Raw genomic sequence first — 72089 nt, forward strand, 5'->3', positions numbered from 1 at the left:
TGAAATAGCCTTGAGTGAAAAATTCCTTGACTATTCAACTTTGACACGATTTTTTGCTTTGATTGAATCAATGATCAAATTATTTTAGTAATTTATGAAAAGACCTTTAACTTGACTTATTTTGTTGCACAATGGAAAAACAAAAGAAAACAAATAAAAATATAGATCTTGAATAAGATAACCTGGATTTGAGCTTAGTTTTCTCTATTTTCAAATTATCAAAGAATATAGTTCATATCTTCCCTGTTATTGAGAGACAGGACTAGTTGGATTTCCTAGGCCGACTAAGAATCCCTAAGCCTAGCCGGGAAGTTGACCGCATCCACCTTTAAACAGGGGCTTGCAACTTACCTCATACCCGACAAATCAGGTAGGAAAGAGAGCTCACTAAAATGCTAATTAGGCAAAAACAGGAGGTAAAGAAATAGCCAATCATCTATTGCCTGAGAGCACAGCAGGAGGGCCAATGATCAGGATATAAACCCAGGCATTCCAGCAGGCAAGGCTACCCTCTTTGGGTCCCCTCCCTTTGTATGGGAGCTCTGTTTTCACTCTATTAAATCTTGCAACTGCAGTCCCTTCTGGTCCGTGTTTGTTATGGCTCCAGCTGAGCTTTCGCTGCCATCCACCACTGCTGTTTGCCGCTGTCGGAGACCCGCCACTGCCTTCCATCCCTCCAGATCCGGCAGGGTGTCTGCTGTGCTCCCGATCCAGCAAGGCGCCCACTGCTGCTCCTGATCTGGCTAAAGGCTCGCCATTGTTCCTGCACAGCTAAGTGCCCAGGTTTGCCCTAATTGAGCTGAACACTAGTCACTGGGTTCCATGGTTCTCTTCTGTGACCCATGGCTTCTAATAGAGCTATAACACTCACCGCGTGGCCCAAGATTCCATTCTTTGGAATCCGTGAGGCCAAGAACCCCAGGTCAGAGAACACAAGGCTTGCGACCATCTTTGAAGCAGCCCGCCGCCATTTTGGAAGTGGCCTGCCACCATCTTGGGAGCTCTGGGAGCAAGGACCCACCCCCCACTCCCCATAAGATTATCACCAAGTAAACATTAACAACATATTAAATTAAAGAACAGGAACACATATATTGATAGCACCTTATGTTTATTTATCATCACTGAACTTATTTTTGTTTTCTATATAATGTATAGATTTAGAATTTGCACAACATATGAAAGATTAGACAGAAATATGAATAAATTCTGTCTGGTTATTACCATTCAATATTTTATAAGTTGCTATCTCTAAAAAGAATACACTGAGATGTTCTTTTAATGTGGCTTTGTTGTAGTTCTGGCAATTAACATATCAAACATTAATTCATTTAAATGAAAGAAAACGTATTATTATTCTGATATGGCTAAGCAGGGCCAAGCTGTTGTGAGATTTGCATAGACATATCATCAAATGGCAATATCTGATCAGTGACAACAACACACCTTCCAGTCTACATATTTTTCCTAGTTGTGTGATATGCCTTTGATATAATATCAGTGTTACAAAAATTATAATTCCACTCACTAATTTGTAGTTGCTTTATAAAAGCACTCTCTGAGTTGAATTATTTCATCCAGAGCTCCTGACACACAACTTGATTTTAGCTAGAAAAGCCAGTCAAATAGTATTTCAGAAGCTATCAACAAAAAAGTCAACAGATTACCCTACATAATAATAAAGATCTTTTATATTAAAAATGTCATAAATACAGTTAATAGACAAGCAATATTTTAGGGAAAAAATGTACAACATATATAAAGGGCAACAGTTTAGTATATAATAACCTCCTAAAATAAATAGAGTAAATTAGTCAGTAGAATAATGGACAAAAGAAAGGTACAAACACTTGATTTAAAAAACTATGAAACAAACTACAGTTTGCCAACAAACAGAAAAAGATGTTCAAGAAAACCAGCAATTTTTTGTGACAATCAATTCAAACCAAAAAAATTAAAACTATACACCTATTAGATTATTTTTAAAAATTATTTTTAATATTCAGTTAACATTGATATTAGAGTGATATTTTATCTAAGTTGATTTTTACAGAAATATTTAACCTACTTATGTGGATGTGTGAATGTTCACTGAAACACTGTTTATAATGGCTACATTTTACTCATAATATAAATATCCACTGATTAGGGAATGGTTAAACTATGTATGATGCATTCATTTGAAAAAATTACAAAATCATTAAGTCTTTCCAAAAGCTAAGAGTTCTAAAATAATGTTCTAGGAGGACAGAGTTTAAAAAAGCAAAAACAAAAAGTGATTTGAAAATTATTCATAAGTATTAATATATTTCATCCCACGTGTTACAAAAAATTATATATGTTTGTGTCTATGTATATACATATATAAATGCATAGACATACTCATATCAAATTTTTTATTGTTGTTACCAATTAATATAAGATTAGAGAATTAAAGTAGGGCTTTTCCTTGCATCATGTATACTTGTTTAGTTTTCGACTATTTGCTTTTTTACAGTGAAAATACATTGATCTGCTGCTAGTTTGCTTAAATTGTTTTCGTTTTAAAATGGTAAAATATAAAATAGCTAACATCAAAGCTATTCCAAAATTTAATTATTTTAGAACAAGAATTTTACCTGGAATGATAAATTTCCAGAAGTTATATTTTTAAAATTTTAATGATGAGAAAATGCTAAAAGTATTTAATTACAGGTATTAGATGTGTCATTTCTTTGTAAAAGTATATAATGTCCTTACAATTTTCATGCTATAAATATGTAAATTTAAAAAAATTATCTTGATTACACTGCTGGAAATAGTCAAAGATTTATTGGGGCTTACTATGAATTCCAATCAGTGATAGTTAACTGGAGCCCCATGGTGATCACTTAGACAATATCAGATAAGCTATGAGGACATTTCTGATTATCACATTCTTATCAGATTAAATTTATTTCCAGCAATAACTACTCAGTGGGTTCCACTTGGAACTCTTATTACTGCTTCTGCGGGATATAACATTTAAGAGGGTAGAGTATTGATGACATTGAACAAACACATAAAACTTCATTTGACTTTAGGTTGAGCTTCACTACCTTGCAGAAACAGTGCCTTACTTAGTTTTTCATTCATGTAGCCTATCTCTGCTGATGTTTATTCTTTGTTTTCAACTGATAACTATATTTAAATCACATATCTTTCTTTTTTATTTTGTTTTTGTTTTGTAAGTAGTTGTCTCATTTGCTATTGGAATTCTGGAGTTAACATTGTCAAAGGACTTTAGTTTAAGCCTTCGTATGTTCAGTCATATTCAAGCTGAGAGAAAGCATCTATACTGAAGTAGTAAGCCATGCTTTTATGAACCAGATGCTGATCCCAAAAAGTCCTCAATAAATAGAACCCTTTCTGTTTCTAGGTTTCTGAACAGACTGAACAAGAATATCTAACACTTCTACAGTTATTCAGTTCTTATACATACCAGGTAATGTTCTGAGTTACACTCTTATTCATTCCTCACAAGTATCTGAGTTAAATGGAATTTTATTCCCACTTTACAGATTAAGAAGTGAGGAACAAATAAATGCAATAGAAGATGATATTCCTAATATGTAATAGGGCTCTGATTTGAATGCACGCTATTAGGCTTCAAATATACATATATATACACACACATATATATACACATATATACATATATATATATATATATATATTTTTTTTTTTTTTTTGTCTGACGGGCACCGTGGCTCTTGCCTGTAATCCCAGCACTTTGGGGGGCCAAGGTGGGTGGATCATGAGGTCAGGAATTCAAGACCAGCCTGGCCAAGATGGTGAAACCCCATCTCTACTAAAAATACAAAAAGTAGTCCAGCATGGTGGCAGGTGCCTGTAATCTCAGGTACTCAGGAGGCTGAGACAGAGAATTGCTTAAACCTGGGAGACAGAGGTTGCAGTGAGCTAAGATCAGGCCACTGCGCTCCAGCCTGAGTGACAGAGTGAGACTCCCATCTCAAAAACAAAAACAAAGATTTTTTTTTCTTTTTTCTTTTCCTTTTTTTTCCTTTTTTTTTTGCAGGGGAATGGGGAGCAGGGTTGTTTTGTTCTGCCTTTAAATGCACTGAAGATGAAAATAAAATTAATTTGTAAGTGAAGAAAATTGTCACAGAATGCAGTCTGACTCAGAAGCCAAGCTTTCAACCACTGTTCCGTACTATGTCTTTTTTGTACGTGTCTATGCTTATGTTTATATCTACATATCACTCCATATTCATATAGGATATATATGGATATATATGCTTAATTTGCATACCATACCTAACACATAGTTATTTTAGTTCATGAAATATATCTACTTCATAAATTACATTTTTCCAAAAGCTAACTCATCAAGTCAGAATGGAGACTAACAAGTGGAGCACATCTTGTTCCTGTGTAGGTTCTATATACAGGATTAGTTTCTTTGCTGTGAATCATAGACAATTTACTATGGCCATCTGGGCTTGAAAACCAAGAGGGGTTCCTGGCTCCCCAAACAGAAAATCTTTATGAAATGTTGTAGTCATCTATGTAGTACAACTTTGAGAAATAAAGTGAGAGGTTTGCCTCTAACAACCTCTGGAATTGAACCCAGCAGTCTTCTGTCTTACCATTCATTGTTAATGCATGGCACTTGGTCATCAGTGGGTTGAGATTTGTGGTTAAAAGAGAGGCCATGTGGACACTGGACAAAGATCTTCAACTTCACTAAGCCTACATTTTCTCCTACCTAAATTAATATAGGAACAAATCACTCTGCTATCTATCATAAGTCTCTGGCACATAGTAAGTCCCTGGTAACATCAAAAAATTCCACAAAATAAAAATTATATTATAAAATCATTACCAAAAAGAGTAGATATTTTTTAAAGGAAGAAGAAAGTGCAAACAGGGTAGATTAAGGGCAGCGAAGGAGCATAATCTCAGTGTAAAGAAGAGGAAATTAGTCCCCTAGGGGATACAAAATCAAAGAGCAAGAACCCAGGAGTAGAAGACAGACAAAAGTCTCAGTTGATCTTATATTTACAGTAAAAAGAATCTGGTAAGAAATGCTGAAATTTGAAGAACTCCTCAGATCATAAATTCAGCAAGTTTTGGAATGACTCAGGGGAATTTGAATGACAGTTCTCCAGAACTATAAAAAAAATTCTAAAAACATATTTCCCATTCTCTTATATAATAATATTTACATTGAAATCTGGGAGTTTATTCTCAGAAAAGAACAGCTTTATCCTTGAAAACAGATCATTGTATGCTCTTATAAAGAACTCTGTTACAACTGTAAAAAAAGAACAGTCACGATATAGACATGACATTGTTATCTAAAATTTCCTCTTGTTTCAGTGCAATAAATAGAAGTAGAGTGATGTCCACTCCGGGTTAAATGTGAGTATTAACAAGAAGTTTAAAGCCTTCTCTTTTATAAGTTGAAAGCAATCAAAGAATTACATCTCTTAAAAGACATTAGGAAATAACAGATTGTTTAAAAGCTAAAGATTAGAAACATATATGCAGAAGTTCTTGTGAATTTGTAAGCAGTGAATTACTAATAAGTATGCTAAAGTTTATACTGACCCATATACAGAAGAAGACTTATATATAAATACTTGCTGTTGGATTGTTTTCAGTAGCGACATTGGAAACAACCTAAAATCAATAGACTTGCTGAATATATTGACAATCCCATGCAATACGTTGTTATTTACTAATTAGTAGGACTGAAGTAGATTTATGTGTGCAGATATGGAAAAAACAATCTAAGGTAAAATAAGTAAAGAGAGGAAATGGCAGATAAATGTGTGGCTATGTATGTATGCATATTTATGTCTCGAAGTATATGTAACAGTTGTGTGTGTATATATAATGTGTATATATATATAAAACAGTTGTATGTATATATAGATGTTGTTGCGGGAATCAGAGAAACGTAGAGACCAATGGGTGAAACAGGAATATTTTATTAAGTTAATCTGCTGGCCCAGCAGATTAACATCCAAAGGCTGAGCCCTGAACAAAGACACACTTGACTTTTATACACACTTCTGAAAGGGGGTTGGCTGGTTTGAATGGCGCGGTGGGAACTTAATGGCGCAAAACTCGTGGGGCAGGCAAGCAAGCCTACAGAAGCAGAACAAAGTCAATTAATCAGACTGTGACGGGTTTCGTAACCCAAGCATAGCTTGTGACCTTGCAGCTGCATTGAAGGAAAAACAGGAACTTACAAAACTTGGGAAATTGAGAAACAGTAGGGGGATGAGGAGATAGTAAAGGAATTTGTTTTTCTTGTCCTTGCTCTGATGGCGTGTTAAGAAAGTCTCTGGGACTCATTCCTGTGGACTCTGTCTTCCTGGATAGCGTTATCATGTCTTGGCCAGGGCCCTGCCTATTGCTGGCCTTGGAGTGATTCAGCCAAGTACAGGAAAAACTTGTTTTTCTCTTTTAACTTCTGCTTCATTCCCCGCTTTGATGCTTTTTATAAATGAGGTTTAATAGAAAGCATCACTATTAATTAATGGGTAGATTTTCTTCATTTGGCAAAGGTTGATATTTAGTTAGAGCCATTAGTTGAGTGGTAGTTTGCCTGGTTACACAAGCCTCTATGGTCGATTGAATGTGTTTAACAAGGAGGGGTAAGAGGCAAGGGAGTATTAAGCAACTTCCTAGTATGGCCAGAACTATTCTTATTAGAGTTTTAAATCCTCCAAGGGATGAGAACCAGCCTCAAAAGAGAGAATCGGGAGACCATCCTTTCCAAGTCTGGACTCGAACATGGGCTAATTTTTGGATTTTGGCAGTTATATCTTCGATGACTTCCCATTGTCATAAATTTCTAGGCAGCAATTAGTTAGATTGAACTTCCTGCATACCCCTCCCTTCTGGGCTAGGAGGTAATCTAAGGCCAGTCTATTTTGATAAATAGCATTTCTCATTTTTGTGGCTTGCTGGACGATTAGATTTAAGGTCCTTGCAGTGTCATTAGTAATGATTTCAAGCACTGCCTGTAACTTTATGATGTGGTTGAACATGTAAATAGGGGTGCAGCCATACATTCCATCTTCCCCCAAGTGGCTGGTCCATAATATTGGATTATTCTTTCAGGGGGCCATTTGTCATCCTTCCAATTCCCTGTGGTTTTACTCCTTTTATCTCTCTTTTTAGTTTCATCATAGACAGGGTACCCTAAGGCTCCTCCTTGCTTTGGAGGGATTAGAAAGAAGGACAGTCTAATTGTCCTTAGTACACAAACCACTGTCCATTTTGCTGGCAGTTGCTGATATTCGCTTGGCCCATAGATCCAGTAGAGGCCAGAGGGTGTCTTCCAGGTATTTGGAGCTTCAAGTTGGTACCAAGAGTGGTTTAAAGAAGGGAAACGGGAGAAGGGGCTGGGATGAGGTGATGTGGAATTATTTTTGCCCTGCCATGAAGTTTTTCCTAGCATTTCATTGTAATATTGGTGTCCTAGGCAAGTTAATTCTCCTACCGGGTCTGTAAAGGGTTTTCCCCAGTGAGCAATGCAGAATCTTCTGATAATAGAGGTTTTTAAGAGCCAGACACTCAAGCTCGTGAGCGTTGGTTCAGGAGAGGAGACAGAGTGAAGTTATCTTGGGGCATTAGCTCTCTTGCTTTCCACGGCCATTGATCCCCCATATTGGTTCCTACACAAACATAGCATGAGGAGACCTGTAAACTGCTAGCTGTGTTTTCAGCTAGTTGGGCAAACAGATTTCCGGCCAAAGGAGGGGGCTCAGGAAACTTCTGGTTGATATGCTCATAGAATGACTTGAAAACTCTGAATTGTTGAACAGGTCCGAATTTTCTTCATGATATGTAAAAATAACATTTTTAAAGACAGTTTTTCCCTCTTGATTTTTGGTTAAATAAGAGTATCCTATTGGTGCTTCTATTCCTGTAGTCTGTATCTGTATATTTGGCTTTAAGATGGTGAAATTTACAAGACTGCAAGCATTTGCTTTACAGTTTGGGTCTGCTGGTATTTGGGTAAACATGACCTGCCTTTATTTAGTAGCCCATGTTGTGCAGTCCCAGGTGGAGCAAGCCGGGGGAGTTCTTACACTTTTACAACAAGTTCCTACAGGAAAGGTTGAGTCTCTGAACGTTGCCTGGCAAATATTTAAGTATAAGGATATGGTTCCTTTGTGGAAAGGGGGGGACCTTGTTTTCGTTTAAAGGGGCTCCCTCTTCTGACCCGTCACAGATTTCGAACCATGTCCCAGGTAAGAATCTAGGGTCATAACACACATAAGGCTGGTTATTTCCTGGGTCACAGATTGAGTAGGTGGTCTGGTTGTGAGTACAAGTTCCTAGGTGGGTTCCAATACACTCACAATAAGTATGGTATAATAGAGTTCTGGTTTATAGTGCTTCCTGACCATGTAGTATGAGTGCATCCCTCTTGGAGTTCTCCTTTTAACATAGATAAGGGGACCAGCAATAATAAGGTAAAGAGTAGCATACTCATACCCAGCAGGTACAAAAGAGGTGTTTACCCAGAGGAGGGGGTTGAGCAAAGCGACAGGACAATAGTAAAACAACTAGTGTTACAAGGAAAATTACTAGGCTCAATATTTCTAGCCACATTTACTTCCCTGATGATGACTCAAGCTTTGGCCGTGCATAGACTAGTCAGCTTCCAGGGTGACTAGAGCAGGGCTGTTGTTGTCTCCACTGGCGACTCAGTCTCAACACGGGATCAACCTGGGGGATGGTTTGGGTCCCAATGGCTGGTCCACTTGTCTCGAGCTTCCGGTTTCAGTCAACTGTGGTAAATCCAAGGCACAATTCCTGCAACTTTAACAGCAGTGGGAGTGGACAAGATTATAGTATGGAGCCCATCCCATATGGGTCCCAAAGTGGTTGGATTCCATTGCTTAACCCAAACAGTCTCCAGGTTTAAATGGGTTTGCTGGTTCTGTTAGGCTTATGGGCATTCTTTCCTGTACTCAGCCATGGATTTCTTGCATGACTATTCCTAAAGCCTGCATTTGTCTCCTTAAGGTCAATTTCCCTAGTTCACAGAGATCACCCTTAATTTGACCTATGATAGGGGGTGGCTGGCTGAACAAGGTCTCTTAGGGAGAATACCCAGTTTGTTTGTTGGGGGTGCATCAGACTCAGAGGAGGACCATGGGCAGGACTGATCCCATCTTAGATGAGTTTCTTGACAATATTTTTTCAGTAGCTGTTTGAGTGTCCAGTTCATGCGCTTCACCTTTCCTGAGCTCTGCGGCCGGTAGGCTGTGTGTAATTTTCATTTTATTTTTAACAGCTGTGTTAGTTTTTGAACTATTTCAGCTACAAATGCCAGACCATTGTCTGACCCTAGAGTTAGGGGCAGCCCAAATCTGGGGATAATGTATCTTAACAATACTTTAGTCACTTCTCATGCTCTCTCTGTTCTAGTGGGGAAAGCTTCGACCCATCCCGAGAAGTTGCAGACGAGCACCAGCATGTACTGGTAGCCCCCCATTTGGGGCATCTTGTGAAATCTGCAAGTAGGTTTTCACAGGGTGTGGCCCCCATTTCCTGAATTCCCGGGGGGCCAAGTGGGCCCTTGTCTTGGGTTGTTCTGGGCACAAGTTAGACATTGTTTACAAATGTCTCAGGTGATGGCAGTGAGCCATGGCACATAGAAATGACGTCCTAGTAGCATTTCTAGTGCCGTTTTCCCCATATGAGTTCCTTAATGGAATTGTCTTACAAACTTGAAACTCCCATTTCAGGGATGGCTAGTCCCCCATTGGAGAATTTCCACCATTCTCCTTCAATGTACTTTCCAGATTCTCAGGCAAACCAGGCCTTCTCATTTGGAGAATAACTTGAGACCTCTGGGAGGGAGGGCTCTGGGAGGAGAGGCATATCTAGGGTTTCTTTCTTAAAATGCGGTGTAGTCATTGTTGCCCATTTGGCCTCCCTGTCTGCCTTTCTGTTTCCCATAGTCTCTAGTGTTCCTGCCTTTTGGTGACTCCTGCAGTGCATAATGGCCACTTTCTCTGGGGCCCATACAGCGTCTAAGAGCTGCAGAATTTCTTCTTTGTATTTTATTTCTTTGTCCCTAGCAGTTAAGAGTCCTCTTTCTTTATATATAGCCCCAAGAACATGCAACATGGCAAAAGCATATTTGGAGTCTGTATAAACATTGATCTTTTTGTCTTTTGCCAGCAAAAGAGCTCATGTCAGGGCTATTAGCTCTGCCTCTGTAGGCAGAGTCTGAACCTCCACTACTGAGTCCAATGTTACCACCATATACCCAGCTCAGCGGACCCCATCCAGTATAAAACAGCTCCCATCTGTGAAGTATTCAACACCTGGGTCTCTGAGGGTTTGGTCTGTAAGGTCTCCCTGGCTTGAGAACACCTTGTCTACTGTTTCCACACAGTCATGAACGGGGGCTCCCAACCCTATCGGGAGCAAGGTGGCTGGGTTAAGGGTATTTACTGTTTCCAGAGTTATATAAGGATTTTCACATAGGAGACCCTGTTACTGGGTCATCCTTGGATTTGATAACCAATGATGCCCTCTCTGGTCCATTAATGTTATAACCAAGTGCGGTACCCAGATGGTCAGTTGTTGCCCTAGAGTCAGTTCGTCAGTTTCTTGTGCCAATAGGGCAATGTCAGTTAGTGCCCTGAGGCAAGGAGGCCACCCTAGTGCTATGGTGTCTAGCTGCTTGGATAAGTATGCCACTGGGCGATGCCATGATCCCATGACTTGGGTCAGGACCCGTATAGCCATTCCTTTTTATTCATGGATATATAGAAAAAAAAAGGCTTAGTTATATCTGGCAGTCCTATGGCTGGGGACTGAGTTAAGGCTTCCTTGATTTGCTTGAATGTCCTCTCCTGGTCAGCCTCCCAGAGGAGGGGCTCCCTTTTCCCCCGCTTTGTGGCTTCAGGTAAGGGCTTGGCCATTACTGCAAAATTTGGGATCCAGATACAGCAGAACCCTGCTGCTCCCAAGAATTCTCTTATTTGACACCAGGTGGTTGGAGTTGGAAGCACACAAACAGCCTGCTTTTGTTCAAGGCTGAGCCAGCATTCTCTTTGGCTTACTATGAAGCCTAAATACTGGATTTGAGCCTTTTTCCTGAACACCTTATATCCAGCTTTCCACAGAAGGTACAGTAGGTCTTGGGTTCCTTGGAAGCAGTCCTTTCGGGTTGGGACTGCCAGAAGAAGGTCATCTATATATTGCAGCAAGGCACAGTTATCATTTGGCAGGGTGTAGGCCTTGAGGTCTGAAGCCAGTGCTTCTTCAAAGATTGTGAGAGAGTTTTTGAACCCTCGTGGGAGTCTTGTCTAGGTGAACTGTGAATCACCCAGTGAAATGAAAAGATGGGCTAACTGGTGCTGGGCGAAGACAGAAAAATGCATCTTTCAGGTCTAAGTAAGTAAACCAGGTAGCACTTGCTGGAATAAGTCCCATTAAAGTATATGGGTTTGGTACCACTTGGTAGATGGTTACAGTAGCCTGGTTATAGCACGTAAGTCCTGCACCGGTCTATATTCACCAGATGGTTTCTGTACCAGCAAGAGTGGAGTGTTCAAGGGTGACTGGCATTTGACTAAGATTCCATGTTTGAAGAGCCATTCTAAGTGTTTGTGAATGTCCCGTATGTCTTCTTGGAAAAGTGGGTATTGGTGAACCAGAACTGGAGTTGCCCCTGGTTTTAACTCTACTACCACTGACGCTTGATTTTCAGGCAGCCCAGGTGGGTTATCTTCAGCCTATACTCCAGGAATCCTATAAAGTAGCTCATACAGTTCATTTATTCCCAGTTCTGGTGACTCTTTTGTGTATAGTCTCCATTCCTCAGTCTGTGGGATGGTAAGGGTTAATACCATGGCCTTTGGGTAAGTCAGATTTAAAGTCATATCCCCTTGTGGCCCAAAAGCAATCAGCACTTGCAGTTTTTGGAGCAGGTCTCTTCCCAGCAGGGGGACTGGGCAATTTGGGAGGTATAGGAACTCATGCTGGATTTTTTGTCCTCCTATGACACACCTCCTTGGCTGACAAAATGGCCTCTTCTCTGGGACCCCAGTGGCCCCAACAACAGTCATATGTTTTTTGGATAGTGGCCCTATGGGCCAGGTTACTACCGAGTGTTCAGCCCTGGTGTCTACCATAAAGTCCATTAGTTGGTCCCCTATTTCCACTGTGACCATGGGCTCCTGGGGGCCTAAGGAGATGGAGCCTAGTCTGGCCTAGTCTTCATATTCTTCAGTTTCCACCAGCCCAATAATGTCAGTGTCTGACTCCCTCAGGGTGCAGCAGCCTTTGACTGGTGACCTTTTCATTTCGCAGCCCTGGCCATTTTTTTTCACTGCTCTCTGGACACTAGTTTTTCCAGTGTCCCTTCTTTTTGCATTGTGCACGTTGATCCCTACCTAGCCTTGAGTGACTTTCAGGTCTCTGTCCAACCTGGCCCTCTCTGCATCGGCATCTGCATCTGCATCCCTTGTGATGCTAGTTTCCCTTTCTGTGAGGGCTGCCACTAGCAGATCAGCCTTTTTCCTGGGCCTCCGCTCAGCCTCCCTTTTAGCCTCCTGGTTGTGGTTAACGTACACCTTGGAGGCCACTTCTAAAAGCTGGGTGGCAATCATACCTGCAAAATCCTCTAGCTTTTGCAGCTTCCACCTGATGTCCCCCTGGGCTTGTCCTACAAATGCCGTATTCACCATGCACTGATTTTCAGCAGCCTAAGGCTCAAACGGAGTGTAATGTTGGAACACCTCACAGAGTCTCTCATAAAACTGGCTAGGGCTCACATAGACTCCCTGAAGCACTTCCGAGATCTTTCCTATATTGATTGACTTTTTTCCACCTTCCCTCAGCCCTTGCAGCAGTGCTTCTCAGTACCTCTGCAGGTGCTGAAACTGGGTTGCATTATTCGGCTCCCAGTGAGGATCTGTTTCTGGGAACTGACCTTGAGCATATGTCTGGACATTAAATGTGCCTTCTGGTACATTGGTTTCTAGCCAGTGGAGGGCTGCCTGGGTAACCCTTTGGTGCTCCTCAGTATTAAACAGTGTCAGGAGGAGCTGCTTGCAACCTGGCCAAGTTGGATTGTGTGTCAGGAAGATGGACTGCATTAGATCTATGAGGGCCTGGGGCTTCTCCATGTAGGAGGGAATATAATGTTTCCAGTTTAGGAGATCAGTGGTCAGAAAAGGCTGGTAGAAGAAGGTCCCTTGCCCCCCTTGGACTTGACCCTGTTCATCATAATACATGGGTCCCTGCACCTCCCTGAGAGGCATTTGCATAGCCTGGGCATGACCAGTTTAGAGGCAGCCCGCTTGATCATCTTGACTTTCCCCCTTAACCTCTTGGGGCTCCAATCTTTCCTTTTGGGGTGGGACTCAGGGCATGTCACCATCTGAATCTGACTCCTTGGGGGCCATTGGCCTCAGTAAAGGGGGGTATATTGAGATATATGGAGGAAGAATTTCTATCTCTTCTGGCGGTTCCTGCAAAACTGGTTTTTCCTGTGGCTTTCCTTTTGTTTTGGTGGCTGACAGCGAAGCTGATTTTTCTTTCACTGTAGGCTCAGCTCAGGACACGAGTGTTTTGCAATAAGCTGCTAAGCAGGGCTACAGCCACACAGGCTGAGTTTGGACTATATTTAGCCATGAGTCAATATAAGGAAATTGGTCTGGGTGCTCTGGCTGTACCCCGACCCCAGTCACCACCTTAAATACATGATCAATTGTTTCCCTATCTATTGTTCCTTTGGCCGGCCATTCAATATGAAAAGAGGGCCATTCTATTTCACAGAGAGTTCTCAGCCTCTGGGGGATCAACTTGATCCCATAATCCTGCCTTTCACCTTTCATAAAGTTCTTTAACATACATTCTAATGGGATGCGTCTTGATGACTTCCCTCCCATGTCCTCCCTGTTACAGCACAACACATTCACTCTCACTTTTGCTTCAGACCAATTAGTCCACCTCCTCCGCGGGAGTTTTCAGACACCACTTAGCTTTAATGGAGGGTTTGCATGAGCCCCAAACCCGGGCCACCACGATCACTAAATTGTGGGGTGCCTCCCTAAGCCATATGCAGTAGCCCTGGAGGGCATTCGCCATTAGTCCCAGTTGATCCCACACTTCGCTCGGAGTGTATGGTATATGCTAAGAGGCCTGCGGCCCCCACACTTCACTCCCTGCTTTGGTTCCTTCTGGAACTGCCTCTTTCACATGCATTCACACACTTCTCCACGCCCAGTTCCCCTTTCTAGGCTGAGGTGTCAGTTTCATCTGAATTAGTGGGCCACTCTCGTGTCCTGGGTTGGATTACTAGGTACACTCCTGGAGGTGATCAGGCTCCCCTTCCATCCTTATGGGATGGGTCCTGCCTTGGGCCCAAACCTTACCAAAGCCCTGTAGCACGCTATCCTTGGAAACATCCTGTAGCCCCTTAGGTTCCATTGTGCTGTCAGGGAAGGGAGCCAGATCACATGAGAGCCGATCTTGCCTCCAGGTTGAAGTTCTCCCAATGGCGCCTGGGGTCAGGGGTCTCCCCAGGCCTTAGGCTCCAGTCTCACAGGCAAAGGAGACAGTAAATCTTTTGTCTCCAATCCCGGATGAGCCCCAAGAAAATGTTACAGGAATCAGAGGACTGTAGAGACCAATGGGTGAAACAGGAGGATTTTATTAAGTGGCCACTGGCCCAGAAGATTAACATCCAAAGGCTGAGCCCTAAACAAGGACAAGGCTTGACTTTTATACACACTTCTGAAAGGGGGTTGGCTGGTTTGAATGACATGGAGGAAACTTAATGGCGTGAAACTCGTTGGGCAGGCAAGCAAGCTTACAGAAGCAGAACGACGGCGGTTAATCAAACTGTGACAGGTTTTGTAACCCAAGCATAGCTTGTGACCTTGCAGCTCCATCAAAGGGAAAACAGAAACTTACAAAACTTGGGAAATTGAAAAACAGTAGGGGGATGAGGGGATAGTAATGGAATTTGTTTTTCTTTTCCTTGCTCTGAGGGGGTGTTGGGAGAGTCTCTGAGACTCATTCCTGTGGATTCTGGCTTCCTGGATAGCATTATCACATCTTTGCAAGGGCCCTGCCAATTGCTGGCCTTGGAATGAGTCAGCCAAGTACCAAAAAACTTGTTTTTGTCTTATAACTTCTGCTTCAATGTAAGTGTGTAAATACACACTTACTTACACTTGTTTATGTTCAAAATATTTCTGAGAGTATACAAAAAACTTAAAATGAAGTTACACATAGAAACTTGGAATGAAAGATGAGATCAAGAAATGATGAGATTTATTTTTTTACATTAGTTTGATAGCTCTTTTTAAAAATGTACCATGCAAGTATATTTTTTTCATAATATCTTAAGTTTATTTAAAAATTTGTTTTGTTTACTTCCTTATATTGAGAATTTCATATCCTCCCCTCCATACTTGACAGTGTGCCTCTCATTTCTGATGGAGAGAAGAAGGGCTAGGTATTTTTCTTCAAATCTGTCCTATGGAAGCCAAAGAAAGTATTGAGAACAAAATGAAAACACTACACAATGGAAAAGCAAACAAAATTTTCAAACTTCTTGATTCTTCCTTCATGGTTTTATTTGCTAAAATCTCAAAGGACCATACTGAGAAAGAGCAGTAACAATAACCATAAAAGAAAATGATAGAAATGTAAGTGGGAAAAGAGAGCAATTATACTTAGTACCAGAGAAAGAGATTAAGAAAAGAGTAAACTTAAAGAAAAAGGAAATAATTATGTAAAAGTAGCTATTATTACCATTAACAGAAACTCCTGAGAATGATAAATACCTATGGTAATGGATATTAATGCTGATCTCAGTGGGTGAACCAGAAATTAGAAAATGCAATTTATGGTTATAATTTCTAATTTTTATCACTTTTCTACTTTGGACCAGTTGAAAGGAGTTACTGCCAGATTTATACAGAACATTTAATTTTGTTTTGTTTTATTTTGTTTATCTTTTCTTAAAAAAACCTCAGAAATCTATATTGTGGAAAAGCATCATAAAGAAAATTGTGTCATGTCTCCCCAATAAACCATTAAATCTCACAATCAATATATTGTTAAAAAAGCCATTTGCAAAGCAATATATACAATTGATCCTGCAAAACTGCATATTTCTACGCATGCATATGAAAGTGAATATATGCACATAAATGTGAATACATGCAATTAAACAAGAATACATGGATACACACAAAATTCAGGAAATTTCAATATCAAATTAACAGTGTACTTCTTTAGATGAGTGAATTTTTATATTTGACGTGGGAAAATATTAATTTAAATGTTCTCATAAGTTTTTAATAATAAGGTTTTATTAGTTCATGTATTATTTTTAAAAGTGAATAAAAACAATAGATAAGTTGATGATAGCTAAATAGATATACAATAGAAAAAAAGATAATCTACCAACTTGAAGATGTTATCTAATTTTTAAAATTCTAGATTTGAATTCTGAAGAATCTTTACTACTTTGAGAAGCTAAACAAAATGTACTATGGTTTTTGTTGTTGTTTTTTTCCTAATGTCAATTTAGATACTTTCACTCTTCACTTGGGCTTTTGGGAGATGGAAACATGGGTGAGTTTATTGGCTCTCCAAACTCAAACTTACAGTCCTGCGTTGTTCTATTATCTACATTGCAGGAAAAGATGAGTAAATTATTAGTTTTATAGTAATTTATGTCTACTAATAGAGATGCCATTACTAAAAAGTTAATACATTTTTCTCTATCTTCTGAGTGTTTTATCTTAGTTTTCAATTAGTTTAAAACTCAGGAGTGGTAGAGAAGTACTATGTAGTAAACTCCCTTCAAATATTTCACATTTTCATACAGGATAAGCATGCATGTTTTGTCTCCATGGAAAATAAGCCATAATTAATCCTGTTTTAAAGAAGCAATATTAGCCTCATATAACTCTCAAAAATAAGATACCAATTGACTTTCTGAATAAAATAAAATAAATTCAGAAATTAACAAAAGTATAACACTAAAACTACCAACCAAAATTTGAAACAATAACAAAATAATTTTCCTAAATACAAGACAATAATTTTTCAAATTTAAATGTTTATAGTTGTCATAGATTAACAAAATATAGAATATTTGAATCAGTGAATAAAAATCTTTTAAAAACATAAAACTTTGTCATTTCCAGACTAATCCATATCCCAAGTGTGTTGAATAAACATTCTTTTTAGACAATTCATGTAACAATTTATCTTAAATTCAAGGGATAAGTAAGAGCGTATTTTAAAGTTACTTCTTTTAAAATTACTCCCCAATGTTGCATGAAATTCATAGAGCAATAAATGGTTAAAAATAAAGTGGTTAAGATTTGTTCAAGCACCTAATTCACAAAAACAATTTTCTAGTCTCTTTGTACAACTAGCTTATATTTGTTATGTGTATGAAAATGTCCTTGCTTGCGAGTTAAGTGTGGAATCCTAGGGAAAGTTATGATTGCAAATGAAACATTGAAGTTCTATAGCAGTCATTGGATTTGTCTTTTACTTCTCTCCAGGACTTTCCTAACCTTGGACAATCAGGTCAGTCAGGTCTCCAACATGACCCTCAAATTGAGTAATTGGAACAGAGTTTAATATATTATTTTACAAAGGTGGGGCAAGAAACCAAATAAGAAAGCCATGGGTAATAGAGTATCCTCGTGTTAGCAATGGTTCAATGATAAAACATAGAGGCCCAAGTGGTGAGCAGAAGGATTTGTATAATAACCCAGAGAGAGAGAAAGAGCAACCATTGGCCATACCAAGCCAGAGAAGACCCCACAAAGACAGCCAGCACTTACCTTATTTCCTCCCTCATTAATTTTTCTACCAGTGCTCTTTATTATTTAGTTCTAACTGGAACACAAATGTGTTTCATTTTGAAAGCCATAGAAGTCAGCCCACCAGGACATAGAGCAAGTATAGAAGAGTGAAAGTGTATTTGGAAGGATAATCAAAATATACCTAAAAGAGAGATAGAGAACATGGGAATTGGTGTTTGGCATCAATGTTAAGACTAATAACTGCCAGCATTTTTATCTAATGGCTGACTTTTCACCTCTGAGTTGGTGTAACAATGTCTCAGCAGGAAGAGAGGTTGATAAAGACATTAATGACACTGAACAAGACGTAAAATATCAAAGTTTTGCATTGTACTCAGTCTCTGGCATACCATTCTGAGAAATATACTAATCCCTTAACAAATACATTCATAAGGATGTCAGGCAATTTAAGCATGCCTTTCTATTTACCTAAGAGGAAACTTTCAAGAAACAATGAAAACAAAAATATGACCTCCAACCAAGATCTCACTGCACATATGCCTACGGAGAGTCAATTATCTATTTCACATGTCTCATGTTAACCTCTTTCTCTACAGCTCTGGGAACCACTGTATCTGCCTGAGTGGTTGCAGCATGTTTCCTTTTTAAGGAAGTGTCATTTAGACTTCATCAGTTTAGATTTGTATATGACATTGCTTAGAATATGCAATGAACTTGAGATAGGTATGTACAATTGACGTAAGAGTAATAAAGATTGTAATTGCTGAATGTTAATAAATTTTGTCACTTTAAATAAATTAAAGCATTATGCTAATAACAATTTAATGTCCTGCTTCTTGAAGTGTATCTTGTATGGTCATATGCCAATAAGAATGAAGCCCTGTTTCTGCATGTAATAAGAGATGTGATCCAACTAGGAATTGTTTAGCTCAGTTGGGCAGAGTTAGAGATTTATCTAAATCAGGGCACAGGACTAGTGTGGAGTGCATTTTGGACAAGGGTTGGTGATTTCATCCAAGTCAGGTAAAGGAGGACTGGAGTGGTGTGCATTTTGGTTTTGAAATGATGCTTGACAATCAACTGGAAATGTATTACTTTCCACAACAAAGTCTGGGAAATTTATATTTTGTCATTGAAAATAGAATAGCAAGATCAGTTAAGTAATAGTCCAAGAGAAGACATTGAAAGCAGGTGTTACTATTAATAGATCAAAGCCATCCAATGCAAGAGATATAGACTGAATCATAAGTATATTGTCATAATACTATGGGATATGAAATAAAAATTTCCTCCTCTTCAAAGAGCCTGGTGTATTTGGATAAACTAAGCCCTAATTACTGTACTTTTAATCATTTAAAATAATCTGACAATAATATTGTACTATACAAAGATACATTTATTCAGTATTACTTAATAGGATATTTATTGAGTGTTATTTTGTGCTTTAGGCATTGGATGTACAAAATGAACAAAATAGACAAGATTCTGATCTAATGGAGTTTACATTCAATTGCACAAAAGAGATAATGAGTAAATCAAACAAATAAATGCATAACAAAGTGGCAAGTAATGACATATGCTGTGAAGAAAAATTGAGTAAGATAAGGAGAGAGAGCCACCATAACTACCGTTTAAGATAGAGGAGCTAGAAGGTGACATTTAAACAAAAATTAGAACAAAGTTTGAGAACAAACCATAGAAATGTCTGGATGAAGAACAGACAAGTGAAGGAAACATTAAGAGCAAAGTTCTTGAAATGAATTAATAATTGTCATATTTGACAAAGAGCAAGAAGTCCATTGTATTCTAAGCCTGGCACAGAAGCAGGCACTGATTTCAGAGAAATGATCAGGAATGAAATCATGTAGATTCATTCAAGCTAAGGTGAAGGGTTGGAACATTATTCCAAATGTCATTAAAAGCCTTGGGGGATTTGGGATATAGGAATGTGATGAGATGGTCATCACATTACATCAGAAATGGTCAATGTAAATTCTCTATAAAGAATAAACTGCAGCATGCTACTCATAAAATGAATGTGAAAGTGTCCTATTCACCTAATTTTGGGGGGAAGAAATTAAGAAGGATTGGCATTACTTCTTTAAATGTTCATCACCAGTGAAGGCAACTGGCCCTGGACTTTCCTTTGTTGGGAGGTTTTCAATTACTCATTTAATATTCTTGCTAGTTATGGGTACAGTCAGATTTTCTATTTCTTTATAATTTCATCTTGGAAGGTTGTGTGTTTCTAAGAAGTTATTTCATCTAGATTATCTAATTTTTTGCCATATAATTGTTCATAGTAGCCTTGTAGGATTCTTTTTCAATTCTGTGGATGAGTGGCAATGTTTTCTCTTTCACTTCCTATTTTATTTATTCGAGTTTTCTCTTTTTCACTTAATCTAGCTCATTACTTATCAATTTATTATATTTCAATTTTATATTTTGTTTCTTTGATTATTTTCTATTTTTTTATTCTTCATTTTGTTTATTTCTGTCCTAATCAAACTTTAAAAAAAACCTCTGCATAGAAAAGAAACAATTATGGAGTGAAAAGACAACCTACAAAATTGGAGAAAATATTTGCAAACCATATGTTTGATAAGGAATTAATCTCCAAAATAAAGAAGAAACTCCTACAACTCAAATAACAAAAATAATAAAGAAGTAAATAGAAACAGTCAATGAAACAAATAACCTAATTTTAAAATGGCAAATAACTTGAATAGACATTTTTTACAAAGATAATATACAAATAGCCAACGAATACATAAAAAGATACTCAACATCACTAATCACTAGGAAAATGCAAACCAAAACCACAATGAGATGTCACCTTACACCTGTTAAGATGACTATTTTATATATATATATTATATAAATGTATAAAATACAAGCTATATATATATTATAAAAGCTATGTATATTATATCTGTGTGTGTGTCTGTGTGTGCACATGCCTGTATGAGTATACAGGATAACAACTGCTGGTGATGATGTGGTAAAATTGGAACCCTTACAAACTGTGGGTGGGAATACAAAATGATGCTACTGCTGTGCAAAACTTATGGAGACACTAAGGAGTTTCCTAGCAACACCATATGATCCAGTGGCACATATCTAAAAGGATTAAAACCAGTGTCTCAATGAGGTGCCTGCACTCTGGTGTTCATTATAGCACTATTCACAATAGTCAAGATCTAATTGTCCATCAACAGGTGAATAGGTACAAACAATATGGCACATTCATACAATGGAATATTAATCAGTCTTTAAAAAAAAGGAAATCTTGCCATGTGTAACATGGATGAACCTGGAGAACCTTATACTACATGAAATAGCTGTTCAAAGGACAAACAGTGCATGATATTACTTATGTGAGGTGTATAAAATAGTCAAACACTCAGAAGAGGGTAGAATGGTGGTTACCAGGGACTTGGGGAAAGAAGAACTGTGGAGTTACTGTTTGGTGAGTATAAAGTGTCAGTTATCCAAGATTATTAAATTCTGGAGATTTTCTGTAAAACATTGTACTATAATTACAGTAACAGATTGTACATTTAAAATTGTGTTAAGAGGGTAGATATCATGTTGTGTTCTTTCCATGATACAAAATAAAAGTAATACAACTTTTTTAAAATAATAAATACTAAGGGAGGGAGATTTTTTCAGAGAGAACAGATAGAGTCTGATTATAGTAGTTTAGGTGAGAGATGATGATATTATGCCTTAGAATTTGTAACCTATCATTTCAGTAATCATTTTGTGTGTTACTTGTATGCTTGTTTTCTAAATCAAAATTTTATTCCTGATATGGTGTGGCTTTGTGTCCCCACCCAAATCTCTTGTTGAATTGTAATTCCCAATGTTGGGGGAGGGACCTAGTAGGAGGCGATTGGATCATGAGGGCAAATTTCCCCCCTGCTCTTCTGAAGATAGTGAGTGGGTTCTCATGAGATCTGGTTGTTTAAAAGTGTGTAACACTTCCCCCTTCCCTGTATCTCTCCTGCTGTACTGTGTTAAGACATGATTGCTTCCCCTTCACTTTCCACCATGATCATAAGTTTCCTGAGGCCTCCCAGCCATGCTTCCTGTACAGCCTGTGAAACTGTGAGTCAATTAAACCTCTTTTCTTCAGAATTACCCAGTCTCAGGTAGTTCTTTATAGTGGTATGAGAACAGACTAATACAATTCCTTTCTATAATTCTCAAATAAGCATATGGCCTTATGACTTAGAAGAAAGAAGACCAATTGATACATTGGGTCTGAAAAACATATATAACTTAAATGCTATTTGACACTGGCTAAATGTCTCTGATGTTTTCTTTTATTACTTGCCAAAACATTCCCCAATCACTCTTTTGCATTTGCTTCATACAATTCAGCATCATCTTCTGTCATCTCTGACCAGCTGCTCTGATTGTGAAACTTCATATAGTTTCTCTAATCACCAGCCTCCCATGACTGTGTTTTAAGTTCTGAAAACAACCTGGGATAAATTTAGAAATCAAGAACAAAGCACATATGAGACTCTAGATTTAACAGCTTGTGCCTTTTAATGGCATCTGTTATCATGTCTTTGAAAAGCTATTTATCACCACAACTCCCTACTGTACTATTTGAAATGGGTGGCTTTTTTATCTTCCTCACCCAAACATTTTATGTAAGCAAGATCACTAGGATGAGAATAGGAATATCCATTTTAAAAAGAACTGATTTCTGTGTGCTTTGGAAAAACTTAATGTGAATCTTGTATCACATATTCAAATAAAATTAAATATAAAAATTTCCACAATATTTCAAAATACCTATCGCCAGTACTACCAGCTTGACATCTAATTGAACATTCCCTCAGTTTCACACAGACATGGAAAACATGTGATATAATCAAACAGACTGGAAGGTAAGAATATAATGGTTGATATTAATGTTTCATTTTATGCCATTGAGCAAGTCCATCATCCTCATGGGCTACGATTACCTCACTTGAGAAATTAAAAGTTTTATTCAAATATACTTAAGTTCACTTTGGGGTCTGAAATGTTAGTATTTTTTAGAAATAAAAATCTTCCATGTTTAGTTCTCAAACAAAATTGTAATGTGAATCACTAAGAAATAGGACAGGTTTGATCTTTCACTCTACTTGTTCTATGCATTCTATTACCAACATAGACTTTTAGTAGAGTGCATATTAAATTAGTGATGCACAATACAAAGTAATTTAGCTTATAGTAAATTTTAATAGTTGTACAATTGGATTTTTTATTCTAGTTAAAGAAAAATAGAAGTGTTTGGACACATTTCAAGAACATAAGTAAGTCTGGTAAGATTTTCTTTAAGATATCTGTTAGGTTTGGGGTGTTTTTATTATCTTCCACTTGCATTAATTCATGATACAAGTTTTTCTCTCTCTTCCTTTCAGCATCTCACCAGTTTCTTTCTATAAGTAGTGTCAAAGTTTGCTCGGCAGCAGCAGATTATAAAACAAACTAATCTCATGAGCAGGAGAAAATCACTGGGCTCAAAATCTTGCCTGTCTGGAGACAGTCAGACTTTCCATCAGGGACCTGCCATCTCTAGCTCCACAAATCTACTTCTACAGGCTCTTTGTCTGAAATGAACAAGGTAACTCCGTGAAACATAATATGCTTAGATGTTCTGTTACTTACTATTTCCCTTTATTATTCAGTTTGCAGAAACTCTGTAGACTATATCCCTTGAAGCCATGAATAAACCCCATCGCTATTCATGGAAAAATAATACATGACATTTTTATTTTACAATTTCCCATCTACAGAAATTTAATACTTAAATTCATGGTAAAATGTGTAGAGTCAGAGTGTAACGATGCCAGTATGTGTCAATTTGCTACTTTAATGTGTTCCGTCATTTTCATCTCTCCTGTTTTCTGAGTGATAGTAATTGATGCTGCAAAAGGACAAACCAATGTATTGTGTTCCTCTCTTCAGGAAGCAAAAGTAGCATCTTCCTGCATTGAAATGAAAGCCAAAAAGGGCATGAGCCAAAGGAGAGAATTAATTTAGTTATATAATTTTAGAAATAAGATGTGAGCTCAGTTTGTTCAAGGTAGGGCCAAGACATCTGTTAGTCATAGTCATATACATGTGCAGGTCAAGATTCACTTTCTAAAGCCTCACTATACCCCAGTAAAAAATGGAAGATCAATATAAACAGCCATAAATTTTAGATAGTTTTATCAGTTTCCAAAGATAAGCATCAATCAGAAGAGTAACATCAGCAAAATGGCTGACCAACAGACCCTTGACCTTGTCCCCCTCACAAAGTCAACCAGAACAATGACTAAACAAATACATATTAATGAAAATAACTGAGAGAGAGGGCCGGAGTGCATAAGAGGAGTAACAGAAACCCTGCTGAGCACAGAAATCCAGGATAGCCACATAAAGAATAGAAAAAAATCCCAGGCTTCCACCATCCCATCCCCCAATTGAGATTAGCTGGGAACCAGGAGGAAATTTTCCCCACAGCATGGAGGTAAGAAAGAAGATCGCAACAACTCTCTTCAACACCTTAGACATTGATAAGGTTTGGCTCTGTGTCTCCACCCAAATCTCATCTTGTAACTCCCATAATACCGACATATTGTGGGAGGGACCCAGTGAGAAATGACTAAATTATGAGGATGTGTCTTTCCCATGCTGTTCTCATGATAGTGAATGGGTCTCACAAGATCTGATGGTTTAAAAAATGGGTGTTGTGCTGCACAAGATCTCTTTGCCTGCTGCCATCCATGTAAGATGTGACTTGCTCCTCCTTGCCTTCTGCCATGGTTGTGAGGCCTCCCCAGCCATGTGGAACTGTAAGTCCAATAAACCTTTTTCTTTTGTAAATTGCCCAGTCTTGGGTATGTCTTTATCAGCAGCATGAAAACAGACAAATACAGTAAACTGGTACCAGTAGAGTGGGGTGCTGCTGAAAAGATACCTGAAAATATGGCAGTGACTTTGGTACTGGGTAACAAGCAGAGATTGGAACAGTTTAGAGGGCTCAGAAGAAGATGGGAAAATGTGGGAAAGTTTAGAACTCCCTAGAGACTTGTTGAATCACTTTGACCAAAATGCTAATAATGATATGGACAATGAAATCCAGGCTGAGGTGGCCTCAGATGGAGATGAGGAAATTGTTGGAAACTGGAGCAGAGGTGACTATTATGTTTTAGCAAAGACACTGGCAGCATTTTGCCCCTGCTCTAGAGATTTGTGGAACTTTGAACTTGAGAGAGATTGTTAGGATATCTGGCAGAAGAAATTTCTAAGCAGCAAAGTATTCAAGAGGTGACTGGGTGCTATTAAAGGTATTCAGTTTTTTAAGGGAAGCAGAGCATAAAAGTTCAGAAAATTTGCAGCCTGACAATGTGATAGAAAATGATAGAAAAGAAAATCTCATATTCTGAGGAGAAATTCAAGCCAGCAGCAGAAATTTTCATAAGTAATGAGGAGCTGAATGTTAATCTCCAAGACAATGGAAAAAAATGTCTCGAGGGCATGTTGGAGATCTTCACATCAGGCCCTCCCTTCACAAGCCTAGAGGCCTAGGAGGCCTAGGAGGAAAAGTGGTTTTGTGGCTGGGCCCAGAGTCCCCATGCTATGTCCAGCCTAGGGACTTGGTGTTCTGTGCCCCAGCTAAAATGGGCCAATGTAGTGCTCGCGCCATGGCTTCAGAAGGTGCAAGCCCCAAACTTTGGCAGCTTTCATGTGGTGTTGAGCCTGCAGGTGCACAAAAGTCCAAAATTGGGTTTGGGAACCTCCATCTAGATTTCAGAGAATGTATGGAAATGCCTGGATGTCCAGGCAGAAGTTTACTGCAGGGGTGGGGCTGTCATGAAGAACATCTACTAGAACAGTGTAGAAGGGAAATGTGGGGTTGGGGCTCCCACACAGAGTCCCTGCTGGGGCACCACCTAGTGGAGCTGTGAGAAGAAGGCCACCGTCCTCCAGATCCCAGAGTGGTAGATTCACTGACAGCTTGAACTGTGCACCTAGAAAAGCTGCAGACATGTAATGCCAGCCCATGAAAGCAGCCAGGAATTCAGCTGTACCCTGCAAAGCCACAGGAGCAGAGCTGTCCAAGACCACAGGAACCCACTACTTCCATTGACATGAACTGGATATGAGACATGGTGTGAAAAGAGATAATTTTGGAGTTTTAAGGTTTGACTGCCCCATTGGATTTTGTACTTGCATGGGGCCTGTAGCCCCTTTCTTTTGGCCAGTTGCTCCCATTTGGAATGGCTGTATTTACCCAAAACCTGTACCCTCATTGTATCTAGGAAGTAACTAAATTGCTTTAGTTTACAGGCTCATAGGCAGGGGGGACTTGCCTTATCTCAGATGAGACTTTGGACTGTAGACTTTTGAGTTAATGCTGAAATGAGTTCAGACTTTGGAGGACTGTTGGGAAGACATGATTGGTTTTGAAGTGTGAAGATATGAGATTTGGGAGGGGTCGGGGTGGAATGATAAGTTTTGGCTCTGTGTCCCCACCTTAATCTCATCTTGTAGCTCCCATAATTCCCACCCATTTTGGGAGGGACTCAGTGGGAGATTATTGAATTATGGGGGCGGGTCTTCCCAGTGCTGTTCTCATGATAGTGAATGGGTCTCACAAGATCTGACGGTTTTAAAAATGGGAGTTGCCCTGCACAAGCTCTTTGCCTGCTGCCATCCATGTAAGATGTGACCTGCTCCTCCTTGCCTTCTGCCATGATTGTGAGGCCTCCCCAGCCATGTGGATTTGTAAGTTCAATAAACCTCTTTCATTTATAAATTGCCTAGTTTCAGATATGTCTTTATTAGCATATTGGTCCATGAAAAAGAACCAATACAGACATGTACAGATCTCACCTCACCACTGGGGTCCCATATAGTTCTTACAGTCACTAAGCCCAGCTAAGGGAGCTACCCAGAATTAAGGTAGCTGTGCTCTTCCAGAGAAGGAGCTTACACTGTTCCCCACACCAGTGGCCAGATGACTGCTGTCCTATATCATCTTGGAATTAGAACTACCAGAGTGTGTCTTACACTGGGGGCAAGCAGTCATTGCTGCCCTTCATTAATAAGACTAAGTTGCCAGTGGGCCACACCGGTCTGGTGGGCTAACATCCCAAAGCCAAGCTGCAAGCAGATGTTATATCCTTCCTTGTGGAACCAAATTGAAGTAGAACCACTCCAACCACTTATCCCCTTGTTCCCTGTGCCTACAGCTGAAGTGGTACTATCTCTCCTAAGAAATATTACCTTAGCTGTCAGAGCAGTTATGTCTCCAAGGTGCCTGTGTTGAAGCAGGGCCCTATATGCCGGAAAATGTTCCTTTGGCTGCCAAGAGCAATCACATGCCCCAGAACCTAAGGAGAAGAGCCACCTGGATCTCAGGAAAATGGTATTTGCACTGTGCATAAATATGTCTATCCAGCTCACAGACATGAGCTGAAGCTCATTGCCCTCTGAAGAAGTGGAACTCTGGCTGAGCTGAGAAGCTAAACATCCCAGAGCTAAGCTGATGTAGTACCCCATGTCCCATAAAAATAGAGCAGTGGCTCAGCTGCCACATTTCATCCTACAGGCGAAACATCTCTAGTACCCTGCTTGCCTGGAGCTGGACTAGCCCCCTTAAGCATGAGCTGCTAAGATACCTCCCTCCCTGTGGAATGGAGCCATCACTGAGCTATTCTCTACCTTGCTGCAGGGTCCAAATGATGGCTGTACTCTGCCATTCTGTGTTTCTTGCTGCTGCTGCAACTGGCCTCACAGACTCTGGGATACCATTTAATTCTACCATCCCAGAGTATACAGTCAATACTACACAGTGCTTCATTCCCTGAGATCCAACTTGCTACTGTACCCTATTAAAATGGATTTTCTGAGCCCTGTTTAGTCAGATTTAACCCCTTGGGTAGAATCACAGCTAGAACCTGACACCCTGGGTCGAAACTGCTAATTGGTGCCTCAGAGTCACAGATTCTGGCTCTGTGGTCAATCTACACCCTACCAAGCCACAGAGAGTGAATCTTCAGCCCAAGACCAAGGTGCCACAATAGGTTTGCAAGCCCCTCAGCCTATGAGTGTGGCCCCACAGCCACTCCAAACACCTGTGCCTGGAACCCAGTGCTACTGCAGCTGCTTACAGGCTATGTCAGACTTGAGAAGGATACCCTCAATTTGAAAAGTGGAAATAGAAGGACACAAAAAACCCTTGACACTGAGGACATTAACAACCTATACTGCCACTGATGCTGCCACAAACTTCCACATCATAGGCCACTGAGGCACCTGAAGTCATTGGTGAGATTGAATGCAGCTGCAAAAGCTGCACAGAGACCACACTACTGCACCTATCCAGAAATGCTTATCATACCCTTCACAAGCAGCATACTAAAACCCAAATGCAAATGAAAGTCTTTCTCTACAAAGAACACTCAAGAAAGTTTTGAAGACATAATTGCTCTACCAGATGCACAGACATTGACAAAGAAACATGAGAAAAATAAAAAATAAAGGAAATGTGGTACCATCAAAGGAATAAAATAACTCCTTAGTAACAGATCCCAATGAAAATAGAATCAATGAACTTTCAGAAAATAAATTAAAATAATTGTCTTAATGCAACTTCATGAGGTTCAATAACAATACAGATGGACAAGTCAATGAAATTCAGGAAAGAAAAACTATGATATGAACACAAATTCAAAAAAACTATAAATTATTTAAAAAATAAATGGAAATCTTGCAGCTGAAGAATTCAATGAATGAAATAGAAAAATGCAGTAGGCAGCTACAATAGCAGACTTGACCAAGCAGAAGAAAGGCTCTCCAAATTTGATGATCAGTAATTTGAAATTACTCGAAGAAAAAAAGTGTAAGAATAAAAAAGAGTGAGGAAAACCTACCGGTCTTATAGGAAACCGTTAAAAGAACAAATGTTCATTTGATGAGAGCTAGACAAAGAGAAGGAATGAACGAGGCATTGCAAATCTGCTTAGTAAAATAATAGCTGAAAATGTCCCAAGTCTAGAGTGAGATATGAGCATCCAGGTACAGAAAGTTTATAAGACCCCATAAAGGTTCTCTCTAAAACATGTTATAGTCAAATGTCAAAAGTAAAAGCCAAAAAAAAATTATAAAAATAGCAAGAGTATCAAGGCACATAAAAGGGAATCTCTATTAGACTAACAGCAGGTTTTCTGCAGAAACGTTGCAAAGGAAGAGAATGCAATGATATATTCAAAGCACTGGGGAGAAAAAAACTTGCCAGCCAAGAGTCCTAGCAAAGCTATTCTTCAGAAATGAGAGAGAAATAAAGTTTTTCCTATAGAAGCAAAACCTGAGGGAATTCATCATTACAATGCTGATCTTACAAAATAATGCTCAAGGGACTTCTGTATCTAGACGTGAAAAGATGATAATCATTATCATGAAAACACACAAAATTATGAAATTCACTAATATAGCAGATTCAAAAAGAAGAAAGAGAAAAGAATTCTAAATTATCACTACAGAAAACCACCAAATTGCAGTGATAAACAGTAAGAGGAAGAAAGAAACACAAAATATAAAAAAATGACCAGAGTACAATGAACAAAATTACAGGACTAAGTCCTTACCTATCAATAATAACCTTGAATTAAATGTATTAAATTCGGCACTTATAATACATAGACTTGAAGAATGGAAAAAAAACCACTCAATTATATGCTGCCTACAAGAAACTCACTTTTCCTGTGAAGTTATATAGACTGAATATGAAGAAATAGAAAATGTACTCCATGCAAATGGAAACCAAAAGCCAACAAGTGAGGCTACATTTATATCCGATAAAACAATCTTTAAGTCAAAATCTGTAAAGAGAGACAAATAAGGTCCTTATATAATGATAAAGGTATTAATTCAGTAAGAGTGTATAACAAGTCTAAATATATATGCATCCAATAACAGAGCACACAGATATATAAAGCAAATATTACCTCTAAAGGGAGAGATAGACTCCAATATAATAATAATTTGGGATGTCAATATTTCACTTTCAGCACTGGACATATCATTCAGACAGATGATCAACAAAAAAAATTAGATTTAAACTACACTTTAGACTAAACGGAGCTAATAGACATTACAGGACATTTCACCCAACAACTGCAAAATATAGAAGCTTCTCATCAGCACATTCACCAGGACAGACCACATGTTAAGCCACAAAACAAGTCTCAACAAATTTAAAAGAATTAAAATAGTATGAAGTATTTTTTCTGACCACAATGGAATAAAACTAGATATTAATAGTAAGAGGAACTTTTGAAATTGCACAAATATGTGCAAATTAAAAAACATGCTACTAAACAATGAATAAATCAATAAAAAATTAAGAAGAAATCAAACAATTTCTTAAAACATGGAATAGAAATGCAACGTGCCAAAACTAGGGATACAACAAAGGGAGAATTAAGGGGAAAGTTAATAGCAATCAATGTCGACATCAAAAATGTATAAAGATTTCAAATAAACAACAATGCATCTCAAGGAATTAGAAAAGTAAGAACAAATTAAATTTTTAAAAAAAGGTAGAAGGAAGGCAAAATAAATTTTTTGAAAAGAGAAACAAAATCAATGAACACTTAGCTACATTAACCAGAAAACAAAAAAAGACCAAAATAAATAAAATCAGAAATAGAAAAGCAGACATTATGTATAATACCACAGAAATACAAATAGTCATTAGAGACTATCATGACTATTACAACTATACACCTACAAATTAGAAAATCCAGTTGAAATGGATAAATGTTTCGACACGTACAACCTAACAAGATTGAACCAAGAAGAAGTAGAAAACTGGACTAAACCAATTACAAGTAACGAGATTGAGTTGTTAACAAAAATCCTTCCATCAAAGAAAAGCCTAGGACCTAGTTGCTTCAGCGCTAAACTTAACCAAACATTTAAAGAATTAATACCAATTCCTCTCAAAATTTTCCAGTAAATTTAAAAGTAGAAAATTCTTATGAATTAATTCTACAAGACCAGTATTACCCTGATAACAAAACCAGAAAAGGACACAACAAAAAGAAGAAAATTTTACTTCAATGTCTCTGATGAACATGGATGCAAATATTTTCAAGAAAACCCTAGCAAAATGAATCTAATAGCACATTTACAAGGTCATTTATCATGGACAGATGGAATTTATCCCAGGGATGCAAGGATGATTCAACATGAAAATCAATAAATAAAACACATCACATCAACAGAATGAAGGAAAAGTATGATCATCTCAGTAGATGCAGAAAAAGCATTTGATAAAATTCAAATTCAATACTCTTTCATAGTAAAAACTGTCAAAAAATTAGATATAGAAGGAATGAACCTCAACATGGAGCCCATATATAACAAACTCACAACCAACATCATACTAAATGGAAAAACCTTGAAAGCTTCTTGTCTAAGATATGGAATAAGACAAGGGTGCCCACTTTTAATCAACATAGTACTGAAAGTCCTAGCTAGCATAATTAGATGAGAGAAATAAGCAATGGCTATCCAAATTGGAAAGTAAAATTCTCCCTCTTTGCAGACAACATAAACTTATATTTAGAAAAACTGAAAGACTTCTCCAAAAACTCTTAGAACTGATAACTGAAGTTTTTAAAGTTGCTGGATACATAATAAACACACCGAAATTAGTAGTGCTTCCTTACACCAACAATAACCTATCAAAAAAGAAATCAAGAAAGCAATCTCACTTATAATAATTTCAACAATAAAATAACATGCCCAGGAATAAATTCAGCTAAAGAGGTACAAGAGCTCTGCTATGAAAACTAAAAAATACAGATGAAAGAAATTTAAAAGGATACAAACAAATTAAAAGAATCCTATGTTCATGGATGGGAAGAACTAATATTATGAAAATGACCATATTACCAGAAGTAGTTTATAGGTTCAATTGAATCCCCAGGAAAATACCAATGACATTCTTCAAAGAAATTATGAAATTTGTATGGAGCCATAAAAGACTCTGACTAGGCAAACAACCCTGAGCAAAAAGAATAAAGCTAGAGTCATCACACTACCGGACTTCAAAATACACTACAAAGTTATAGTAATCAAAACAGCATCTTGGTGGCATAAATCAGACACATACACCAAAGAAAGAGAATAGCAAATAAATAAATAAATCTACATACATACAGCTAATTGATATTTGACAAAAATCCAAGAACATTCATTGGGGAAGGGACATTCTCTCCAAGAAAGTGTGCTGGAAAAACTGGATATACATATATTAAAAAAACAGATTCCTATCTTTCATCATATATAAAATTCAATGTACAAGGAACTCAAACAACCTAACAGCAAACAAATACATAATCCAATTAAAAATGGGCAAATAAGCTGAAAAGATATCTCTCTAAAGATGACATACAAATGACCAACAGGTATATAAAAAAATGTTCAACATCATTAATCATCATGGAACTGCAAATCAAAATCATAATGTGATATTATCTTATGCTATGGTTATTATCAAGAAATAATAAATGCTGGTGAGGATGCAGAGAAAGGAGAACTTTTATACACTGTTGGTAAGAATATGAATGAGTCCAGCCATTACACAAAACAGTGTCCACACTTTTCAAAAGGCTAAACATAGAGTTACCATGTGATCCAGGAATCCCACTACTGGATTCATATAAAAAAATCTGCATGTCAAAGAGATATCTGCACTCTCCTGTTTACTGTAGCATTGTTGACAATAGCCAAGATATAGAATCAACCTGAGTCTCCATTAACAGATTTATCTTTTAAATGTGGTATATATACACAATTGAATACTATTTGGCCAAAACAAAAGAACGAAATTCTGTCATTTGTGGCAACATGGATGAGCTTGGAAGACATTATATGCTAAGTGAAATAAGCAAGGTGCAGAAAGGTAAATACCTCATGTTCCCATTCAAATGTGGAAGCTAAAAAAATTAATATCATAGAGGTAGATTGTAGAATAATAGTTACTAAAAGTGAGGATAGGTGGCAGGGAGAGGGGATAGTCAAAGTTGGTTAACATATACAAAAGTACAGCTACACAGGAGAAATCCATTCTAATGTTCTGTTGTATTATATGGTGATTATAAATAATGACAATGTATTGTGTATTTTAAAATAGCAAGAAGAGAGGATTTTGTTGAATGTTTGCAACATGATGAAACAATAAATATTTGAAGTAATGGATATTCTAATTACTCTGATTTGCTCATTGCATGTTGTATACATATATTGAAATATGCTGTACCCAAGTATGTGCATCAATTATGTGTCAATTAAAATTATTTAAAAAGCAAAATAAATATGTATAAACATCTTAAAAAGTAGTATCAGTAAATTACCTGAATTGTGCCCTCAATTTTTCATCTTTATTTTTTGGTTAAGTATTAAATTTTGTACCTTTTTAAATAAATATTTTGTTTAATTTCATTTAATCAAAAACTTTCTTCTAAATCTTCACTAAACTCGGACACCATCATGTCCTAAGAGAAAAGTATAAAAGTTTTGTTATTAAATTAGCTCATAAATACAGAAATATATATGCAATATCATAAAGGGGGTATCACATACCAGTTTTTTAAAAATTTGTAATTGCTAGGTTTAAGATGATTGTGTAAACTTCAGCTTTCAGCTGTCAGTTTTATATCACCTGCCTTTCCTGTACACATTATTTTCATCTGTTACGGCAATGTGTTAATTATTTTGTACTGTAGCTTGTTACAGTTTAATAATCTTAAGTTGATGAAACAAAACAAGGAGAAATCAGAAATTAGAACTCATATTACTTCCAGGTTTTAAGAAAAATATACATAGACATTTGTAAAACCAAGTATGTGTGCCTAGATACCTTATTTGAAATGATGAAAATTGACACACATATTACAGAATCTCCTAAAATTAGTTCATTAGGTCCTATGGATCTTTGGATAAATTGGAGAGGATCAGAAAAAATAACTAATGGATACTAGGCTTAATACCTGGGTGATGAAACAATAAGTACAACAAACCCCCACGACACAAATTTACCTATGGAACAAACCTCCACGTGTAACCTTGAACTTAAAATAAAAGTTTAAAATGGGATAATTTGAAACATCAAGAAAATGTGTGCATCATGTTAGTGTTACTTGCTATACCTATACTATTCAGTTGTATGATTTTTTGTTGTTGTTGTTTTTGTTTTGTTTTGTTTGTTTTGTTTTTGAGTTGGAGTCTCACTCTGTCACCCAGGCTGGAGTGCAGAGATGCAATCTCGGCTCACTCTGCCTCGGGGGTTCAAGCAATTCTCCTGTCTTAGCCTCCCGAGTAGCTGGGATTACAGGCATACGCCACCACACCTGGCTAATTTGTTGTATTTTTAGTAGAGATGGGTTTCACAATGTTGGCCAGGCTGGTCTTGAACTCCTGACCTCAGGTGATTTGCCAGCCTCGGCCTCCCAAAGTGCTGGGATTACAGGCATGAGCCACCGTGCCTGGCCTGTGTTTGTTCTTAATTTGCTGTTTGGAAAGGTTTGATGTACATTTAAATTCTATTGACACTTGCTATAAATCTTACAATATTTACTTTAAAATATTTAAATGAAATTATATCTCAAGTATCTCAGACAAATATTTTATACCTTAAGTTGTAGGTGGGCTATTGGTATGTCCATATGACTTTTTTCAAATTTCTCCATAAGTTATTTTTGTCTTCCAGCTGCTGTGCTCCTCAGAATTTTTTAAAACATTCATCTTGTTTCAAAGGTAAAATAAGTCTGAAACAAATATTCTTAATTATTTACTCTGATATTTATTTACTTTTTCTAATTATCTGACTAGAGGCCCTTCTTGGATCCAAATATTTGTCTAGAGTCTATTCTATCAGTATTAATGATAAACTCAATCCATTTAGCTTAGCCAATATTAATCTCAAATCAATGAGAATTGTACTATCATTCGAATCCAATGTTTACTACTAAATTGTTAGTTCTAATTCATAAAATGTTTTAGATTTATCTAAGCTAAAAATAATCTAAATAATCTGAAAAAGAAATTTGTGCATAAAATGAGATGTTAATTCAGGGATTTGTTTTTGAGATGTTCATTATGCTGGAGAGGCCACAGACATGTACTTCTATTATATAACCCTTAGTACAGCTGCTTAGCTACCCACATTATTCTCCTTGGGTTCAGCTCTCTGGAGTTTGCCATAATTTATATCCTCACCAACAGTTTTCCCTATAGGGGCTGCTATATAGAGACCTCATTTCTTAATTACAGTGCAAAACTGCAAGCATTAAATTTAGCCACAATCCCAAACGTACCTATATATGTATCTGTATGTGACTATAACTTTAGAACTGAACAGCAGTATACATGTCCTTCCATATGTAAATATTTTTTTCGATAAGTAAAAGCATGTTTGATATCCAGATTATTTTTGACTAAGTAAAACAGAAAATGTGTGAATATCAGACTGGTTGCAAACTAGGTTCCAAATTTAGAAACACAAACTCGATTCTAATAACGATTATTTATTATATCATTTTATTTAGACTCAAAACGAAATACTAGACATTTAAAAGGCTTTTGATAAGAATATCTTTTTAACTTTAAATCTTCTATCGAACATTAATGAATCATCAAACATATTTTATATATCTCTAGTTTTAACTAGAATTTTTAGAAACACAATATTCAAAAAAATTATTAGGCAGCCATCACAACCCATATCTTAAAGGTTTAGGCTGAATCTCATTAGATAAATTAAGTTCCCAATTGCCATAAAGTAGAGATAAATTAGAACTCAAGAATCATTTTATTTTCAACATAATTTAATCTCAAAAGAGTAATGTTAATGAGAAAAACATAATGATTCTTAAGAAGATTCTAATTAACTTACCATGTGAGCTGGAGGGGAATAAACTGAAGTACTGAAATGAAGCAAAATATAAAACATCCAAAAATTTAGAATTAATATTGTGAAAATTGCCATGGTGTAAGCAATTACAAATAATTTTATCAGAAAAAATAGTGGAAAACACTAAGTTATTAGTGAATGTGACTACGGAACATATTTTCAATAATCAGAAATATAATCCAGATTGCTTTTAAAATTCATATTTAACAAATATATTTGATAAAACTAGTTTAAAAGTCAACTATTTCTGAAATGCATATATTTTCCAAAGTGTTTCTTGTCTCTTTATGACCTCAAAGGCAAACACATTTAATATTTAACTATTTCATTTGGTGATTTTCTCCATAGATCCAAATAATATGAATATACTATTATATATTACATAATCAATTTAAACTTCTTACTGTAAGATAATATTATTCTTTGGCTAATTTATACCTTTCAGTTTCCACTCAATATAATTATGCCTAAATTTTTACTTAAAATCATTTAGTATTTCCGTGATGATTTTTCAAATATTCCTCACTGCTGAGCCAAGAAGTCTACTCTGATTACATTTCCTTCCTTTAAAACTTAAAGTTTCTTAAACCTTAAAGAGTTAAAAATTCCTATCCCTCCCCGTTTGATTTGATTTTCTTTGAACTTACAAATAAATCACCACACAAACTCCAGAAATTCTGTAAAATGCCTCATTTTAAAATTTCCCATATTGCCAAATCTTTCATCTCATTTTCAAGCATGCTTCATGTTTCCACTCTCAAGACTACTTGTGACATCTGACTTTCTACTAAAATAGGATCTTTGTGCACTTCAGACCTACGATACAACCATCACGCAGATACTCCATTTTGCTGCAATCTTGGGACTCTTTTTCTCTTCCTTCCCTCCTTCCTTCTTTCTTTTCTTTTCCTTTCTTTTTTCTTTTCTTTTCTTTCTTTTTTTTTGTTTCTTTCTCTCTTCCCTTCTTTCTTTTCTTTCTTTCTTTCTCTCTGCCCTTCTTTCTTTCTTTCTTTTATCTTTCTTTTTCTTCCTTTCTTTCTTTTCCTTCTTTCATCTCTTTCTTTCTGTCTCTTTCTTTCTGTCTCTTTCTTTTGAATCTCTACTGTGTTGTGTGTTCTGTTCCCTGGATGACAGTTCTGCTTCTGTCTTGACTTCTCTTGTTTTGATAGAAACCATTTTCAAAGGGCTTCTGTAAAAAAAGTACATGACAGTCAAATTTTCTATACTTTCGATACTTTGAAACTAAAAATACTTTATTCTACTCTGATATTTATTAGTTTGAATGAATAAATAATTTTAGATTGCAAATACATTTTTCTTCTAAATTTTGAATATATTTTCTAATATTCTTCTTGTTTCTATTGCATTTAAGAAACTGACATTATTCTGATCTACCGTCCTTTGTATTTAGAAAACTTATTTGTTATTTGAAAAACTTTAGTGTTTTAATTGTCTCCTAATCACCCTGTTAATGAGGGAGGACTGTCACTCTGAGTTATGGGAGATGTTTAAAACATAATATCCTACACTGGAGAGATAAGATCAACAGCGTTTTATTAGTTACATGTACCTACAGTTCAGGGAGGTGGACACTGTAGTGGTTTGCACTCAGGAACAGGCTGAACAGTTAGAAGCTGTGGGAGGCAGGATTTGTAGTATCAAGAAGCTGACCTTATCTGTAGGAGCAAAGTGGTGGTTGGGAAACATTTGCAGTGAGACCATTAGAGGCACTCCCAATTTACCAGGTGTCAAGGCAGAGAATAATATTAGTTTTAGGACTTATTTTAGTAACATCTCTTTACTTTCTATGCTGTAAAATTCCATGATAATATATTTTCATAAGTTTATTTCTCGTTTCCTGAACCAAGCATGTAGGTCTTTGAATCCTGGAAATTCATACCTACACTTCTGAGACTTTTTTTTAATTATCATTTTAAGAATTTCCTTTTTTTTTTTTTTTTTTTTTTGCTGAAGTTCTGTTTTATCCAGGTTTTGACTTCTTCAATTACTTTTTCTTTTTTATTTTCTCGTATTGAGCATCATCTTGTCTTCCATTTCTTTTTCTTGAAAGGTAAGATTTGACATTTCTACAAATGATTTTACTATTTCCATAAATATTATTTTTGAATTTTTTGACTTTTTTCTCTGAATCATTTTTAAGCACTGTTTAATAGTTGTCATATCCTCTCCATTTTCTCTGAAGATATTACTAGTATATTTCTTCTCCTATTATTGTCTCCATTTTTTTCTATTTGTTTGCTTTATTTATGTCATTCATTTTTAAATGTTGGCAGCCCATTTAAATTTACAAACAAGGCCCTAAAAATTGAAAGTTCTATGTGGATTGAATTTACTGGAAGGCAGTCAAGTCTCCTATTTGGGTGGTAAATATAAATCTGTCTGCTGTTGTTTAGGATCTACATAGGCAAAAGGGCTGGGTAGTCTCATTTTCGTATAATGCAAACTGGGAATTATTGAACTCTATACTCAGAATAGCACCTTCTCTTTAACTTCCACTTTTCCTAAGGTCCCTAATACACAAAATACACTTCCCTGTTGTATACCTACATTGGGTAGAAGACCTGAGGGACTAATATAGACTCCCCCTCCCTTTTTTTTTTTTTAAACTAACTTTCCATCAAGCCCCCTTTTTTGTGCCAATACTCACGCTGTCACAGTACCTGATGTGTCTGTTTCCATGTCTTTCCAAAGGCTCTCTGGGTCTGTCACTACACCCCTACTTCTTCAGCTGCATCCCAACTTAAAGGCAATTAGTTATGACTTCTTTTTCTTTGCTAAGTTATTTCTCATTTATTCTTCTGACTTATGTATTCTAATACCGTGGGTCACTTTTGCAAATTTATCCTACTTTCATTGCAGATGAATTTTGTGGTTGTATTCCGTGACATCCTTGTTAATTTGTTAAGATTTTTTTTTTCACAGATGAGGTGGGAAGCAATATCTCTTTTCCATGACATTGAGACCAGAAGCTTGGACAGGAATTAAAAAATTTATTTTTCTATTTTTTATGAAGCATCTCTTGTCATTTTGGCATTCTTTCTTGTCGAATCATTGTGAGGTGCGAATAGAAAAATTACTTCAAAATAAAGATATGTTGTTAAAAATTAATATAGACAACTATAATTTTTAAATAAATATCAAAGATGATGGAGGATTTAGGGCCTATTTTTAATTAATTTGAAATATATTTGAGGATAAAAATAACACTAATATAATCCTTTGGTTATATACCAAAGGATTATACCAAATATACACCCAAATATATATATTTGGGTATATATCAAATATAACCCAAAGGATTATATTAGTGTTATTTTTATCCTATATTAATAATTGTCTATATTAATTTTTAACAACATATCTTTACTTTATAAATCATGCTGCTATAAAGACACATGCACACGTATGTTTATTGAGGCACTATTCACAATAGCAAAGACTTGGAACCAACCAAAATGTCCAACAATGATAGACTGGATTAAGAAAACGTGGTACATATACACCATGGAATACTATGCAGCCATAAAAAATGATGAGTTCATGTCCTTTTTAGGGACATGGATGAAGCTGGAAACCATCATTCTCAGCAAACTGTCGCAAGGACAAAAAACCAAACACTGCCTGTTCTCACTCATAGGTGGGAATTGAACAATGAGAACACTTGGACACAGGAAGGGGAACATCACACACTGGGGCCTGTTTTGCGGTGGGGGTAGTGGGGAGGGATAGCGTTAGGAGATATACCTAACGTAAATGATGAGTTAATGGGTGCAGCACACCAACATGGCACATGTATACATATGTAACAAACCTGCACGTTGTGCACATGTATCCTAAAACTTAAAGTATAATAAAAATATATATATAAATTAAAACAAAACAAAAAAACCACTAATATCTTGAAATTACTGTATTTCTTCAGAGCCAAAGTAGGGAAATTATTTTTAAAATCCTAGATCTTTGCAAGAGATTTGAGCTACTAAGACACCAAAGAGATTTAACTATGTAGTGTACTACTAGAAGTTAACTTCATATAAGGAATCAGAGCATGTCTGACCAGATTATGCTTTAAAATGGAATTTAAATGTATGTTGCAAAAGTTTTCATCAGTGGTGCAAAAAAGTAATTGAAATTTAAAGTTATTATATTCATTTCTCTCTTTCCTTTTATAATCATCAGGATTCACAATTTTTTAAGAGAAATAAGATAGTTGATCATGAATATCTACCCATACATTGAAAAAACATGAGAAGCTTTGACTTAGACCTCATCAAAATTTTAACAGCATTCCAATACTTACCATCTTTCACATCTAACTCTTTCACATTAATATAACTTGTTCCAAGAATGTAGACTATACTTTAATCCTTAATACATCATAAGGTACCATTTCCCAATATGTATTCTTCAGAATGCTCACATGGGAGATACACTTACAGTAAATGTTTCTGAGGTCAGTATTTTTAGAACTTTGACTCCAAATGACTTTTTATGATACTTGAAATGCTTATTCACATACTGCAAGTAGTGCTGATCCATGCCCTAACTTAATACTCTTTCTCATCATGTTTTGTCAAACTTATCTAATCCAGAACTGTTGTTTATTATTTATTTCTAATATAACATCCAGACACTATTTATTTCAGCAAAGTTTCACAAATTTAGTTTTCTATTTTTCTATGGTTATTTTTTGTTCTGTTTTTATTTGTTTTTTAAGTCAGAAATTCATAACCTAAATAAGATTTAACAGGAGTTAGCTAATCAAGATATTTGAGGTCTTAAAACTCTGTGAATAGTACATATAAGCCAAAATTATTCTACTTGTATAAATATAAAATGTGAGGAAAGAGTAATAAATACAATTGCTACTTCTTCTTCTTTTTTTTTTTTTTTTTTTTTTGAGACGGAGTCTCACTCTGTCGCCCAGGCTGCAGTGCAGTGGCGCAATCTCGGCTCACTGTAAGCTCCGCCTCCTGGGTTCACGCCATTCTCCTGCCTCAGCCTCCCAAGTAGCTGGGACTACAGGTGCCCGCCACCATGCCTGGCTAATTTTTTTTTTTCTTTTTTTTTTTTTGGGCTAATTCTTTTTCTTTCTTTTTTTTTTTTTTTTTGGTATTTTTAGTAGAGACTGGGTTTCATTGTGTTAGCCAGGATGGTCTCCATCTCCTGACCTCATGATCCGCCCGCCTCGGCCTCCCAAAGTGCTGGGATTACAGGCGTGCGCGCCTGACCTAAAATTGTTACTTCTTTCTTCTTATGCTATATGTTTTCAGAGCTTTAAAAAGACGCATTTAAGTAAGTCAAAAGATAACCTCTCAGGTAAGATAGGAGGTTTTAAAATACAGCAATAGGTGCGAGATGTTGACTTTGTTGCTAAGATCTTTTTTTTTTTTAATCTGTGGTTCTAATTTGTTTCATCCCTTTTGGTTCTCACTTGTTTTAACCGGTACTTCTGAAGCCTGTGATTTGTCTCACTTCAATTAAATTCATAGCATTTATACTCCCTTCTTCATCACTGGTTTTAAGCAAGAGATTCCCATCACCTTACTCTCAGGAGAAGTCTCTAGGCTCAACTTCCAGGGTATTTTTTATGTAAGTAATGGAGTATTAATTCAGGAAAGAACTACATTGCATTATACATTATATTTCAGAAGTATTTAGGTGCCAAATAGGTACTTTCTAAAACTTGAAAAAAGTACGAAAGAACACAATAAGAATGCATTTAGTTACTCTCTATTAAAAACACGATACTCCTCTCCGTGTTCCTGACTGCTTTCTTGTTGCTGACTTGGTTTCCAGGTACTAATTTACATACAGCAAAATCCAGGATACTTAATCCATTCCCCAGCTGAGTGCTTCTTGTACTTCATGATTTGATTTAGCATTCTTGAGTCTGGACTCTATTCTGTAATAATCCTGATATGACGACTCAAGAAGGGTCTGGATTGCTTTTGACAGGCAAAGAAAATTCTACTGTAGTCAAATAAGACCACTTCTGCTGCAGCTCCTATTGACCATTGAAGTCTGACTGTCAGCTTGACTGCAAGTGGAAAACTGGAGCACTTATATTTCACAGACTTTATTTGCACATGTTCCAGGCTTATTATTTTCAGGGCATATTTTGTTGGAGAGCTGAAATCACCTTTTTGAAGAGTTGAGAAGGAAATGAGAATAGAAAAGACTTTTTTTAAAGAGACAGAACATTGTCTTCAATCCTCCTCACTTCATATAAAAGAGCATTTAAATAAATCCCTGCTCTTATAAGCCACATTACCAATAATTTTAGGCAGAAAAAATCAAAGTGGATATTACTGTAGCTTATTCAAACTAATTTATTTAAAATTGGCTAGAGATGTAGCTCCTACAAAGAACCCAGCACTATATATAGCATCAATATTACTAAAAAGAATAAGAAGGATAGGTACTCAGGGATTATGGGTGAAGACAGACATGTAGATACATATGGCAAAAACTGTGATTATTCTAATAATAGAATTATGTTTCAAATGTTGTGGTAGCAAAGGCTAAATGCACATAGAAGTTACGTAGTGAGATAGAACTTGACATATAAACCCCAAATAGAGAATAATCATTAAATTAATGTATTGAGAATGCTGTGTGACAAATTATGACTTTGATTATTAAAGACTCTACCGATATTGCCTTATTTAAGCTTTCCCGAAAGTCTTCAAGATTGGTCTTGTGAAAGGAGAAAAAGTATATAAGAACAGAGAAATGAGAAGGACACAACATGTTTGAGAAAGAGATGAGTTGTTTTGTGTTTATAAAATGAACATTACACACCAGGGCCTGTCAGGGGCTAAGGGCCTAGGGGAGGGATAGCATTAGGAGAAATACCTAATGTAGATGATGGGTTGATGGGTGCAGCAAACCAACATGGCACTTGTATACCTGTGTAAGAAACCTGCACGTTCTGTACATGTATCCCAGAACTTAAAGTATTAAAAAAAAAAAAAAAGTTGTGTTTTGAATTGAGAAGGAACCACTTGGGCCCAGATAGTAAAAGTATTTTAATTTATTGTTGTGTTTTGTTCTATTGTTTTATTTTAAACTGGAAGTAATGCAATGTTATCAAATTGTTATAAGTAAGAGAGTAACATAATTAGATTTATTTTTAATAATTTTAAATCATTACAGAATAATCTAGTTAACCCATGAGATGAGCAAAAGTGAAAGAAAAAAAACCACAGGAGAGTATCAATAATTAAGAAGGATGCAAAGCAAAAGTGGTTCACAAACACTGCTAGTAACAGCCAATTTGGACAGCAGTGGGAATATCTAATTAAATGGGAAATGTATATACCTCCTGGCGCATTAGTTTCTCTTCTAAGTATATACCCTAGACTATATTTGACTTATGTTCGCAAGGAGACATTTGAAAACATCCCTTGCAATGCTATTTGTAGTGGATGAATATTAGAAACAATCAAAATATGCCATTTACTGGGAAACAGAGAAGGAAAATAAGCTGTAAGTTGAAAAGCTGTTGAGAAACTAAAACCTTCCATAGGTAAACAAATGTATATCTCAAACTCATAAGATTGAGTGAAAAATCAGGAAGTGCCAAGCAATATTTTTATTTGTATTAAAAACTACATAAAAAGAAAAAGTGTATAGCAAACTCAAAACAACTTTTGCCCCAGAGAAACAGAAAGGGAATGGAACTTGGCATAATAATGAACACTTTAGTTAAGCTTCATGTGAAAATATGACCCATGTGTAAATTTTTTTTAATTAATGCATTTTTATGTCTTGAAATCTAAAAATAACTAATAATGGGAATGGAAAACCTTGGTGATTATCCTAATAATCTTTTAGTTTTTATATATTAAAGAAACGTTAACCACAATAGAATTATCATGTGAGGAGAGCACATTCTCAACATTTTAGATAATGCAAGACTGAAATGAAATACCAGTAGTAAGGATGACAGTATTAGAAAATTAATGAAATGGAGCTGTCATTAACTGAAATAAGACAAACAGGATAGAAAACAGGTTTGGAGGGGGAGTCTAGAATTTTAGCTTGAGCAATAATGCATTTGACTTGCACAAAGTTATCCAAATTAAGAGAGTTGTAATAAACGTAGGAAACTTGGCCAGGCTCACGCCTGTAATTCCAGCACTTTGGGAGGCCGAGACGGGCGGATCATGAAGTCAGGAGGTCAAGACCAACCTGGCCAACATGGTGAAACCCCGTCAGCACTAAAAATACAAAAATTAGCCGGGCGTAGTGGCGGTCACCTGTAATTCCAGCTACTCGGGAGGCTGAGGCAGAAGAATCGCTTGAACCCGGGAGAAGGAGGTTGCAGTGAGCCGAGATCGCGCCACTGCATTCCAGCCTGGCCAAGGAGCAAGACCGGGGCCGGGCAGTGCGGGGGCGGGGGCGGGGGAAGATATGAAACCTAATATACCAGAAAAAGAGGTGGAGGTGTGTATTTAGTATTCATGAGGATAAATGGATAAAGTGACCTAAGGAGACCACAGATCGAAAACAGAAGTGAGCTCAAGACATAATTCTAAAGTAGCTACTGTTTAGAGGGAAGAGAAAAACAACTACAAATATTTTTGCTTTTTTTTAAAAACAGAATTGACATATTCAGTAGGTAAGCAGACTGCTGAAGAAAATAGTCTACTATGTCGGTTGCTGCAAAAGATCAAATAAAAAGATGAATGAAAAAGTCACTGAATGTGACAAAAGATTGCTGGTGAAAACATAGGCAGAAAAGAGATGACAATGAGTGGGTAAAATCTTGAGAAAATAAATGAAATTATTTATATCATTGTTATAGCATAATTTAGTAAAAATCATTTATATAGCATACATAATTGAATGGGGATGATCTGGCTAAAAGCAATTTTTAACTGTGAATTGAAATTTAGTAAGGTGATTCAGTTTTTGGCAATATAAGAAAAGAGCCTCTTCCGAAATCCCCAAATCCCATCAGAAAATAGTTTTCATTAGTAGTTTGTAATGAACTAACCTGCAAAATCCTCTGAAAACTTTGTAAAGTTTGTCTTTAATCATTAAATGTAAACTAAACAACAAATGAACATATTTGGACGTATTATTAATTATCTTAATGTTTAATTATGATATCCAATTAACTATTTTGGCTGAAAGACATCACTGACAAACATGAGAAGTTAATAGTGCAATATATTTATTTATATAGACTGGTAAATCTTGTAAGGTACATTTTATCTGATTTGCATTTTCTAGAACTGAAAATCACATTTATTGAAGAGTATAGATGCTCTAATATGAACTTTACACCTTTTTAACTCTTCTAAGTTGAATTATGGGAAATACCTATTCAAAGTTAATTAGTTTCATGTCATTTAAGAAGTTAAGTTATATTATTTCTACGTGCTATTTTAAAATCAAACATTTTAAGAGGTGGTAATGAAATTAAATATTAAGGAAACAGTAAGATCTGGAAAAAAACAAACCATTTGAACAAATAGGGAAGGTATATATTACTGATTGCTGGCTTTAACCTGAGGATATTTTCAACTTTTTCTCTTCTGAAAGAAATTCCCTATGACATATACTGATCAAGTTTTCAACAAATCCAAAAGGAATTTCTCTGTCTTCAAATTCTGTAAACTTTCATCATCATATGACACTGCTCCTGTTGCCACTTTGTAAAAAATGTCTTTATTAGTATTGTTTCCGTGTCTTAATTTGTTTCTTATCCCTCTGCCTTTTGCCACTTTAAAAAACATTTTTATTAAATTTGATAAATAATAAAATGAATGTATTTAAGTGTATGATTTAATGTGTGCAGGTGTGTGCGTGTGTGTGTGTGTGTTAATGTGGAATTAAATAATTTGTGCCCAGAGGGTTAGCAGTTGTGGTTTTCAAAATATATGGATAAATACTTACATGAGTCTCCCTACAAGAAGAGAATCTTAAATTCATTATCCTCAGTGTAGGCTGAGATAGCTTTGAAATAATAAAATGTGGTAGAAGTGATAGCATGTTACTTTCCAGAATCATTTATAAAAAGACTGAGCTACACCTTTGGTTTCTTCTGTTTCTTTTTAGAGATTTTTTTTTCTCTAGACAAATTTAATTCCAGATAAATTGTAGATAATTTTATCAGGTTGAGGAAGTTATTTTCTATGTTTGCTGACAGTTTTTTTAATAAGATTAGAAATGAATTTTAAACATTGTCAAATAATTTTATTCATTTTTGAGATGATTCTATGGTTAGTTCTCTGTAGTCTAATATAGGAAAAGATATTGACTGATTTTTCAATGTTTGAATAATGGAATTGCTGGAAGATATTCCATTTAGTAATATGGGTTATCCTTTTTATATGTATTTCTATTTGCTTTGCTAAAATTTTGTTATATAAATGTTGGTCAGTAATTACATTTCTTTGTACTATCTTTTAGGATTTCTGTTTGTTTTATTGTTGTACTGATTTTGATATTGGGGTAACACTAGCCTTGTAGAATTCGTTGGGAAGTATTTTCTCCTTTTCAATTTTCTGGAAGGGATTGTGTGCAACAGATGTTATATCCTCCTTAAGTGCTTGCTAGAATTCACCATTGAGGCCATCTGGTCCTTAAGTTTTATTTATTCTGGGATGTTTTACATTTAATATAATTTGTTATTATATATATACAACTATTCAGGTTACCTATTTCTTTCTTCCTTTATTCTCCTTCTCCTCTTTTTGTTAGCCAAACTAAAATCCTTACTTGGAATTCATGTGACCGTCAATTTCCTTTGTTCTATTCCAGTAGCAATCCAGAGTATTATTTGCCACATCTGCATAATCTCCTCCAATCTCTGCCAGTTTCTTAGTCTTTCCTTGTTTCACAGGACCTTGACACTTCTAAACGGCACTGCTCAGGCGTTTTGTAGAATGCTCCACAGTGTGAGTTTACCTGATGTTTTTTCATGAATAGATTGAGGCTACGGATTTTGGAGAAAAATATCATAAAGGTAAAGTGTCTTTCTCATCACATCATGACATCACATCACGACATCACATCACATCACATCACATCACATCACATTACATCACATCAAATTGTACAGGCATCAAAATGACATTGCTAGTGGTATTAACCCCTGACCACTTGGGTTAAAGTGGTATCTGCCTGTTTCATCTACTGTGAAGTTAAGCATCTTTATTTTTCTATACTTTATTTGTTAGAAGTGACTCATTAAGTCTAGTCACATGCTCAAGAGGATGTGAATTAAAGTCTCCTTCCTGGAAAGAGGAACATCAAGAAATATGTGGATATATATGGCCGGGTACGGTGGCTCATGCCTGTAATCCCAGCAATTTGGGAGGCCGAGGCGGGCGGATCACCTGAGGTCGGGAATTCAAGACCAGCCTGACCAACATGGAGAAACCCCGTCCCAACTAAAAATACAAAATTAGCCAGGCGTGGTGGCGGGCCCCTGTAATCCCAGCTGCTAGGGAGGCTGAGGCAGGAGAATCGCTTGAACCTGGGAGGCAGAGGTTGCAATCAGACAAGATCGCACCATTGCACTCCAGCCTGGGCAACAAGAGTGAAACTCCATCTCAAAAAAAAAAAAAAAAGAAAGAAAGAAAAGAAATATGTGGATATATGTGAACCACCATAGTAATTAACATATAGAAGAAATTCCACCCTGTTTAATAAAGGAATGATAAATATCCCTGCCCCTCTGTGAATCTTAGAATTTATTTCTACCAATCCTTTTGGAGAGTTCTTGCTGGCCTCAAGTCGTTTTTTCACATTCATGTACTGGGCATTTAGCTGAAGACTCAAGGCTGACACCCTGCGGTTCCATGGTCTTTGCATTCTGTGAAGTCCTCTCCCATCCAGTTCTCCGCCCCGTGAACTCCAGCCTCCTTTCCCCCGGCCCTGAAATCTCAGCTCCATTGCAATGCACAGGACTCTTCCTGAGTTTCTTCTCCCTGCACTATGGCCTGTCAATTATCTCCAGGAAATACCCTGGGCAGTAAAGGGGCTTACCTTATTTATTTTCTACATCTCAAGTATCACTATCCTTCATTGCCTGGTGTCTGACATAGTGAAAACCATTATTTCATGTATTTCTTTCTGATTTTTATTTTTTCCCAATCGAGTGGATAATTCTGTCTCTGTTACTACATCTTAGTTAGAAACAAGTCTTTGCCCCACTTTTATTTCTTTCATTGCCTATCTAATTCATAAAATCAGAAAGCCTATATCCTTTACCTACAGTTGACAGATTGTTTAATAGCCAAAGTAGATTTCACTCTTCTTGAATTTATCTCTTTTCTTGATTTTTTAATATCTGAGGAAATATTTATTAAGGTTAACATCTAGGAATCTCAAGTTTAAAAAATCCTAGGGCTGCCCCCTTTTTTAAAAAAAAAATCTCTCTGAGCACCACTTTTTTATATTTAAAAATAATGGATAAAGAAATAACATAGACATCACAGTTATGTTATGAAGATTAAATCTGAAAAGCATTAAATACAACTAGCACAGTGATTAGCACATAGTAGAAGTTAAATGGCCTACTATAATTTCCATCTTTGTGAGCAGCAATATTGTCTGAATTACCATCATCATTCCAAATATCTTTGTTCTTTATTCTAACTACTTTGTGTATTTTGCCTTCCTCCTTTCATTTAAACAGGGTCTTCCCAAATTATCCTTCTATTTGTCTTATCTTTATAATCTTTATTCTTTTGTTGATATTTCATTCCATTGTTTTAATCATGTCTGTGTTGTTGATGATTGCCAACCTCGCTTCCAGCTATTACCTCTTCCCAGACATCCTCTCCCATGACTGTGACTTTATTCTGCCTAACTTCAACTGTCTTTCACAGGTGAAATTTAACACGTTTCTCAACACCAGTGCCCCCACTCACCTCAAGCTGCTTTCTCTTACCATTTGTATACAATTCGCTTATTCTCCATTCTTTTATGTCCTACAGATCAAAACATTAGGATTAACTATGATCATTTCTCTTTTTTTCCTTAAATGTAATTCTTTATATTCATTACCACTACCCTATCCTATTTCACACTTAATTTTTACTTGATTAGAGAATTATAACACTCTTCAAATTAATTTAATAATCTCTATACACCTTATTCTTTTGACCATTTTGAAAACATTTTTTTCTTCCTATATGAGTGTCAAACAATATACCAAACTAAAAATAAATTTAAGTAAGGTGCTTGTATAAACTAAAGTGATGGTCTCAAATTTAGGAGTCAGTGTCATTGAATGATAGGATTATTTTTTAATCCACATAAAGACCTTTGAAAAATAAATGAGTTGGAAAGGTGGCTCACATGATTCATTCTGTATACTTTTCAAAATGTGATGATTGACTTTGTATGCCATCCCGACTGGGCTAAGAAATGCCCAGATAGTCTTTCTAGTTGTGTCTGTGAAGGTGTTTCTGAAAGACATTAGGATTTGAATCAGTACACTAAGTATAGAAGATCATTTTCATCCAAGTGAATTGACATCATCCAATCCAGTGAAGGTCAGAATAGAACAAAAATACAGAGAAAGGACAAATTCACTCTATTTCAGCTGTGACATCCATCTTCTTCTGCCCTCACACACCAGTGCTTCTGGTTCTTAGACTTTGTACTCAGGACTTACACCATTGCCACGCCTTGCCCTAGGTTCTCAGCCCTTCAGCTCAGCCTGAATTATGCTGCCAGGTTTCCTGGTTCTCCAGGTTGAAGACTGCAGACAATGGGACTTCTCAACTTCCATGAATTCATGAGCCAATTTCTATAATAAATCCATACATCTAGATCTACATCTAAATAGATTCTATTGGTTCTGTTTCTCTGGAGAACCCTAATACACAAAATTAAACTTTCTTGCTCATATACTTACTAAAAAAACTTTGTTGTTGTCTTTCCTTTTAAGTGAAATCTAACCTTTTTTTTTTTTTTTTTTTTTTTTTGAGATGGAGTCTCACTCTGCTGCCAGGTTGGAGTGCAGTGGCGCAATCTCGGCTCACTGCAACCTCTGCCTCCCGGATTCAAGTGATTCTCGTGCCTCAGCCTCCCCTAAGATTAGATTTAACCTATTCAACTTAACGTTCAGGTTATTTGCAATATGCCCATCACATTTTCAGCCTGCATATCCCAGTACTTCTTTAGGTACGTAAACTATTTTCTTTCTAATAAACCGCTATTGCTCAAAACTTCTTCATACACTCCACACCTCCCCTTTTTGCATGCTTCTTCTTTTATTTCCTTATTTGAAGTATCCACCCCAAGTTTTTTCCTCTGAAATTTCTGCTTGTTAAACTCTATCACTCCCTCCATGAAGCCCTTCCTGGTATTTTATCCATATTAATCTATTTTTTCTCTAATCTTCCTCACTGCATTTTTAAATGTCTTTTGTAGTATTTATGGCATTTTAACTTTTATTATCTGCATTATATTTATTTATTTTATTTTATTTTATAATCAGTTTATGCTGGATTATAAAGTCCTTGGGAGTGTTTGCTATTATTTATTAGCTACGTATTTTAAAACAAGCTATGTTGTACTTAATGCACATGCAAATATTTATTGATTTACATTTGATTTTTAATGTCAGGTTTACAATATAATATTTTTTTCCAATATAAAAACTTACCTGAAAGTTCATTCCATAAATATTTTGGTTTTGGCAATTATACTGTGTGTAATATATAATGTGGATTTTTCCCCCAAAGTAAGGGTATTTTAAAATCACAATGAAGGCTCCAGTGCAAGTATCATTACTGACTTCCCTCAGATGTAGGAGTTGTGATCAGAGGTTTGCTACAAAAATTTCAACTTAAGCTAAACTGCCAGGAGGCAGAAGAAGAACACAAGTTCTCTTCAAAGCTGAGAAGTGACTCAAATTTGTAATGCTTCTTAGAATTCATCTCTCTGTTAAAAATGCCCTGTTAAGCAACAAGTTTTATCCCATTAGAATATCAAATAATGAGTACAATTCATGATTTGGTATGTGTTCAAATGTATACACAACTTGTGCACACACTGCAATTTTTTGAATCCCACAAAATAAAATACAAACTTTACTTTTTGTTAATATGCAATTTAATAAGAAACACTTTTCACAATTATTTATAAATAACACAATTACATAGCTATCATAGATATAAGGAATGTTCAAAAATACTTTAATAAATTAAATGTGAAGCTCTTCACATATATGTACAAATTTCCTTCAAGTTCCTATACAGCATCAATTTAACCATAAGCAAAATGTAATTCTTAGTTGCTCTTATTTATTTTTATGTTCTATATATAATCTATTAAATTTATTATTATTTGGTTTTTCTTCATGCCTTGGTCTGTTTCTAACAAAGATGTTATTTTGTAAGTCATGGGTACATATATGTTGATTTGAGTGTTTCTTGCAGGAAATCATCTGAGTACTTACATGATTGCTTGAGTGAGAACACAAGATCCCATAAAAACAAAGAATGAATTCAGTGTATTTTCTTCAGTCAGCATCTCTCCTAAGATTAGGTTTATGCAGTTCTATTTCCAGTTTAATAGCTATTTTGGTCATGAGAATGGACAGATACTGTGTCTTCATCAGTCCCCAATACAATTTATGTGATGAGACTTTGGTACAGGAATGTTAATGTTTTATATATTTCTGACAGTAGTAATGTACCATTCTATTTTGACCTTTCCAATATGATACAGATCGATTATCTGGGTATTTCTTCCTTTGTCTACTACTGTAAAAGTCTATTAAGAAAAAGGGCAAAATCAATCAAAATTTCTAATGTGTTAGATAACAATCCCTCAGTTTTGTCGAGTTAAAGTAGACATAGTTTCACTGTTTAAATACATCCATAAATATGTTCCTGTCAGCATAAGCCTTCTATTATTTTTAATATAGTATATATATTTTTCTTCTGAATTATAATTTTATGTAATATCTAATCTCATGCATTTCATTGCCAGCTGCAAATTTCATAAACAGAAACAAAGAAAGAAATTCATGATGTTTCGCTTCTAGATTCTAGACATTCGGGGGGGGTGTGTGTGTGTGTGTGTGTTTGACAAAATAGAAAATTTCCTCTAGATATGATGGACAAGGTAGCAAGGTACTTTGAGAAATCAAATCTAGATGACTTTTCGAAGTAATGAAAAGTTTCTGCACACACTTGAAAGGTGGCTAGAATTAATATTTGAATGCATAATTTTAAATTATTTATTAATGATAATGCAGACAATGAGGAAAGAATAATCTAAGTCTTTTTCATTCCAAAAGTCAACCTATTACTTCATGGTTTAAACTGACTGACTTTTATTTGTTCCATACAAATGTATCTGTCATAAAAACCAAATATTTCAGTCTAAAAGCTCTCTAAGATGCATCAAAATCATTGAATTAGGAGTGTGAGAGACGTCTAATAAGTGCTGTCCTGGGATCTCCTGGCTCATGCCAAAGGAAATCAATTAATATCAATTCAGTGATTAAATGCACATTAAGTCAGATCTGCTGAGTCAATAATTTCCATTTTCACCACTGCAGGGATGTAATAAAATAAATACAGTGTGTTATCTTGAAGTTAAAATTAGTGTTTTTGCCACCTATAGGCAGCTTCAAAGATATTGCAAATCTTTGAGGATCACTCCTTATATAGTTTAGACAAACATTATAATTTTTATTTCTAGTGTGACTGTATTTGAACATTTGGGACAAAACACGTAATGTACATTTCTCTCCAAAGTGAAATCAAAAGGCACAATACAACCATGCTGTAGTTGAAGGATGTAGCATAGTTTGAAACAAAAATAAGGGAAAAGAATTGAAATTGCTTGTCTTGTCCCTTAGTAATCTTCACTGTCCACTCAATTTTTTTTATAACAGAAAGTGAATTATAATATCTCTTTGGAGAAAAGAGAAAGAGAAAGAAGGAAGATGGCTAGAAGCTAACATCTGTTTATGTTTATATGGAAATTGATGGTACAATTAAGCTGTAACCCTGGAGTTATCTGTTCCTGAGTTTTCCCTAGAAGAAATCTGGGAGTCATCTTGATTACTTTGTTTGTCATCATCTATATCTAATGGATATTTAAGGCTCCTTACCCTCTCTACTGCCACTGTCTTTTACATCCAACAAATATTTGTCCAGTTACTATTTTGTGGCAAACACTCTGTCTTCAATTTCACTTGGATTTTTGTAGCTATTTATGTTGTCTATGCCTCCAATTTTAGCTTTATCAGTGACATTCACTACATTGACATTATATGATTTTAATGTCTATAGATACATATTTTGAAGAGCTCACATAGCTTTATGGTTTACATTCACAAACATTAATGTCATTTCATATTCCTTCAGAAATTGGCTACTAACTTTCACTCTAGCAAGATTTCTTTTTTTCTTACTTGAAAAACATCTTAAATTGCTTAAAATAGAAATAGCATGTTCTAGGATATTTTGTTTGCAAAAGTTGATCTTTTTGGGGGGGCTTTTTTTTTTTAACCTTTTTGTCAGTTGGCTAATTTCTACTCAATCTCTTGGCTTACCAGTCTAGATTTTATAATTCCACTACGTGCTTCCATCACAACTTGTTTTTCCTTTTACCTTAGCACTTATCACGTTGTGTTTTACTTCCTTTTAAGTAAATCTTTTAGTTTGAAATCATTGTAGATTCATACACAAAGGTGAGAAATAAGGCGGAGATTCATGTGCCTCTTATCAATTTCTGCCTATGGTAACATCTTGAAAAGACTATAGCCTAATATCAAAACCATGATGTTGACATGGATAAAACCTACCAATCTTAGCCACATCTACCCAGATTTACTTTCACGCTGTGTGTGTGTGCATGTGTGCTTAGTTCCATGCAATTTCAGCATGTGTAGGTTGTATGTCCACCACCACAGTCAAACTAGAGAACAGTTCCATTACCACAAGCTTTCCTCAGATTGCCACTTATAACCACATCCAATGGCTGATTTCCTCAGCCTCCAATCCTGCTCTGTATTTAACAGCTAGTAACCACTAATCTGTTCTCCATTTCTTTTTTTTTTCATTTCAAGAATATAAATAGAATTATTTAGTATGTAACATATGTAACATTTTGGGACCGGCTTTTTCCACTTAGCGGTGAAATAAATCAAAGGAGGCCTAAATGGATGCAGAGACATACCCTATTCATGAATTAGAAAACTTAATATAGAAAAAAAGAAAATTCTTCTTAAATTGACATATAGAATGAATGGAATTTCTGGCATAATTCCAGGAAGATTTTTGTAGACATAGACAGCCTTATTCTAAAATTTATATTAAAAGTTATGGGCCCTGGAATAGCAATGCTTTTCCATAGAAAAAATGTAGTGGGAAGAATCACTTGACCTAATACAAAGGTTTGCTGTATAGCTATGTTATCAAGACAGCATGATATTGGCAGAGGGATAGACACATAGACCAGTGGAACAGAATAGAGAACCAGAATAGATGTGTAAATATGTACAACTGATTTTTGATAAGGGTCAAAAGCAATTCAACAAATGATACTGCAGCAATTGAACATCCTATGACAGGAAAAAAAAGCATTCTAAATTGCACACATAAAAAATTAAGTCAAAATGGATATTAACTTAAAGTCAAATACAAAACACAATGAAATTTTAGATAAAACATACCAGAAAATTTGAGGAATTGAGGTCTAGGAAAAGAGTTCTTAGACTTGATGCTGTAAGCATCTAAATTAATTTTAATGGGTTGTAAGGTCTTTTTTTGTTTGTTTGTTAGAGATAGAGTCTCACTAAATTTCCTGGACTGATGTCAAACTCCTGCCTTGGCCTTCCAAAATGCTGGGATCGCAGACATGAGCCAGTGTGTCCGGGAAAGGATTGTGAAGGCTTGATAATAAGTAATGATAGTAAGCAACATATCTCATTCATCTTTGTAAAACAGATGCCTATAGTGCTTGCTCATTTCTAACCTTCCTAACTGGCTTTTGTTTCCAAACTGCAAATCAACTTTTCACTCTTTGGCCCCGTACAGGCATATTTCATTATTATCATTATCATCATTATTCACAGTAATTTCCAAACTTAAAAAATCATTGGGAACAAAGTATCACCCAGTCAGAAAATTGGGTTTTCCTCTCATCAACAATGGCCTGGGTAGTTTCCACGGGCTTGGTGCTGTCACAGGCTCTGGTCTCCCTAGGGCAAGTCAACATTATTGGTTGGTAGCATTTTAAAACACACAAAAAAATGCAGTTTTGGGGAGAAGACACAAACCTTGCTCCTGGGCCCAGCAGGAAACAATGAAAGGGCAATGTAAGCACAGCTCACTTCCCCTGGAAAAGAAGAAAACAAGCTGGTACACCCCAACACTTTGCCTTGAATATAATTCAACAATATTACCACGATCTCCTTCCAGCAGTCCTCATGTGGGGACTCCAACATCTAGCACTTGCTGCTAAATTGTCTCTGCCCAAGATGAGCTTCAACCCCTCAAGGAAGTCTTCCAACAAAAGTTTTGTTACACTGTCAATAATTCTGTCAAGTTGAGTGATGAATTACTCTATCTTGCCCTTCTAACTCTTATTTCCATACATCAAATATAGTATTTTCTCCATTCTTTGCATATGCTGTTGCTTCTCCCTGGAAATTTCAAATTTCAATCATCCCACATTTCTTTTCCAGCTATCCAAATCTGTCATCTTTCATCATGCATTTTATGACTGCCTACTTCAAGATACCTTCTCTGAAGATTTCCAATTCAAATGTCCCTTCTGACATCCTATAACATGTAATATCTTACACATCATATGCTATTTTTATTGTGCTTACTTTTCTCTGTGTTAAACCTATTTTAATTTTTTGTTTGTGTGTTTTGTTTTTTGTTTTTTTGGAAAGAGCATTTCACTCTGGCAGCCAGGCTGGAGTGCAGGGGTGTGACCACAGCTCACCATAGCCTTGACCTCCTGGGTTCCAGCGATCCTCCTGCCTCAGCCTCCCAAGTAGCTGGGACCACAGGTGCACACCACCATACATGGCTTTTTTTTTTTTTTTTTTTTTGAGACAGAATCTCATTCTGCTGTCCAGGCTGGAGTGCAATGGTGTGGTGTCAGCTCACTGCAACCTTCACTTCCCGGGTTAAAATGATTCTCTTGCTTCAGCCCCCTGGTAGCTGGGATTACAGGGACGTGCCACCACGCCTGGCTAATTTTTGTATGTTTAGTAGAGACGGGGTTTCACCATGTTGGTCAGGCTGGTCTCGAACTCCTGACCTCCTGATCTGCCTGCCTCAGCCTCCCAAAGTGCTGGGATTACAGGCGTGAGCCAACACGCCTGGCCTAACCTATCTTAATTGTTTAATAATCTCCGTGAGATCGGGCCTATTGGTAGGTTTAATAAATATGAAATATTAAATTTTCTAATTGGATATTTCTGTGTGTGTACATGTATACACTTACACATACACAAGTGCAGTTTTTTGAATTGACTTTTTATTTAATCAATTTTTATAAAAGTTCTTGGCAGTAACTTTGATTCACACAGCCAAATGTTTGGTTTTTATTTAATATAATCATTGCTATACGCTGCTGAAACATAGTAGATTGTTGGGACAGATTATAAGTGTGTGTGGGGAGGTATGTGCAATGTGACTCTTTAGAAGTTTAACCCTAAAAAGCCTGGTAGAACTTGGGGTACCCTGAATACAGTGTTTTCAGTATCTTGGATAAATCATGCAACGTGTGATTTAGCACTTCGCATGATTACTGTGATTCACATATATTTGAATTCACACTGATCCTCTGTGCTAAATTCAGTTAGATGCCAAGATTTAGAATTGGGGTGCATCCACAATATTTTTCTTTTTTCTGTTGATCTGCTTGTTGTGATTGGTGATTACCAGCAGCTGCCGTGCACACTTGCTGATAATAAGAGATGTTTAGTGTTCTATTTTCTAGTTTCTCTCGTTTCAAACGCTCCATGATAATCAGCTTATCTGCACTTGGCTTTGACAGGATAAGATTATCTTTACCCCTGTGAGTTTAGTTCTTCCGTCATGGATATAAATCTTTATGGCTGGGCACACGGTGATGCTGACTGGAGAACAGGCAAGACTAGGCTTCATGCTGGCTCCAAAATGGGAATCATCCCCTCTCTCTGGTAGAAAATATTTAGAGAGCTTGGTCATCAGACATGCTTGTCTGCATGTCCCCTCATTGTTGACTGGTTTCTGGAGACAGAGGACTGTTGCTTAATAGCACTTCTCAGAAGAAGGGCCAAACATCTAGAACTCTGCAAAGATAATGAAAAATCTCTCATATCTGCAGGTTAATGTGAATGTGAGGTTACATAGACATTCCGCAGACATTCTCCTTTCTTATTTGCATGGCTCAGTCACGATATAGGATCCAAGCTGGTCTATCTGGAAGCAGAGCCTAAAAATCCACATTCTCTGTTTCAGCTCATGTACCCGTCATGTATCTTTGTGCCAGAGTAGCTAATACCAAAGAACTAAGATAGAAGGAGAAAAACCCATTGATTGAGAGTGATGATCTTCATTCTTCTTAAGGATTATAGCTTCTTTAGCAAATCATTCAATTAAACAGCATGAAAACATGGTTCCCTGCACTCACCTTTTAACAATTCATCTATTAAATTATATATCTATGTAACAAACATCTAGTCCGTAATATGAAATACATAAAACACTTCTAAAGCAATATTTTGTCAACTATACGTAAGTGACTTTTATTTCATTGGTTTCTGCTGAAAAAAGGTTGCTTGCTAATTGAGTATATTTCAACTTGGGAATGATTTGTTAATTATTGGTTACTAAAATGTACTGCATATTAGTATCACTTAAGAGTCTTTTAATATTCCTGCTTCTCAGGTCACACACAATGCCAATTAAACCATATTCTCCGGGAATGGGGCCCAGGCATTGATGGTTCTTTGAAAGCACACAGAGGATTCTAATGAGCAGCCATGTGTGAGAATCAGTGATTAACTAATCACTCTAAGTACTCATATCGGAATAGTCATCTCCTCTGGCTTACTGGGATAGGCAAAATTTCAAATTTGTTTGCTCATCTTTAGCACTTTAGCATATAGATAGATTGTTGGATCTAGATATAGATCTAGATACGCACTCTTAGTACTGATTTGCTCCTACTTAGCCATTGTAAGCATTCCCGTTTCTGTTAAACTCTAAAAATATATGAAATATTTTTGCCTCAAGTATCCTATTTCTATGGCTTTAGACATCCCAACAAAATTCATGATGGTTTTCCTGTAAGCTTTAAGTGTTGGAGGCACTTTGTTCTGTTTGCTGCCCAGTAAATCTCCTGGGCCTGAAAATGGCATCCAAATTACAATAATGGGAATGTGCACATGCCTTGTAACTGGGGTGGATCAGAGAGTAAAATATTAAATAATATATACAGTGAAAGCAGCTCCAGAGACATTTTCTGGAATCTGCTGTACGATATTCAAGTCTCAATATTTAGGTTTTTATAGCATCTTCGTACATGTTACTTCCTGCTTTTGTTCATTTCCTAGCATGCATTTCATGAATGAAGTATCCAGCAGGATGAAATAAAAATGATCATTTATCTCCCATTGTTTCTTATCATATTTGTAGATTAATAGCAATATGAATTCATGTTGTGAAGGCGCATCCTAGTTTGGAGGGTTGATTTTCGATACATGTCTCTGAGATGTGAATATCAGTTATCACATAGAAAATATTGAAGAAAGTTCCTACTTCAATACTGCTTTCACCTTGTGGTTACTTATTATTGTTGCCATTATCGATTTTAGAAATTCCTAATAAGTAAATGCGCGTGAGAAGTCCAAACAGTAATGAAGTGTATTTACTCAGAAGAAAAGGCCTCTCTTTCAAAACTCCTTCAAAGTTTTAATCCCTTCTGAGACATAACCCCTGAAAACAACAATCTGAATTCAGTGTGAGTTAAAAATATAACCACCCTTATAAATGCACACACCTTTATGCATAAACAAACATACTTCTTTATGCGTAGAGTTGCATGAAAATATGTTTGCTTACAGAGATATGAGAAAAAAAGTGTGTTTTATTTTTCTTTCTCTGTTTTCACAGTCACTCAATATAGCACAGAATGCCTCTGACACCAAATGTGTGAAGGTTTTCCCCACACAACAAGTAAGCAATTCTGCAGTGGACACCAGCAGGCTGTCCTCTAATTCAGTTCTATCCCAACACTATCTACCTGGAGATAGTGTCAGATCCCAAAGGTTGAGGATTCAGTCTTGCAAGACTGGCCCCCACATCAGATGCTAGTCAAAAGCGTGGGTTATGATTTGTGCTTCTGACTGACCAGTTGTGAATCAGGATTCCTATGACCGTTTCCTTGGATTTGATTAATTTGCTAGAGCAGCTTGCAGAACTCAGGGAAACACTATGTTTGCTGGCTTATTATAAGGGGTATTACAAAGGATACAGATAAATGGCCAGTTGAAAAAGACGCATAGTGTTGGGTATATGGCAAACAGTGTGAAGTTTCCATGGCTCTCAAGGCTTGCCATCCTCCAGGAACCTCCACCTATTCAGCTATCTAGAAGCTCCTAGAACACAGTTTAAAACAAAATTGTGGAAGCTTGACTAATTAAATCTTTGGCCACCAGTGATCAACTTAACCTTCGGCCGTCTTTCTTCTCCCTGGAAGTTAGGTGGGGTGGTGGAGGTGAAATTTCTGATCCTTTAATCCTACCTTGTTTTTTCCAGCCCTCAGTCTCCATCCTGAAGCTATCTGGGAGCCCCCAGCCACCAGGGATTTTATTAGCATAAGAAAATGCTGTTATCTTTCTGAAGATTCCAAGAGTTTTAGGAACTGTATGCCAGGGAATAAGGACTATCACCAAATTTATATTTCACAAAATCAGTTTCTGTTTTAAATTGGATTGTTTTATAGGCATTGGTGTTCTGAAACTTGCTACTTTCTAACAGCAGCGAAGACATTTTCATATCAGTAATTATTATCTCTTTATACAGCATTTTATTTTTATTGAGGTATAGTTACAGTAAAATATACAGACCACAGTTTGATGAATGTCAAAACAACACTCCAATCAAGATAGAGAATACTTCCAGTGTTCTGATTTGCATGTTCATGCAACATGACTTTTAATGACAACACAATATCGATTTGTATGAATATATTATACTTTTTTATTGGTGTTAACTGAAAAATCACAAGCTTTATAAACTTAGAAAGCAGAGCTTTATTTCTTATGAAGTGTTACAATCTGCAGCCTCTAGCTAAAACTAAAAGCAGGTACTTCAGAGAAAAAATACACACACAAATACACACATATAAATACACACACACATATACACACACATATATAAATACACACACATACACAGAGTGCAATTGCTGGAGTGTCTGGTAAGCCTTTGTTTAATCTTTAAGAAACTGCCAGACTGTCTTCCAAGTGGCTGCATCATTTTGCATTCCCACCAGCAATGAATGAGAGCTCCTGTTGCTCCAGCAACAGGCAAGGCAAAGGCATAGAATCTGAGATCTATGCCCAGTGAGATTAGATACACATACCTATTCATGTATGAGGTAGTCTTAATGTATGCATACTGAATAAACATGTATGTTACATATGACCCAGGTTTTCTTTGGGGTGGAGATATAAGATTTAAATGCATTACAATTAGGCCTTATATATCTAAGGTGAAGTAGAGACTGGAAGTCACTCAGCGCACAGCCCCTGTAAACTGGCCAAAACTAGTCCATGGTTGGTGGTCCCTTATCAGTCAAAAGTTGCTTAAATCAGTCTTTTGTCCAGTCAAAGCTGTAGTTATGGTTTGTAGAACAGGGGATCTAGTTAGTCAGTGTCTGGTTGTCAGTGAGCTGCAATTGCTTTAATATTGCTTATCTGGAGGCTAGTGCTTATTTGGCTGCTAGAGAAAAAGAAAAGATCTTGTGGCAGTTAGAACAAAAGTTTATTCTTTAAGTGTAGGGGTGCATAACTAAAACTTTGGCAAATATGACCTTAGGTCTTTATAATTTGGTGCCTTATTGCCACAACGAGTCTGTTCTGTCAGTCTTATGTTCCCTATTTTAAGGTTAATGCTGATCAGTTTTGTCTAAGTCACAAACTGGAGGGGTTATAACAAGGCATGTCCAACCTCCCGTCCCATCATGGCTGAGAACTCAGGGTTTAAAGTTTCCCTGGGGTCCCCTTGGCCAAGACAACATCTATTCAGTTTGTTGGGGAGCTTAGGATTTTATTTTTATTTCTCAATTTCTCAGTGTCTTATTGATAAGCATTTGTACTGTTTCTATTTTCTCCATTCTAAAAATTAAAATCAATATCCATGTCATTTATACCTGTGCACATGTCCAGGTGCTTCTTCAGAGTAGATACCCAGAAGTACAAATGGTCATGCAAAAACACTTGTGCAATTATTCTTCTAATAATACTTTTAAATGTATCACTTTGGCTGACTGGCCAATTTTCCTTCTTGTTATGAGAACAGGCAGCCAGATGTAAAGCCCCATAATGACCAAACACAGAACAGCTCCACCTGAGGTATGAACATTGTAGTATGTTTCAATCTTAAGTGGAGCTGAATTCTTTCTTCTTATTACTCCTCTATATTTATTGTGAAAATCTAGTTTTATATTCAGCTTTGCTGCTCTATTTCTCTCTCTGATCCCAATAACTGTGAAAGAAGTTCCCAAGTACCCACTGCTTTGATTTTAGGAGTTTATCTAGAGGAAATCATAGCTATCTACCCACTCCTATAGCCATGAGTGGTTGATTCATTTCTCAAGCAGTTCTTCAATTAAGTACTGATATAGTCTTGCTACAGCTCACTCTTTGTTGATTCTAAACTTGGAGTTTCTCAGCAGCTTATATGGCAAAGTCTGTTCTCACCTATTCAACAGTTTTATTTTATGCCTTTTTTTGCTTGTTGTTTCAATTTCTTTTTCCCCAAATATGATCTCATCTGTTTTTTATCAGTATCATTTTATCAGTATCATTTGTATCAGCATTAACTTTATTATTTCCTGCTTTATTGCTATTATTTATTTTCAAATAAATGTATTTTCTGCTAATTCAATGACATTAAGTTGAAATTAGATGGGAAGAAGAGATAAATGTGTGTGCTCAGTCTGCCACTTGGAAGTAGAATCCGAACCTGCTTCTGAAAAATACAACTTAGTTCACATGGTTTCAATGACTGTGGCAACCCATAATATGTAAGCAATATCTCCTCACATTTTTATTCTATTTCTGAATCTAATAGTAAATCGTTATGCTATGTTGTTTTTTATTCTTTATTTTTAATACACACAAAAGAGGCAAGAGTTTAAAGAAAATTCTCAACATTATTGTATTTAAAATACCTGCTAATAGTTTAAACTTCATATCTGAGCATTTTTAGTCATTTGTATGTGTATATGCATGAATGTTGTATGAAGATATATTTTTAAGAGTTCAGAGGCAGTTTCAACTTGAGCTAGCACTTGACTCAGGGTTTTTGACATGTATTTGATAATGGATGGTTGATTCCATGAACAGATTATGAGAACACACACTGGCTTCACTCCTCTTCTGAGATGCTTGTAGCTATCTTTCCTGAATAAAAAAATAGCTTCTAGACCCTGGGACATATCGATAGGCACCAAGGCACTTTGATCCTAATTCCAGGTCAAGCAAAGAGAAGAAATTGCTGACTTACTTGGATACCATGAAAGCAGGCTTAAATGAGTTATAAGACGTTACACTAAACAAACAAGTAACAATTGAATTAAGAGAAAAATAATAGAATTTACTTCATAGAGAGGCTTATTTCCAATGTTTAAATTTTATCACAAGCTAAATGATGTTAAAACTCTTTTTGCAGGAAACTGGACCTTTATAAACTAACTTTTTGACAGGAGATCCCTATCAAGATTTTTTGTGAACTTTTTTCTTTTGGTTCATCCATACAAAAAGAAAGAGAGTGAAACAGGAAGTAATTTGCCTCAGCTTATATAGTGAAAACACTTAGGACTCCTTCATATAGAGAGCTCTAGACCAAAGGCTGCCAGAGACCTTGACCTTGAATGTCCACGGCATGATGTATACTGCTTGATAAATCAGAGCTCCTACAAATATCTTGGGAAATTTTTGTAACATTAGAATTGTGACCAGTATTAATAATCTTCCAATTAGGTACAAAGAAATTTTAATAACATACGGTGCTGTGTCTTATTAATAGGTTTTACATTTTTTAAAATGTTTAAAATTTTATGAGATAAACTTTTGAAAACTTGCTTCAGAAGAAAGCACTAAAAGTCTACCATAATTACATAAAACATTTTGAAGTAGAAAAGAGAAAATTTCAGCTCCAAATTAGATTATTTTCACTTGGAATCAGTATTTTAAGGTTTATTGAGAAGTAGTATAAGAATTTGATTTCGTATTTGAAATATTGAGAGTAGTAAGGCACTTCAACCAAAAAGGGGTGCTTTAAAAGAATTCTTCATAAAAATAAAAGATTTTATAGTTATGAATTCTATCACTAGTACTTAGAGTTTTTCTTGCACAAATTCAAAATATTTCTAGCTGTGAAGCAGAAATCAACATATAATTAATTTTTGATCTTATCAAAGCAGTTTAATCAATAAGTAAGTAAATCATAGTAAAGTCTACAAAGCTGTGTTTACCTGCACAACAAAAAGAATGTTTCATAAGTGTCGAATGAAAATTGCAAGATTCTTTATGAGTCAGAGTGCGCTAAGCTGCCATAACAAAAATACAGATATAACATACATTTAGCAAGATGTTAGGATGAAAAAAATATGTACGTGTATTTTTATATTTTTATCAAAATGTCAAGACTTGAGCTATATATATATATATATATGCATGTATTTCTTAATTAAGAGAGAATCCCTCTATCCAGGGAAGATATTATAGGTCAATGAGAAAAGATGCATTTATGTATACTTGTGGGGTAAGAGTGAAGAGAGGGTTTCCAGATTCAAATAGTCACGTGGAGTCTCAGACTAACGGTAATTCTTCATCTTCAACACTGGGCTTCCAAGATCATGCTGGCTTTCACTATTCAAGGCAAGAAGAATGGTGAAAGAACATGGAAGAGTGCACATATATCACCTAAAATAATACGTCTGTATGTGAAATGTTTTAGCTAAATTAAAAATAATTAAATAAGAATGAATATAGGTGAGATAAAGTTTTAGGAGAAATATTTCAAAAAGATAGTAATTGTATGAATGTTAAGAAATTTAACTTTTAAGTAAAAAACAACTTGCTTTTCCAGCTTTATGAGCAACACTTTAAAACATTAACAGTTCTCTTTTTGGAAGATTAGGTTGACATATTAAATAGTTTAGAATTCCCTGTTATTTAAATTAATTTTTAATAGGATGATCTTAACTTTATTACATTACAACTGAGCAAACATGCACATTCCCCAAGAACTCATATATTAACAGAGCATGCAGCTGTCAAGTATTTTTGAAAAGGCAATCAAAATAACTGTGAAACTATTTTTTATGGATGACATAATCCAAATGCAGAAATGCATTAGAACATCCTCTGCATATTCCACGGCTTAATGACCAATCTCATCTTCATTCAGCATTTTTCATCTACTTGTGCTTAAAAGGATTGAAGTAATTCTAAAACCAGCTTTCATACAAACACAATATATTTCTCCAAATTATGAGAGCTGTCAGAATGTAAATGTAGTCTATTACCTGAGCAAAACATAAGCCTCTTAACTCTCATGTCTTTTCACAGCTTTACCTTTGAAAAGTATTACCAATTGCAAATCAGTCAAATGTTCGAAATCTTTCAAATAGTGGAAGTATACAAAATGCAGCAACTATTAAAATTAGTTAAGTGCAGCAAAGCTTCATGATAAACAAAATGAGACATCTTTTCTTATAAATACATTCACTGGATGCAGATAATGTACTGCAGTTCTTTATTTGACCCTCTCTATTTGAGATAAGGAATATAATTGACTTGGATACCGAAGGATCGAATGTTACCATGTCAAGTTGAAAATGATTAAGTGATTTTTAATCCAGTAATTAGAGCCTAATATAACACAGAAAATTGTTATTGAACTACAATACCTCAATTTTATTTTTTCATTTATTGGTAAGTAACCTCCTTTGGTGACAATGTATACTTTGCTCGATAGACCGGATTTTGAAACGTGTCATGTTTCATAAGCAAATATCTCATAATTTACCTTGCGCTATTATAAATATTGAGTCATTTTCAATAGTCATATTTTTTATTAATTGATTTGTGTATGTCTTTCAACTAGTAACCTCTATGTTTAGTACAGACATCTTTCACTGTTGTATTCTTAGCATATAAAACAATACTGAGCATGAACTAATGGCTCAATAAGTACTTTTAAATAAATGAGTTCATGACCTTGAGTAAACCATGTAATAATGCTAATATTAATATGCTATATGTCACAAATATTAATAAAATATACTATTACTCTAAAACCTTTTCGTATAAGATCTCCAAAAGATTTAAAATAAGCAAATCTACTTTTGCATTGGAGGCTTTCTTGTTACTTTAAACATAGTCATTCCAGTTTTCTTAAATTGCCAACCAAGCCTAATTTTTAACCAATTATCATAGGGTATTTATATACTAAATTAAGCGAGGGGGTGAAATGTTACATCTCAGTTTCAGGATTTGAGTTTTCTTCTTTTCAAAACAGTCCCTATCCATTCCGCGAAACATTTACTACTTCTTTCACTAAGGTATTGAACTGAACATAGTAAACTTAGCAACCTACACCCTTCTGATTAGTTCAAAATGGGTTTCCATCATTATTTCCCGTGTTCTACGTTCTATTCAATTCCAGTATTGTGATAATGGTGTTCTCTCTTACAGAACTATTGTGCTACTTAATTGATGTTTGTTATATACTTGGAGATCTTCGGATGGTAGATGATATTCTGATGCCAAGTACATTATTATTTCATTAAAATTAATGCCTAGATGAAACGCATTGCAGAAGGTAATGGCCTGAAAAGTGTTTTCTATTACCAAGTGGAAAGAATATATTTGTTTGGCAGCTTTCTAGGTACAGTCTAAGCAGGTGGCCACCAGCAAACTGATACCTAGAAGAGAAATATTTCATTCACACTATTTAGATTTTAATTGAATTATTTACAAAGAATATAAATTCTGAGCTATTTTTGCTAAGTGGATCAATTACTTTATACAAGGACAAATGAAAACCTACAAGGAAAAATATAAAGCTTCAGATTAGATTTACAAGAAAATGCTTACTTTAAAGACGCAGTTTAGTGTAGTGAAAGACCATGAGCTTGTAGTCAAATAAGTTGGGCTTGAATCCAGGGCCCATCAGTGTTGCAGTTCCATGACACACAGACTAGATCTGTCTTGTTCACTGTTGTATTCTTGGCATATAAAACAATATTGAGCATGAACTAATGGCTCAATAAGTACTTTTAAATAAATAAATGAGTTCATGACCTTGAGCAAACCATGTAATAATGCTAATATTAATATGCTATATGTAACAAATATTAATAAAATATAGTGTTACTCTAAAACTTTTTGATATAAGATCTCCAAAAGATTTAAAATAAGCAAATCTACTGACCTAGATGAGGTTGCTTTTTGCTTTGATTCTCTCCTTTTAGCTGTTGAGGTTTTTTTTTTTTTTTTAATTGTTTAGTTTGTAGAGACTGGATCTATGTTGCACAGGTTAGTCTCAAACTCCTGGGCACAAGCAATCCTCCCACCTCAGCCTCCCAAAATGCAGGGATTACAAGTGTGACCCACCATGCCAGGTCTCTCCTTTTAGTTTTAATTGAAGTTCAGAACAACCTATATCATATTTCTAACACAACATTAAAAACATGAAAGAGCACAGATTAATTTATAAAATGTTAATTATGAAATTATGAGACCCAATAATATTCATATTATAAAATGTTGAAAATATAGCAAAAGATAAAGAACACATTTTAAGATAAACTCTAACCAATACCACTACTTGAAGATAATAATAATTGGCCTTTTAAATATATGTCTTTATTGTGGTATACACACATACACAAACACATGCACATACACATAGTCATACATGTATGCTGTGTTTTTACTTCATATTGTGAAACATCCAATATTCTTCAAAACACTATTTGGAGAGCTGCTAAATAGACTTTTTATAACTATTAATTTAAAAATTAACAATTAACTGAATTAAACTGTCCAATATTTGATTAAAATAAACAATAACAAAGTGAAGAAATGCATTTGAAAAATTCACATAGATTTTTATTTCCTTAACATATATCATTTAATGAGGAATTATTGTTTAAAGAATATTAACAAAAATGTGAGGCTCCTGATTTAAATTATTAAATAACTCTAAAGATTGTAAGAATTACACTGCCACTAGCAGTCCATTTGTACATGTGCTTACTGCTTATTTATGATTTTTTTTTCCTTTTCTTTTTTATCTTTTGGGTATCTGTTGCGGGAAGTCAGGGACCCCAAATGGAGGGACAGAGTGAAGCTGCAGCAGAAGAACATAAATTGTGAAGATTTCATGGACATTTATCAGTTCCCCAAATTAATACTTTTATAATTTCTTATGCCTGTCTTTACTGCAATCTCTGAACATAAATTGTGAAGGTTTCATGGACATTTATCACTTCCCTAATAATACTCTTATAATTTCTTATGTCTGATTTTACTTTAATATCTTAATCCCGTTATCTTTGTAAGCTGAGAATATATGTCACCTAAGGATCAGTATTGTACAAATTGATTGTAAAACATGTGTGTTTGAACAATATGAAATCAGTGCACCTTAAAAAGGAATAGAATAACAGTGATTTTCAGGGAACAAGGGAAGATAACCATAAGGTCTGACTGTCTGTGGGTTGGGCAGAATACAGCCATATTTTTCTTCTTGCAGAGCCTATAAACAGACGTGTGAGTAGGAGAGATATTACTGAATTCTTTTCCCAGCAAGGAATATTAATAATTAATACCCCGGGGAAGGAATGCATTACTTGGGGGAGGTCCATAAAAGGCCGCTCTGGGACTGTCTGTCTTATGTGGTTGAGATAAGGCCTGAAATACGTCCTGGTCTCCTGCAGTACCCTCAGGCTTACTAGGATTGGGAAATTCAAGCCTGGTAAATTCTAGTCAGACCAGTTCTCTGCTCTCATCAGACCTGTTTCCTGTTAAGATGTTTATCAAGACAATAGATGCACAGCAGGACATAGACCCTCATCAGTAATTCTAATTTTGCCTCCACCTTGTGATCTTTCTTGCCCTTGGAAGCATGTGATCTTTGTGACCTACTCCCTGCTCGTACACCCTCTGCCCTTTTAAAATCCCTAATAAAAACTTGCTGGTTTTGCGGCTCAGGGTCGTCATCACGGTCCTACCAATATGTGATGTCACCTCTGGAGGCCCAGCTGTAGAATTTCTCTCTTTGTACTCTTTCTCTGTATTTCTCAGACCGGCCAACACTTAGGGAAAATAGAAAGGACCTAAGTTAAAATATTGGGGGCTGGTTCCCCCAATTGTATGTAGTAGGCATATATATTTATGGGGTAAAACTAAGCATATTTTTAATGCATGGAATAAAACTAGAAATTAATAAGAAATTTTGGAAAGTATAAAAATACATGGAAATCATTTATTCAAAAATTATGTTTTATTTGCATAAATTTAAGGGATACAGGTGCAGTTTTTTTGCATGGATATATTGCATAATGGTCAAGTCTGGGATTTTAGTGTAGCCATCATCCAAATAACATACATTGTACCCATTAAGTAATGTCTCATTCCTCACCTCATTTCCATCCTCCCACCATTCTGAGTCTTCAGTGTTTATTATTCCACATTCTATGTTCATATATACACATTATTTAGCTCTCATTCGTAAATGAGATCGTATGGTATTGGACTTTCTGTTTCTGAGTTGTCTCACTTAAGGGCCTCCAGTTCACCCACGTTACTGCAGAAGACACAATTGCCTTCTTTTTAAAGGCTAAATGGTATTCTATTGTGTGTATATACATATATATACATGGGGACTAGCAGTAATGCACAAAGTACATAAAAGCACCTGTGTAATAGTGCTAATTGATTAGTACTGACGTGGTAGTCAAAGTATGTGCTGAGAAAGAATTCATACGTAGTTAAGAGATCTATATACATGCATATATATGAGAAATTTTCTTTATCCAGTTGCCTGTTGATAGACACTTAGGTTGATTCTATATCTTTGCTGTTATGAACAATGCTGTAATAAATATATGTGTGCAGGTATCTTTCTGACATAATGATTTCTCTTTTCTTTGGACAGATATCCAGAAGTGGGATCACTGGATTGAATGGTGGTTCTATTGTTAGTTCTTTGAGAAATTTCCCTAGTATTTTCCATAGAGGTTGTACTAATTTACATTCCCACTAACAGTGTATAAGCATTTCTTTTCTCCACATCCTTGCCAACATCTGTTATTTTTTGACTTGTAATAATAGTCATTCTGACTGGGGTAAGATGATATCTCATGATGGTTCTTGTTCATATTTCTCTAATAATTATCTACAGCATTTTTCATATGCTTGTTGGTTATTTGTATGTCTTTTGAAAAATACCTATTCATGTTTTTTGCCCACTTTTTAATGGGGTTATTTGTGTTTTTAATGTTATTGTTTGATATCCTTGTATATTATATTCTGGATATTATTCCCCTGTAAGATGAATAGTTTACAAATATTTTCTCCCATTCTGCAGGTCTTCTCTTTACTCTGTTGATTATTTATTCTGCTGTAAAGAAGCTTTCTAGTTTAAGTAAGTCATATTTGTGTATTTTTGTTTTTGTTTCTTTGCTTTGAGATCCTAGTCACGAATTATTTGCCTAGACCAATGTCCAGAAGCGTTTTCTCTAGATTTTCTTTTAGTATTTTCATAGTTCTTGGTCTATTGTGACATATGTATCCATATTTTTATGCATTTTCTAGTATTGTACTTGATGGTTTTCATTTGGTTCATAATCAATTAAATGAAAATATATAGTAGAAGCTTTTCATGTAACAATAACATCAATTATTTTGTCTGCTATATATGTTCCCATATGGAACAAAGGCTTTTAGGCAGAAATATGCCTGGTGTGTTGGAGAGACAAAACAGTGATGACTTGTGTGGTAATAAATGAAGAAGATGGTATTAAGAGTTGATGTCTGTGGTGGGGCATTGACAGCCTTATGGACTTTTCAAGGTAAAGAAAGACCATTCATATGAACTCAGAGTAAAATGGGGAGTTTTAGAGGCTTTAGAGAGGAGTCACAAAAATCAGGAAAAGTTAAAGAACATGAATGAAGGCAAAGAGCACAACCAACAGTGACAAATGGTATTATTGCATCAAATATGATGATGATTGAAAAACACTGAAGTCATGGACATTGTGTCTGTGGGGCAAAAGTCTAAGTGGATTGGCTTAAGAGAGGATGAGAGGAGAGCGGGTGAGGATAGAAAAGTCATTCAAAGGTTTTTGCTACAACATGGGAGCAAGACAATGCAGAAAACAGGTTCAAGATAAATTTTATATTTTATTTTATATATAGAATAGGAAAAACACAGCACACATCAAAGCAAATGAAAATGATCCAGTAGAGAAAATAGGATGTATAGATGAAACAGGTGTTAAAGCAAACTAAATATGGCCTGAGAATGACTCCATACTTATGTATTTGAGTACTTGTGGATGAACTGTAATCCAGCTTAATAGTCAGACAAAATTGGAAAGCTAACTTAATATTATGAACTGTAACAATAGCTGAGTGTTGGCTAATCACAGTGCCCATACTTTGACTACTTATAGACTGCGGACTGTTCAGACTGTGTTCAAATAAGGCAAACACCAAGCTGTAATCAATCTTGCTGTTTCTGTACCTCACTTCTGATTCCTATATGTCACTTTACCTTCTCAGTCTATAAATTTGTTCTGACTACAAGGCACCCCTGTAGTCTCTGTGAATCTGCTGTGATTCTGAGGGCTGCCTGATTTGCAAATCCTTCATTGCTAAATTAAATTATTTTAAATTTACTTGGCTAAAATTTTTCTTTTATCAGATGGTTTCAGAAGTAGGATCCAAAGTGGAGCTTCTAGCAACCCCCAGGAGTGCTCAGTGACCATGCAAGCTACCTGCAGGATCCACTTGTGTCCACTGATCTCTGAGTGGCTGGGGATTGCGGGAAAGCTCCCTCTCGGATTTTGGAGCTCCAGGGATTTATGTTTTGAGCGCTTTGAGTTTCTTTGAGCAAATTTCTGACCCAAACTGGGTTTGGAGTCATGATAGAAACTGGACTGGGTCTAGGAATGGATTTGATTAACTGGCTTGGATCCAGTTAGGGGCATCTTACATCTGAATGAGTCAGAAAGGAACTGGTAGTAAGCAGTAATATTGCAGAGGTTATAAAATATGGCTTTTTAAAATTCACAGAGATTTTGTGTTCTACCCCTTTGTTTCATTTTCCTTGTGCACTTAGGTAGGAAACATCATTGGCTAAGTTAATCAATATAACCTGAGAGTAAAGCCAATAATTTAGGTAAAAATGGAATCTTTAATTGCTGGAAAACTGAGTTCCTTCTGGCTTATACATTAGGCCTGGGAGGCAGCTAAGTCTTGCAGAAATGGTGAAATCTTACTAAAGATAACTTACAGTGGAACGTTCCAAATAAATAACAATGCATTGAAGTACATTTAAAAATGAGGGCTGTTGGTAAACCCGCTTTTGGCTAAGAATGGATTTGGCACTACGTGAGGTCAACTGCTATTCTCTTTGCAATAATATGCCTTGTACCCTTTGCTGATGGCTGTGGGTGACAAAATTAGGCATGCACAGGTTTGTGGGACATGGGGAGTGTTTTCCTTCCCCCTCATAAAAGGGAAACTTGAGAGCTGATGGGACTGTTGGGAAAAGATTCCTTCATGACAGCAGCCATAACTGCCTGAACTTTTCAGTGTCACTGCAATGGATAGGTCTTTCTCTGGCCTCCCATGCTTTTATCTCTCCTTTCCATTTTTTATCTTTTCTGTTACTCAAGGCAACCACCTTGATCAGAGACCACATACTGAAACTTCTAGTCGAAGGTTGGATTAAAGATGATGGGGCCCATCTGAGGGCAAATTTAAGCTTTGCCAGCTTGGTATTGGGTGC

General features: G+C 36.0%; 2 long non-coding RNA genes across 2 annotated transcripts; one reads left to right on the plus strand and one right to left on the minus strand.

The window, feature by feature from the left end:
• The first annotated feature begins 23156 nt into the window (after positions 1-23156).
• On the plus strand, positions 23157-49980 carry LOC134758948 (uncharacterized). The gene is made up of 3 exons (XR_010134757.1): positions 23157-23460; positions 46691-46813; positions 49791-49980. It is a non-coding gene; the product is annotated as an uncharacterized lncRNA (long non-coding RNA).
• On the minus strand, positions 34544-48787 carry LOC129523788 (uncharacterized). The gene is made up of 4 exons (XR_008667404.2): positions 48726-48787; positions 46567-46783; positions 35794-37000; positions 34544-34666 (listed from the first exon to the last, which is right to left on the minus strand). It is a non-coding gene; the product is annotated as an uncharacterized lncRNA (long non-coding RNA).
• Positions 49981-72089: the final 22109 nt, after the last annotated feature.

This window comes from Gorilla gorilla, chromosome 6 (genome assembly GCF_029281585.2).
Source record: "Gorilla gorilla gorilla isolate KB3781 chromosome 6, NHGRI_mGorGor1-v2.1_pri, whole genome shotgun sequence".
NCBI classification, from domain to species: domain Eukaryota; kingdom Metazoa; phylum Chordata; class Mammalia; order Primates; family Hominidae; genus Gorilla; species Gorilla gorilla.